Below are 53,055 nucleotides of genomic sequence, written 5' to 3' on the forward strand. Positions count from 1 at the left end.
TCGCCAGAACTCGTTGGTAGCGGAACAGCGACAGCTCCCGAGGGATATAATTATATATTTTTCCACAAAAGAATCCAGAAACGCGATTATGCAAAAGTTTCATAATAATAGTCTGCGAGTTGATGACCAGGACTTGATTGTCTTCAAAGAAATACCTTTCCAGATGTTGAGAGCAAGAAGAGACTATGCTTTTTTAACTAAAGAGCTTAGAAATCAACAGATTCAATATAGATGGGAGGCCCCAGCCGGCATTACGGTCACATTTGAGAATCAAAGACTTCGTCTTAACTCTGTTTCGGAGGCTCGAGATTTCTATTACAAGACTTTGAAGGCGGGACTTCCTGATTCACTTGGAAAAGAGGAGAGACAAGCTGAAGGAGAAGGCAAGCAACAGACCACATGGCTGCAAGATGGAGGGGGTAGCCTTTCCTCCCTCGGAGAAGCAGAAAAGCGGAGATCGAGGATTTAGACATTTTAAAATATTTGCCAAAGTTGTGGACTGAATGGGGGTTTGCGACCTCTCTCCGGTAGAAAAAGCGGAACTTATTGGTGGGGTGATACTGATTGTATATATGTAAAATGAATGCGGAATGATTTATGTTGTTTAAATTCTGTTAGAAGGGATTACTTTAAAACAGAAGGTAAACTGATTCTTGTTGAAAGTATTATTTGAATATGTGGAATGATCCATGCTATTTAATTTTTATTAGAAGGGAAAGCTTGGTGAAATTATTTTGAGTTGGATTTTAAATTAATGTCTGCATAAATTTGATAGTGGTAAATATCAGAGAAGCAAGGGATGAGGGTAAAATGCATGCGGAATTATTTACGTATATTGGTGGGGTGATATTGAATGTATATATGTAAAAGGATGCAAAATGATTTATGTTGTTTAAATTCTGTTAGAAGGGAAAGCTGGACGAGATTATTTTTTAAAACAGAAGGTTAACTGATTCTTGTTGAAAGTATTATTTGAATATGTGGAATGATCCATGCTATTTAATTCTTATTAGAAGGGAAAGTTGAGCTAGATCTCAAACTAATGTCTGCATAAATTTGATAGTGGTAAATATCAGACAAGCAAGGGATGAGGGTAAAATGCATGCGGAATGATTTACGTTGTTTAAATCCTATTAGAAGGGAAAGCCGGTCGGGATCATCTTAAGATAGAATGTAAACTGATTTTTGTGTAAAGTAATACTTGATTCATGCTGCTTAAATTTTACTAAGAAGGGAAAGTTTGGTTAGATTATTTTGAATTACTGTTTGAAAATAAGGTTAAGAAAGATTATTTACGCTGTTTAAATCCTATTAGAAGGGAAAGTTTGATTATTTTTCTGTAAAGTAATATTTGAATATGTGGAATGATCCACGCTGCTTAAATTTTACTAGAAGGGATTATTTTTGAGCTAGATTGTATATTGATGTCTATACAAATTTGTACAAATGTTTATCTGAATACAAGGTTAAGGAAGAGGAACGGGAGAGTCTACAGGAGGTTGGGGTAAATAACAAAGAAGTAAGAGACGAGAATAAAATATAGATAGAATGACTTACACTATTTAAGCATAGATAAAGATGGGGGGCTGAGCTTAACACAAAGAGTTCTTTTTCTTTTTTTCCTTTTTCTTTTTTCTTTTTTCTTTTTTCTTTTCTTTCTTTTTTCTTGTTTTTCTTTCCTTTAATATATTACTTTTATTTTTAATCCATACGAACACAAGATACTTTAGATAGAAGGCAGTGCCAGGTGTGGGCCCCGGGAAGTCGGGAGGATTAGGGATGGGGATTTATGGGGGGTGGGTGGGTGGGTGTTAACATAGTCTCAATAAGAACAAGAATGCACTTATATACGGTAGTTTCCCCCCCCCCTTTTTTTTCTCTTTTCTTTCTTTATATTTTTTTTTCCTTGGTTTATTTTACTTTTTATCAGATTAAACAACACTTGAATAAAGGCATACACCAAGGAGGGAGGTAGAGGGAAAGAAGAGGGAGGAGTAAGGAAGGAGTAAGGGGAAAAGGAAGGTTTGAGGGGAAAGGGAAGTAGGAGGGGAGTGTTAGAGGGAGGAAAGGAAAGTTGGAGGGGGTAGATGGGGTGTATGGAGGATGGAAGTGTCAGGTGGGGTTGTGAATGATGAGTTGTGTTTTCTTTTTTATTTTGTTTTATTTATTTATTTTTATTTTTTTTTTCTTATAGCAAATACTCTGTATATAAGTGATTGTAAAATGGAATGTGAAAATGAATAAAATATATTTAAAAAAAAAGCCCTTGGATTAGAGATGAATTTGGGGGTCTCATGCACCTTAACATTCATAATCAACATCCAAATGCTAGTACATTGCTGTATTTCATCCTTTTCACAGTCATTAAGTAGTTTACAAATAAATGAATAAGAAGATGTTGTTTTTTGTATATTTTACAAGATTCCCACATGAGTCTAAAATGCATTCTAAATAACCCCAAATAAATTTGTTAACAGCTTTGCACTTGTATGTCTAGAAATTGTATGCTCTTTTTAGCATTCAGTATTATACTCTGTAGCTTTTTTCATCATATGAAATCAATTAAGAAGAATTTAACATGTTGCCAAACCAAAAAATTCTACAGAGCAAACTATAAACTTCTCCTGTGTATTTATATGATATGTTGAAAAATGAATAGGATGAGAATCTTGTAATATACTATGCTATAGCTACAGAATATTATAACTACCTATGTTATAATAGTCTACTATATCAACATACTATACTGGGTAATAAAAATAAACGTCATAGAATGCAATAAATAAATATTGTGAAAAACCTTTGGACATCTAGTGATGTCTATTGAAGACTGGATGAGAGAAGTGACAGACTCACTGAGGTAACCTTTAACAACTCTTTATTAGAACCAAACAGCAAGCAAAACAGTAAAACAACTTCAACACCATGCTCTGCTTGACACTATTTATACTTGAGCAGTCAAGCAGAGCAACCAATAAGGAAACAGTAAACGTCCCGCTTCAGCCAGGTGCATCTCAGCCAATGGGTGCCATCCTGTAGTTGCCAGGCTGACAGATCATAGATCGAGGACTATTGGCCGGTCGCAAGTTGAGGACTTTACATCCTTCCTTCTGCAGGCATTGCTGGAATGAATGGCATCTGGCAATGCGGGAAGGTATTAGGGAATAGTGGTTCCGTAGCTTTAAGAGCAGAATGTTCCAAGAGATAGAGTGCACTGGCAAGGCAGCGGCTAGAGTGGCAAACATCTCGGATCTGCAGGAACTGAGGAAAAAACGTCTCTTTCTGTCTGCAAGCAATTTGTGGAAGTTGTTAGCTAGTAAAAACATTCAATCCACTCTAGAAGCCTGTCCAATGATTCCATGGTAGAGAAAAAAGGAGCGAAGTGCGGGAACACCACCATCCTCAGAGCCAACGTGCTGAGTTGTGAGGAGGTTCGAGTGAGGTAAACACATTTTTTTCCTCTTGTTTGAAGTTGTCTAGGTTCCTCTGCATCCCACCTTTGTCGCCAGTATTGAAGACTGGATGACAGAAGTGACAGACTCACTGAGGTAACCTTTAACAACTATGTTAAAATGTCGGCTGGCGGGCCCCCGGAGGAGAGCCTTCTCTGTGGCTGCTCCGATCTTGGGGAATCAGCTACCCTCAGAGGTCCGGACCTTACCCACTCTCATGAGCTTCAGGAAAGCTATTAAAACCTGGCTGTTCCGGCAGACCTGGGGCTGTTGACCTTATTGTCAAGGTCCAGCCCCGATTAGAACGTATGCGTGTTGGGAATTTTAAACTATTCTTTTATTTTCCTTTTCTTTTTTTCTCTCTTTGTAAGCCTCCCGGAGTCCTCAGGGATTGTGTGGCCTATAAATTTAATAAATAAATAAATAAATAAATAAATAAATAAATAAATAAATAAATAAATAAATAAATGTATTAGAACTAAACAGCAAGCAAAATAGTAGAACAACAACTTCAGCACCACACTCTCCTTGACAGCTATTTATACTTGAGCTGTCAAGCAGGACTACCAATAAGAAAACAGTAAACATCCTGCTTCAGCCAGGCGCGTCTCAGCCAATAGGCATCATCCTGTAGTTCCCGGGCTGACAGGTCATAGGTCGAGGACTTTTAGCTGGTCGCAAGTGGAGGACTTTACAATGTCCCACTTGAAAACCATCATGGATCCGCTGTTAGATCCCCTGCAGTTTGCATACTGAGCAAATAGATTGACAGATGATGCTGTTTATATGGATGGCTCTGCACTACATCCTACAACATCTTGAATCTCCAAAGACCTATGCAAGGGTCCTCTTTGTAGACTTTAATTCAGCATTCAATACCATCATACCAGACATTCTTCTAACTAAACTAAATCAGCTAGTGGTACCTGATCACATTTGTAAGTGGATCACAAACTTCCTAACAGACCAGAAGCAAAAGGTGAAGCTAGGCAAAATCAAATCAGATACCTATACAATTAGCACAGGAACCCCCCAGGGTTGTGTGCTCTCTCCACTTCTCTTCTCTCTCTATACCAATGACTGGATCTCAAACGATCCATCTGTTAAAATATTGAAGTTTGCAGATGATACAACAGTGATTTGTCTCATTCAACACAACAATGAAACCACATACACATAGACAGGATGTTGAACAACTAGCTTCGTGGTGTAACCGGAACAAACTGGAACTGAACACATTCAAAACTGTAGAAATGGTGGTAGACTTTAGGAGAAACCCTCCCATACTGCCACCTCTTACAATATTAGACAATACAGTATCAACAGTAGAGACCTTCAAATTTCTACATTCTATATCATCTCTCAAGACCTAAAATGGACACCTAACATCAAAAACTTCATCAAAAAAGCACAACAAAGTATGTTCTTCCTGTGCCAACTCAGGAAGCTCAAACTGTCCAGGGAGCTGCTGATACAGATCTACAGAGGAATTATTGAGTCTGTCATCTGCCCCTTCTTTAACTGTTTGATTTGGTTCTGCAACCCAACAAGACAGATACAGACTTCAGAGAATAATCAGAACTGCAGAAAAAACAATTACTGCCAGCCTGCCTTACATTGAGGACCTGTACATTGCATGAGTCAAAAAGAGGCCCATGAAAATATTTACAGAGGCCTCACATCCTTTTCATAAATTGTTTCATCTCCTACACTCAAAACGAAGCTATAGAGCACTATACACCTAAACAACTAGACACAAGAAGTTTTTTTCCTGAATGCCATCACTCTGCTAAACAAATAATTCCCTTCCCACTGTCAAACTATTCACTAAGGCTGCATTACTATTACTATTAGTTTTCTCATTGTTCCCATCACCCATCTCTTCCCACTTATGACTGTTTGACTGTAACTTTGTTGCTTGTATTCTTACGATTTATATTGATGTTGATTGTTTCCTGACTGCTTATTTGTACCCTATGATTATTATTAGTGTTGTACCTTATGATTAGTACACAAGATTACCTGCCATAACTTCCTACCTGTTAGCAACTGCTTTAACTTCAACCGCAATAACACAAGGGCTATCAATAGATACAAACTAAATGTAATCTGTCCTAATCTTGATTGCAGAAAATACAATTTCAGCAATAGAGTAGTAAACGTCTGGAACATCTACCTGATCCTGTTGTCAGTTCCTCTAACCCCCATGCCTTTTATCTTAAACTGTCACCGTGGACCTTACATGTTTCTTACATGTCTCCATGTCCATGTCTATATTGATACTTGTTTCCTTGTACCTGTTGACAAATAAATAAAAAAATAAAAAAATAATGATTTTATTTATTTATACAAGCTCCCCAGCAGGTCGGAAGCAATGCTCTCCAAAGATCGGCAGTGGAATGGCAGCCATCTTCATCTTCTTTTACCTTAAACTATCTACCGTGGACCTTACATGTTTCTTAAGAGGTCCCTAAAGGAACATGCATAAGCGCACCAGCATGTCTACCATCCCTGTCCTACTGTCCCCATATATATGTACTCATTTTATGTGTTTATGCCTATGAGGTATTGAAGCTTGTTCTCAATCCGGATAAGACCGAGTGGCTGGTGTGTTTCCCTCCTACTAATTGGCCAAGTTTTCCATCTCTCAGGCTGGGGGGTCAAACAGTATGCCCCTCAGACAGGGTTCGCAATTTGGGAGTCCTCCTGGACCCACAGCTGACTTTTGAACACCACTTGTCGGCTGTGACCAGGGGGGCATTTGCCCAGGTTCGCCTGGTGCACCAGTTGCGCCCCTACCTGAACCGGGAGGCCCTCACAACAGTCACTCGCGCCCTTGTGACCTCTAGACTGGACTACTGCAACGTGCTCTACATGGGGCAGCCCTTGAAGAGCATTCGGAGACTTCAGCTTGTCCAGAATGCAGCCGCGCGAGCGATCGTGGGTGTACCTCGGTTCACCCACGTAACACCTATCCTCCGTGAGCTGCACTGGCTGCCTATTGGTCTCCGGATACGCTTCAAGGCGCTAGTCGTCACTTATAAAGCCCTTCATGGTATTGGACCTGGGTACTTGAGAGACCGCCTGCTGCCAATCACCTCCGCTAGACCGATTAGATCCCACAGATTGGGCCTCCTCCGAATTCCATCCACTGGCCAGTGTCGACTGGCGACTACCCGGAGGAGAGCCTTCTCTGTGGCTGCTCCGACCCTTTGGAACGAACTCCCCATGGTGATTCGTACCCTCACCACCCTCCAGGCCTTCCGCAAAGCCGTTAAAACCTGGCTGTTCCGACAGGCCTGGGGCTAAAGAGCTGTTGCCCCCATCTTGAATGGTATGACTGTTGTGTGTTTTTAAATTATGTATTGTTATGTATCGTTTATTTTTTATTTTTTGTCTGTACCCCCCCCTTCCATGATTTGATTTGTTAGCCGCCTTGAGTCCCCTTCGGGGGAAAAGGGCAGCATATAAATATAATAAATGAAATGAATGAATGAAATGTTTTGCTTAGTTATATTCAATTATTTGTGCCATTTTTTCATGTGTCCATGTCCATGCCTATACTGATACTAGTTTCTTTGTACTTGTTGACAAATAAATAAATAAATAAATAATAAATAAATAAATAAATAAATAAATAAATAAATACTTTATTTATTTATACAAGCTCCCCAGCGGGTCAGAAACAATGCTCTCCAAAGATCGGTGGGGGGGGGTGGCAGCCATCTTCAAATGACCGCTCTGGAGCCGGGCCATCCGGAATAAGACTGGTGCAAGAGCAGAGTAATTGATGGAGTGTTGGGACTGGAGAAAGATTGACTGATGTAACAACAAAATAATTTAATTTTGGTGCTTAAATTCTTTTCCCAAAGCTAAACTAGCAGCTAAATGTCACTTGGAATATGGAGGGGGGGAAGAAAAAGGAAAAAAAAAACTAAATACCAAGCCCAAGGAGAAATTGATTAATAAAATTGGAACTGGAGAAATTTCAAACAATAAAAGGAATAATTTGGATAATTAGCATTTGAATTCTGAACTTTTGGTTCAATCTTTGGTACTTTTTGACAAACTATAGACCCGCTTGCAGAGAGGAACAGTAAAAGCCACCTACGGAGAGAAGAAGCATAATAACAATTTGAAGCAAAGCTATTGAAGGAGGGTGTGGTCCTTTTCTACGATTTGACCCCATTTTGTCTAGAGCTGAGGAAGAAAATAAGGGATTTTCGAAGTGACCTGGACTATTTTGGGACCTGATATCAAAGAGTGGAATAAGAAGAGGGATTGAATTCATTGTGGTAAAATATAAAGACATTAAAAGTTTGTTAAATCTGAATATGGAGGGTGGGATGTTTGAGGAATTGTTGGAAATGTTAAAAAAATGTTAATTTCATCCTCAAAGGCTCTCCTGAGAGAAGAAGAAAATCCTTTCGAAAGTACCCTTGGGGAGCCACGTCCCAGGTTTGCCCAATTTAAAATAATCTGTTGTATTGTGGAGCCCAACAGATGATGAATACAGAGAAAATTGAGTTTCTTTGGTGCTACCTTAGCTAAAACAAAAAGTGGAAGTGTACTGATTGCATTTGATAAATGATCTAGTTAATCTTGATTATCAAAGGAAATGTATCTTTCTATATTTTGGGACTATTTCACTCCGTTTTATCATCAGTCTACAGACAATCCACCTGAGCACACCCCATTTATTTTATTTTCTATTTGAAAACCATCTCATTTCATATGAGGAGTCACAGAGGAACCAAATAAGTTTGTTAATTTTCCTTTGAAAAACAAAACAAAACAACAGCTCTTTCTTTGAAATTCATGTTCCAATGATATTTTATTTTTGAACTCTATTCAAACTCCAATACATACTGGGGTTTTGTTTTTGTTTACGGCTGTGTTGGGTCGCTTATCTTGGCCACAAATAATGTAGTGTTGAGCGTTCTTTCAGAAATGATAAATAGAAAAGGTCGATTAAATCTAAAGGTTGGGGGCAATGACATAGGAATGGCTTCTCCAGCAGTAGCTCCTGCTGCCTCAGTTCCAGTTTCATCAACAGTCAACACAGCCTTGTGGGTAATCTGAGGAGAAAGGAAGAAAACGTTTGGCATAGAGAAATATATTTCCGAAATGATGACAACTTGTTACACTGATCTGTGAGTTTGCACTACTAGGGCAGAGGTGGTATTCAGCAAGTTCTGATCAGTTCTGGAGAACTGGAAGCAAAAATTTTGAGTAGTTTGGAAAACCGGTAAATACCATCTCTGACTGGCCCCACCCCCATCTATTCTCTGCCTCCCGAGTCCCAGCTGGTCAGGAGGAAATGAGAATTTTGCAGTATTCCTCCCCGGTTGTGGGGAGGGAATTGAGATTTTACAATAACCTTCTCCTGCCATGCCCACCAAGCCAGTCTACCAAGCCATGACATGCCACACCCACCAAGTCACACCCACAGAACCGGTAGTAAATTTTTTTGAATCCCATCACTGGACTAGGCCTATGTTAATTTGATATTGTTCCAATTTTAGCCCATTCACTGCTGAAGTGAGTGCTCACTGGATTCTTCTTAGGAAAGATTTTAAACCAGTGTTCTTCAAAGGTAACAACTTCTGAAAGTTGAAGTCCAGACATCTTAAAGTTGCCAACTTTAAAAAATGCTGAATTGAACCGTTGTGAAAAGAAAGAGGTAAAATATAGTCATTCAAGGCAGAAAGGAGGGAAAGGAACCAAAGAAACCCCATTTGTTACTGGAACCAAACATTATTGAAGAATAGTTTTTAAAGTTCCAATAGAAAATATTGTTGGTCAATATTTTGGTTTAAACAAAGTAGGGTTTATAACTAACGCATGTTTTAATCAAATCACTTTCAACACCATCTTCAAAATAGAGAACAATTTGACATGGCCATCTTTGAAGCTTAGCATCTTCATGTACATGTCAGGATTCTTGGGTCCAATGTTGTCCAGGGCTACTATTAGGCCTCTTCTAATTCAGCTACTGACAAACTGAAGAAGATTAAAATAACCATTCTGGACACCATTTCCAACTTTCAAAATCATATTGCCCAGAGCCGTTCCAGACCCACAACTGATTTTCTTGCATTGTTAAATTGGATCTCCAGAGTTCTGTGTTCTGTCTTTTCAAACAAAAGTTTTAGATGTATTTTGTGCTGTGCAAAACTATGTATTTCATCAACTGGAGCTGTGTAGCAACCTGTACAATTTAGTTCTCTGCAAATATGGATAGGTCAGGCAAGTTTGCTGTTTATATATATTGTGATTCAGGTTTGGTTTTTTTTTGCAAGGGTGAGACTATTCATTTGGCCCCATCATTAACATTGCTACTGTGAAATATGCATTCATTTTGCTGAAACCCTGGATGAAATGATGCAAACAATATAAAAGTTTTACTTACTTTAGACAGTTTCAAAGGCTCCCCTGTGACTCCAGTGAGATCAGCATGATCAGTAAAGATTTCAGTAATGCCAAGCTGGGAGAGGGGTTCCTTTAAGCTGTACGTGGCTGAAATGCTAAACTTGGGAATGTAGACCCTTGCTGTACCCCTTCAGAAAGACAGAAAGACTTTTTCAATCTAGACATCACGAAGTTAAGAAGTACACCCAGTAATTTATATATACGTACATTTGTCTATCTGTCTGTCTGTCTGTCTGTCTGTCTCTCTCTCTCTCTCTCTCTCGGTGTGTCTGTTTATATGCCAGCATAATTCTGAAACGCCTCGAGCAATTTCAACCAAACTTGGTACACAGATGACTTACTCTCTGGGAAAAAAATATTGTGGGGGATAAGAAACCCCTAAGACCCCTCGGGATATGTATTCTGTTAAGATACAGCCTGTTGTGCCTTAAAATGGCTTCTATTGTACTGCTGTAAAATGGCTTATAATGTGCAGTGCACTGGAGTTGTCATGGTAACAGCTTCACAGTACTCCACAAGGGGGCTCCCTCTGGTAAGGGGGAAAATCCAACATTAGAAATTACATTTGGTCTGGACATTTTCCCCTTATAAATAACTACCCAGCAATGCCAGGTTATCGGCTAGTACTTACTAAAATCAGTAAAACAAACACAAACAGAACACACATTACAAAGCCACCATTGCCATATGGATGCCGGAGTTTTTAACAGAGAAATCCTTGGTATTAGTTGCTATAATAACAACCATTGTGAATCTGTTTAGAATATTTGACTGGAGCTAACAGGAGTTGTTGACAAAATGATTATCACATTTGATTGACTGATTGAATGAATGAATTTATAGGCTGCCCAATTTTACATGATTCTAGGTGGCTTAAAACTAAGCTAAAACATCAACCTATAAGAAGGTCAAGCAAACAAAATACTAAAAGTAAATAAATAAATTTAAATAAATATTTATCAGACCAAAATAAAACACAAGTTTCATTTTCATTACATCCGTTACTTCCCACTTGCTTGAAGAACTTTCATCCAATAGTTAATACAAAGTCCTTGTAACAATTGTTTAGTGACCATTCAAAATTACAATGGCACAGAAAAAAGTGACCTATGATTGTTTTCCATACTTATGACCATGATAGCATCCCCATAGTAACGTGATCAAAATTCAATTTGGCTACTGTCTCAGATTTATGACAGTTATCCTGTCCTAGAGTCATGTGATCACCTTTTGTGAACTTCTGACTAACAAATTTTATGGGGAAGCCAGATCCACCGAACAACCATGTTACTAACCCAATAACTGCTGTGATTTGCTTAACAACTGTGGCAAAAAAATGTCATAAAATGTGGCAAAACATAGCAGTTCGCTTAGGAGCACAAATTTTGAGCCCAATTGCAGTTGTAACTTGAGGACTACCTGTATGCTTTTTCATCTGGATAATACTGAAATACATTACAGGTAGGTATTGATTTTTGCTCTCACAATGTTACTCTTGTTCTGGTGTGCATTTTGGTCAGGCACAGAAATTTGGGTACATGTGCATTGGTCCGAAACTATTTTTTTTACCACTGTTTTTTACTGTTTTATTTCCACTATCACTGTCCAAGGTAGTTAGTATATGGGGCTGTCTGTATTAGGACATATCTGCTGATTGCCCAACCCCTGGGCTGCAACACAGGACCAGATTGCAGTCGATTTGGAACCAAGCCGTGGAAGTGGCGAGCCAGTGTACATATATGCATAGCTCCACTTGCATGAGTGGTTGGAGAACATGTGCACAAAACTCCATTTGTATGAGCAGCAGGCATACATGCCACTACTTCTGCAAATGGGGCTGCATGCGCTTGCCCACCATTCATGCGGAAGCATCCCTCCCCCCCTCATGCTGGTCCGCAAAGCTTTTAGAAAGCTAGCCTAAAGCGATTTCTTGTGTGATCCCTCTCTCTCCATCACAGTATAGAAAGATTGTTTAAACAAGCAAAGAGGGGGAGGTGATTTAGAGTGATTGTCCTGTGGTAGTGTGATTGTCATTTGCAACCTTCACAGCCAGCTTCTAAAAAATAAAGTCAATGGGGAAGCTGGCAGGAAGTCAAAAGTCATAGTCATAAACTAATTAGATTAAGAGCTGTCGTTGGAATTGATGAACTGATGTTATGAGCTATTTTGCAAAGGGATGAAGTAACATGAAACAAACAGGAAGGAAGAATAATTAGTAATGTTGTTAAGAATGAGCAAATTAGTGAGCAAATCTTCCACTCCCATGCAGGGGAGACAATATCAAGGGATGAACCTTTTGGAAGAGCATAGCACAGAATGCAAGGACACTAAATTGTTTTTTAGTTACCCTTTAAGAATATACTAACTACGGAGAAATATAGAAGCAGTAAAAAGAAGTGTTACCTGTGTACATTTTTTGCCCATCTGTTCACAGTTTCTATTGACAGACTCACATCCAATGCCTTCTCTTTATTAGCATCAGGCAAAACAAAAAATGTGGTGGCTGTACCATTGTAGTCTATCTGCAGTACTGTGCAAGACAGCTGACTATCAAAATAGGAGTAAAACCAACCGGTCCTATACATCATTTGGACTTTGACAGTTGTGTTGTGATCCACAAAGAAGTCCTCTTCCCTTGTGAGCTCTGGATTAAAAGGATTCTTCCAGTGTCCTAAAGAGAACAAAAAAGACCCACAGTAATATTTGGATAAGAGTATCAAACGTGCATGAGGTGAATTAGGTTTGCCCTCAGAAAGATGCTGTGATCTTCTTTACTAAGGCAAAGAGGTGGTAAAATTGAACTAGTAAGATGCTCTGGATTCATTTTCTCATGCTGACCAACCCGTGCAAAGCTGGGATCTATTTCTGCACATCCACAGCAAATGCTGCTTAGTCAGTGAAGCAATGCAGCTTCTGTATTGCTGTCAGAAGAAAATGGCCATGTACCTTCTTTCATGACACATTTTATTTCAATCTTGGTTGAAGAGAAAACACCCATTCTAAATTCTGCACAGCCTTATGGACTTATACTCTGTTCAGATAGAGAGATGTTCAGCCTGTGATCTTATATGAATCAGAATTATTTAGAACAGTCAGACCATTTCTCTTTTTCTTGTTTTTAAACTCTACAAGGATGCATTTTAGTTTCATTTGTAATCCAATTATATGAAGAACAGGATTAATGTCCACTAGTCTGAGATATCAGTTATGCCATTTTGGGTAAGAGGGCTTTCTCTTAGGTGCTTTTAAAAACTGGAACTACCATTCCTAAAATAGTTCTGCAAAAGTGAAAAACCATGTAATTTGGTTATAAAAAATACAGTTTCTATTTCGTACAATCCCCAGTAGTGAAATAGTTATACCAGGTGTAAAGAATATATTTAAATTTCTATCCTGGACTAGTTTTTCAGTGCATGTACTTTGTATTGATAAGAAATAACGGGATTTTTTCCCCTGAATTTGAGCAATTGCACCCCTCTTTCACCAAACTCAAAAAGCTTTACTCTGTCTCAAAGAGCATCTTTGGATATTTCCTTTAGTGGGGGAATCATTCCTTTTCTCTGTGATGGTTACCTCGAAAGAATATGTAGTTTGTGAGAACAAAGACCGTTTCTGGGTTAAGATCCTTGACTAGTTCTGCAATTTTCCCATGTGTTTTTTCCTTTATATAATCATTGATCTGTTTTTCAGCTTCTTTTGGATCCTGAAACTTTGTGGCTTGGATTTCTGCTTCATAGAATTCCTTAATCTTATCTAAAAATGTCTGCAATGGTTGTATGCCTTCCTTTAAAAACAGGCCCTGTCCGATATCCACTTTGTAATCCTCCTCTGAATGTGTGATCAGATGGAGAAGTTCATGAAACCCCTGGTGGATCTCATCTTCCTGAATTTTTGTCATGTTAAAATCAAGGCCCTTTAAAATCTCTGCATGCGTGTTTGAATTTGTCCCTAATAACAGGACTGAAAGCACTATAGAAATGCTGCAGGGTGAGAAAACAACATTCTCTCCATCTGATCTTGCAGCCAGTATTTTGTAGAGTTCAATTGCAAAATGTTCAATATTGTGTTGGATCTTGATAGCAGCTTTGGGGTCATGATGATCGTGGTGATGATCGACATCATGGTGGCCATGGCTGACAAGGGAAAACACCAACAAGGCCAAGCTCAGATGAATGATTCTGTTCATCTTGCCAGTAATTTATTCTGCAAAGGAAAATAGGGATAAAGAAGAGGGATTTTATTTTATTATAAACTGTGTTTGTAAAATTCATTTTCTGTACAGTCTTGCATTATTTTGGTTTCTAGCTGAAGGTCACATTAAAGGATGTTTCTCAAAGAGAAACCAAAAAAATATACAATAATATAAAAAAACCATAAGGGTAAAAATCTTTGGTCTCTTGTGTCCTTATCCAATTGGTTCCAATTAAAAATAGGAAAAAAGAAAAAGTAAGAAAATAAAAAAGTTGAACTAGAATCAAAAAATTAGAATAAGGGAACAATTCCCAAATAAAAATATAGAAATATGAAAATATGAAAATGCAAAAGTTGTTGATAGAAAGAGGGGGGGGGAATTAAGTGTTCCTTGGTCCAATCCACTTAAATCAAATTTGCAAAATGCTTCAAAAAGAAAAAATGCAAAAATTCAAAAAGGAAAAGGAAGACAGAAAGGAGTGACAGCTTCCAAAGCAGAATAAGGTAAATACTGCCACCAAAAAAAAAAAGAAAAAAAAGAAAAAAGAAAAGAAAAGGAGTTCGAAGCTTTTGTAGTGTGAAAGCCTTTCCAAGGTCACTGTGGACTGTCCCTTAAAATTTTTATTTATTCTTTCAAGGTAGGTTTCCAGACATTGAAAGTTTCACAAGGGACACCTATATAAACAACTGTGTTCCTCTCACTACCAAGTCTTAACTAGATAGACTTGAACAAGGAAACAGCTTCTCTTCAAACATTCATACAAAAATAAAAACATTGTTTCAAATTCACTAGGTGGCAGTAATACTTGTTACCCATTCGCTGTCTTTCTCTTACACTCCGCCTTTAAAAAAAAACCCTAAAAAAAGGAAAGCCGAGAAAAGAAAAATACAATAATTCATTAAGCAAAGGTAAAAAGAGGGCAATTTTTAAACAGTTCAAACTTAATTATATCAATGTTTCCAAAGAGTCCAATAGAGAAAAAATGAAAACGTAAAGTATCAGTCGATTTTAAAAAGTAAGTTGCAATGAAAGTCCAATCTGGCTTCCGGCAGTAAAAAGGGAAAAAAAGGAAACCTTCAATTGATTATGCATTAAGCCCACCGCTTGTTCTCTCATCAGTCTTTATTTTTAAATAAAATCTCCAATTTTAGGGTGTTCTATCTCCAATAGAAAAAGAAAATTAAAACTCTCCCCCAAATTACATTCTTCTCTCCTGCCCTTATGTTACAGAGCTGTTTGCCGTTTCAGCAGCCTAATGGCTGACTCAAAGTTGCCGGCAAGAGGGCTTTTTCCTGGATCACCAGAGACTTTGCGGGTGTCTCTGGGATCAGCAGGATATACCACTACCTATCACTGTCTCTACGGGACGGTTTAGGTCCGATTGGACCATCCAGGTGACTTGAGCCCTGGAAAAGTCTGTCGTTTCACAGCAACATTATCCTGATAATAAAATATAAACCTTATATTTTATTGTTGTAAGATTTGTTGCCAATATAGAATGCTCAGTACCGCAGGACCACATGTATTCACATTGCTGCAGATTGGGCAACAAATTGTTTTTTAACAATATGCTATCATATCTATGTTTGGGTTTTTTTAAAAAGGAAATACTCCCTTTTTATTTTAATGGGCTTCTTTAAAAGTGCACGATTATTCAAGGATTTTTTAATTTTATTTTAATCATAAGCAGAATAATTACAGTTAGAGGAAAAGCGCCTTTTAGATCAATGAGAGTAAATTTCAGGCACCACTTAGTTAGTCGTGATGAGAACACATATTCAATTGAAGAGAAATGGCAGTTGGCCACCTGGACAAAGCTCTGACCTTTTCTGATGAATGCTGCATATGGGCCCCCAGGTTTTGTGAGTGCATCTCACAATTTATCAGCTGCTGAATCCATACCTATATTTGGTTCCCTTATGTACCTTACAGATGGGTGATGAGAGAGAAAGCCTGAGCTTTAACTCCGAATGAAAGAGCCGTGATGGCGAACCTATGACACATGTGCCATAGGTGGCACGTGGAACCACTTGTTAGGGCACGCAAGGCATTGCCCAGTCAGCTCCAGTGCACATGCGCATGCTGGACAGCTGACTTTGGCCTTCTTTTAAGGCTGTTTTTCACCCTCCGGAGGCTGAAAAACAACCCAATGCGCAAATCAGAAGTTTGGGAATGGACTTCCGGGTTGCCCATAGGGTGCTTTTTGCCCTCTGAAACCTTCAGGAGGCTTCGCTGAAGCCTCCAGCGGGTGAAAAACAGCCCTATGGGCAAACTGTAAGTCACTTCTTGGTTGCCCATAGGGCCATTGTTCACACTCTGGAGGCTTCAAGGAAGCCTCCTGAAGCCTCGGGAGGGCCTCCTCCGGAGGGGGAGGATTTTTTGACCTCCCCAAGTTCCTAGAAAGCCTCTGGAGCCTGCGGAGGGCAAAAAATGGCTCCATCGTGTGCCAAAAGCAGGGGGGAGGAGGGGGTGTGTCTTGTGTATGCATAGCGCACGATTCCTCCTATACTCCCTCCACTTTTGGCAGGGGGGAGGAGGGTGTGTGTCTTTTGTGTGCATAGCATTATGGGTGTGGTTACCCCTGCGCACGATCCCTCCCATATTCCTCCCACTTTTGGCACGTGATGGGAAAAAGGCTAACCATCACTGGCCTATACAATTGCCATTCTCTATGCAAAACTGTTCCCCCTATTACCTTTCTGTATTTCACCTTTATTATCTTGCCTTGTCCTGCTACCCTAGGCTGAGAAAGTCTGTTTCACCCCTGAGCTGCTTCTCTTTTATTTTGTAGCCCTTGAGGATTTCTCCAAAATTTAGCATGTGACCCAAACCCCAAAACTGTCTACTTAGACTGTCTACTGTCGACCCCACCCCATTCCTACGAGGTCTTTTTTTTTTAATTGAAAATTTTAGGAAAAAAAAACTTTTACAAATGTTTACCTCCCCCCCTACCCTCCCCCCCAACACCCCCCCAACCTCCCCCCCCCCGACTTCCCAGAACCAATACAGGGTATAAATCTTTAACAAAGATATTCTAAAATAAACTTTAAAAAAAGTTGGTATCATCTTTCATTTGAGCTTTAACTCCTCTTAGCTAGGCTAAGTCTAAACAGATTATAACATTCCTTGTTTCTTCAGTCATAAACTATCTGGAATTTCTTAGTCCCATATTTATTTTGAATACAGTCAATCCATTTTCTCCACTCCAGTTTATATCTCTCATTTGAGTGAGAGGTCTTTAAGGGGGTGCATAAACACACCAGCGTGCCTACCGTCCCTATCCTAATATTCCCCTGTATTTGTATTCATTTCATGTATTCATAATCATGTGTAGACTTATGTCTGTTATCTAATTCATGCTTGATGAAATAAATAAACAAGCAAATAAACAAAAAAATGATTGCTGAAAATCAAGAGTCATTTTCTACAGTTTTGAGGTAGGTAATGCAAAAACCAAGAAGGGGAAAAACCTGACTGGGAAAGAACATCTTATACTGTACTTAAAGTAAAACTTCCTGTCTTGCAAAAAAAAAAAAGAAAAAAAGCTGCCTTGCTTTCTACGAATTGCCAAGACTACAAGTTTCTCTCAGCTCATGCAAAGGTTTAATGACAGGCTGGAGTAGGAATGGGGATCATTCTTAGCACTGGTTCTCTCTGAGGAGACCCACACAAACCTGCCATGGGTTGTGTGACCCTTACTTCAACTTTACATGTTGCAGACAGAGGTCGCAGCAGAAATTTTGAGTAGTTCAGAAAACCAGTAAATGCCACCTGTGACTGGGCCCGCCCCATCTATTCTCTGCCTCCGGAGTCCCAGCTGATCGGGAGGGAATGGGCATTTTGCAGTATGCTCCTCCTGCAATAGGGTGGGAATGGAGTTTTTACAGTATTCTTCCCCTACCACGCCCACCAAGCCACTCCCACCAAGCTACTCCCACCAAGCCACTCCCACCAAGCCATACCCGCAGAACCGGTAGTAAAAATTTTTGAATCCCACCACTGGCTGCAGAGTACTTTACACCAGAGGTGGGCAACTATGGCAACATTATGAACGGTGAACTTCCACTCCCCTAATTCCTGAGCCAGCATAGGTATGATGGCTCGGGATTTATGGGAGTTGAAGTCCACAGCTCACAAAGTTGCTGTTAGATCAGGTAACGGAAAGAAACACTCAGACTAAAGGCTAAAACAGCTCTTTATTATAACAGAACAACTATGTACAATCCAGCGAAGGTTCAGTCTGACAGCAGCCCTTTAATAGGGAGCTGTCAGACCCTTCGACCAATGAGATTAAACCTCTGTTCCCGCTGGAACAGAGGACCTTGGTGGAAACCATTATAACAGTTGCTAGTATCTAACAGTTGCCATAGTTGTCTACCCCTGTTTTAGATTCTGTATGTATATTTTGTCAAATAAAAATAGTTTTCCTCTCCTGCCTATAATTTTAAGTTTTATATAAAACCTTTTACTATGTAAATACTCTTTATTAACGATTAATATCTAAAAGTTCTACACTTCTTTGTTTTTAATGTAGACTTATGATGTAAAATGTACTAAATAAAGACTAATTTTCTCTGCCACTTTCCTTTGTAAATAATCAGGTAATCTGAATTCCTATTACATACACCAGTTCAGAGCTTCAATTTGCATTACAATGAAAATTGCATTTTTTTTGTATCCTAAGAGAGACCAGTGGGGAGATCTCTCTCTGTGTGTGTCTCTCTCCCCTCCCTCCGTCCCTCCCTCTCTCTCACACACACACTCCACATATACCCCATGTAATAGTTTATGCAAATTTGAAATCTATTCACTCTTTTTGTTGCTTCTTTTTAAATAATATTTTATTTTCAGTTAATGCACAAGTATTTATTGTAGTGAAATGGTATAAGCAATTAAAATGCTATTTTATAGAATTCTAAATATAGGACTACAAATTATAAACATTATTTCTACAAATAACATTAGAAGTCTCTTCCACTTTATAAACTTTGTAAACTACATGAAAAGACAAACAAGCTTAATGCAGTAACTTTAAACTCGCACCTCCACCCCATGAGATTACTTACTGTATATATGGAGAACTTTGATTCATTCAAAGAGGTCTCTTGTCCTTTTTCTTCTGCTATTTATACACATCGGATTGCAGAATGGTGTGGAAATACTTAAGCATTAACCAAAGGTATAAAGCAATATTTATTTTAAACATTGCCTAAAGATTGGCAAACAAAAAAAGGCTTTTTCAGCAATCAAAATAAGTGAAAAGTTCAGGAACCCATTTACTGTTGATAGGTTATAGGTATGGCTTTCAAAAATTAGATCCATATGCTTTTTTCTAATAGCTAGTTAAACAGTTAGGACCAGGGACCATCCTGTCCTGTTAGCTGTTTGTAAGTCCTTGAAGATCTGGCTTTGTTCCCCATCCTGCGACCCTGAGGATCTGAAGGGTCCTTTTTCCTGGCTACAATTAATATCTGAGGTGGCTTTTTCTCAGCAGCCATATATGTTTCATTTTTATTATACTGTAATTGTTTTTAACGGTTTTATGTTTGTTTGTGACCCAGGATTACTTGCTTGAGATGGGCAGGCATAGCAATTAGACAGAAATTAGATGATAGATAGATAGATAGATAGATAGATAGATAGATAGATAGATAGATAGATAGATAGATAGATAGATAGATAGAAGGTAGGCAGGCAGGAGGCAGGCAGGCAGGCAGGCAGACAGACAGACAGACAGATAGATAGGCAAGCAGGCAGGCAGGCAGGCAGGCATAACTTGCTTAGGTATAAAGGATGAACCACATACCCAATAAATGGTAAAAATGGTGTTTGTGGAATGTGTGTGTGATACAGACATGACACACGATGATGATGATGATGATGATGATGATGATGATGATGATGATGATGATAACAATGATGGTATGGAAATTCATTAGGTTTACTATGTTTAGTAAAACAGTATGCATTTGATCTACCCATCTGACCATTATTCTGTTCTTTTGACAGGGAAGAAAACATTTCCTGTTCTCCCTTTTTAATATTTTTCTATTTGTCTTGGACTTGATAGTTTTTAAATGGAAGAGGAAACTTTCTATTGTTCTCCTAACTTCCTGCCCAGGACTGGACATAATCTGCAGCCCATGTTCATACAAACTGAACTCCCACATAGTTGGGTGTTCAGAAATGAATTATTCACGCATGTTGCATGTGCTGCTACGTACTACAATGCATGTGTAATAATTGCTTGTTTAATAGATGTAAACAAACTCAATCCCTACAAATGAAGAGGAATCCTGAGTCCTCATAAACACATTTTGCATGTACTTTCTCGTCACAGAAATATTATCTGTATGGTTGCCAGATTGCTTGGCAAGTGAACACAGATCCAATTTTTTTAAAGCTTAGTTCACATCAAATATTTGGCAGGATGGAAAAGAAAGAAATAATTCAATACATTCCATGCTCCATTATAATTTTCCCATAGTTAGAATGCTTCAACTAGATCACAATTAGAACAGAGAATAGAAATCATTGTACAGTATTTCTTTTAGATTTATCACCCCCAACACGAAACCCAAAGATTTAAAATGGAATATTTAGAATCCTACTAAAGTATTAGGCTCCTATTAAATAATTAAAAAAAAGCTGTAGTTGAAGAAAATCCTGCACTTATGAATTAATTTCTATATATTTTTAAAAAAAGCAAATTTATGTCTCTCCGTGTGTTGCAATTATATATTAACATTCAAAATCTCACACCATCAAAAACTATAATAACAATAATATTGAAAATATAAAAACCCTATCATCAAAAATGGGAAGACATGCATTTTCAGAATGCATTTGGAATCAGCCCACAACTGATCACCCTATCAAAATAAAATCATTTTAAGAGTCTTCTGGAAGGTGACTATAGTTAGGCTCAAACACATTTTTCATAGGAGGCCATTCCACAACACTGGGAAAATGTCATAAAAATAGCCTCCAATCTTCTGCTCCTCTGACATCCCAAAAACATGGAACAATAGCTTCTCCTCTGAAAATGGAAGAGAGTCAGTTCCTGTCTAAATGATGTTATAATATTCAATTCAGTGGTGAGATTCATTTTTTTTTTACTACCGGTTCTGTGGGTGTTGCTTGGTGGGTGTGGCATGGTTTGGTGGGTGTGGCTTGGTGGGCATGGCAGGGCAAGGATACTGTAAAATCTCCATTCCTTCCCGATCAGCTAGGACTCAGGAGGCAGAGAATAGATGGGGGCGGGGCCAGTCAGAGGTGGTATTTACCAGTTGTCCGAACTGCTCAAAATTTCCGTTACTGGTTCTCCAGAACTGGTCAGGATCAGCTGACTACCACCTCTGATTCAATCATAAGAATGTTCCTGCTGGATGAAACCAAGGCCTTTTAAGAATAGTAGCCTTTTTTTGTTTTTCAGTAGCAATACCAGTAATGTATTGGAAGTACAGAAGATGCTCCTTAGTGCAGCATGAGTATTTTGTGCCTGTTTCTTAATCAGATTAGGATGACTCTGAACATACAAACATTATTTAGCATCATGATTAATAGTTATGGTTATGTTGTTGATGAATTTGCTACGACTTAGTTTAACTGACTTGGGGCCACGATCATTCTACATTCTACAATTGGGAAATTAAATCAATTAGAATCTTATAAATATTGGAAAAGTTTATATAATACAGACTGGAGAAGCTAAATGATCGAAACGTTTGAGGCACTTTCGTATATGTTATGAAGAAACTGTATTTAAAAATATTATTTGGTAAGGCATATGACCGCAGGAACTTAAACCAGCTGGATTATTTATTGAAAGCAGAACAAATAACTGTGAACAAATACCAGTTCAACCAGCCATAGATATTTGTTTAGTTGAATAATAATTAGCAACTGAGTTACAGAATTCCAAGTAAGATAGAGAACATTGAAAGATCTACAAATGGCAGGGCTTAACCCTAAATAATTTTGTTATATCATCAGAAATTCTATTAGTGATAGTCCAAAGGAATCTCAAAGGGAGCAGGATAGGAAAGACTTTGAAGTAAAAGACACTTCAAGAAATCATCTAATCCAATCTCTTGCCCAGTACTAGAATTCACAATTACAGTACTGAGCACTGACTGATATCCATCTAGGCTCTGTTGAAATAGATCCAGTGAAGGAGAGTCCATCATCTCCCAGGGAAAGCTTTTCCATTATTGAATAATTATTACCTTTAAAAAATATTTGTTATGCCCAACAATAATCTATTTCTTATAGCTTAAAGTTATTATTTCCTTTTATGTCTTATGATGCAACTTTGAACAATTCTGCCTTGCTTCTACATTACAACTAGTCACATAAACGCAGACATACTTTTTGACTTCCAACATCTTCCCTATAATAATTATACACAGTGTTTTCAACCATCCTTGTTTTTCATTCTAGACTTCTTATCAATAGAAGATAATATTTATAGCTTAGGGTTGAACTGTAGGGTCCAAGAGCTTGGTTGTTTGCCTAAGATGTTTCATTACCCGATTAGGTAACGTCTTCAGTGCTAGTGAAGGCAGAGTTTGCCCCTTGTTTATAAACTTGTCCTGGCAATGTTGATGGGGATGTGATTTTCTTTCTGGTAGTGCCTTGATTAAAATATTGTTTCCTTCTTGATTGTTTGTCTGGTATTAATCCCTGCTTATCTGGGTTTTTGTTGCTGGAGAGGGTGTATTCTTGTCTTTTTGTTTTCTTTTAAAAAACTTTTTAATAGTCTTTTTTTGAATGATCTGGTTTGGAAATTTGGTTTATTTCATTAAGCAAATAACATGGTCATTAAGTGACTCCAGCTTTCTTCATTGAAGTTGCTTGCTGGAAAAGTCACAAATTGCAAATGTGAGACCAAGGGATGCTGCAATCAGTGGTAAATGCGATCTGGTTCTCAAGCCGCTGAATGGTATTCACATGACTGTGACAGTGGCATGAGAGTTGTAAGTGTAAGGATAGGCCGTAAATCACCTTTTCTCAGACCATCACAAGTTTGAACTGTTGCTGAACAAATATTTCTAAGATGGGGACTACCTGTAATTTGCAACTTTGCAACTTTAATAAGATTTGTATGCCGCCAACTCCCTAGGGACTCTGGGCGGCTCACAACAAAAGCAAAAACATAAAATATTAAAAGTACAATTATTTAAAATAAAATCATCCATTCAATCACTTGGGGCTGGATTTTAATCAGCAGCCCCAGGCCTGCTGGAACAGCCAGGTCTTGGTCACTTTACGGAAGGCTGGGAGAGTGGTAAGGGTCTGGATCTCTGTGGGTAGCTCGTTCCATAAGTAATCTCTATGATAAGGTATCATTTGCAAAGTGTCAGCTTATGTTGGTCTAAAGATACTTTCTTCTGTTGTTCCACCTCTCTTTCCACCCTTCTATCTTTTCTACTCCCCTACACCTTAGTATGGCATTCTTTCAAAAGTTTTCCTTCTTGTTTTAATGTAAAATGTTGATCATATTTGTTATGCATTTTATCTTTTATTAATACATTCTGTATTTTATTTTGATATTATCTGGCCTGAACAGAAAGTAAAACAATTTACAGGCAGAGTAATAATATCTGCTAATTGATTAGGCTAGTTATCAATTGCAGAGGTAGGTTGCTCCTGATTCGCCCTGGTTCAGCTGTACTGGTAGTGGAATTAAGGCGCAGGTCGCAGAACCAGCAGCGACCCAGGCCTGCCACACCACTTAACTGGTTCCATCCAACAAAATCTCAGAGAGGAGGCAAAGTAATTGAAAGGAATGTTTAAGTTTGTGTTACTGTCTTTGGCCTGTGATCAGCTGGTTCAGCAATCTATAGGATTTATTTAAGAAAGTGACAAGGATTCTAATTCTGTTGAGGAGTGTGACTGTTAATTTAAAGAAATCTTTCAGTTAATTAAAGTGAAACTCTGTTCTCATTGCATATTGGATTGTCAGCAGCATTTAGTGGGGATTATCCACCTTTCCACTCTTGCAACTCTGCGGTGAAAAACAGTGGTGCAAGAATACAAAGTACAAAGATCATTCAAATTATTTCGAGTTTTGTTCCAAAGGAACAGTTACCTCAAAAACTTTTCTGTGAGACTGTTTCATGCTGGTTTGAAAACATATTTTATGAAGATCCCTACCTACCGTAATTCCTGATAGCATCATATTTAGAACAGGAATCTGCTGTTATTTATTTCTGAATATAAAAGAGTCATCATGCTTAAGCCAAAAATGTTATTTATTTCCATATTATGTACAATGTATACACTTCTGTCATCCTCCATATACCTGTATGTGCTTAAAGGCTCATTATTGTCCAGACATTTTCTAACTCAAAAATATTGTACTGAGATGTGGCAATTAGAATTGTCCTTTCCCAACAGTAGAAATTAGCTTCAGATTTTCAAATGGTAGTACAAAAGGTTAACCTACAAGATAACTCAGCTTAACAACCATTTTATTGTAAAACATTTTGAAGATGTTTTCTTACTTTTCTCACAAAAAAATTGGCTTCGATCAATTATAAAGAAATTGCAGGTTCTCTTCTATTAGTCCGGATTACCCATTGCTTTTAAGGAGGTATTTTTATCATTACCTGAACAGAATGGCATATTCTAATCTTTATCCTTCAGCCGGATTCATAATTCTCCCTATAAAAATGATGCTGTCCATTGGCTTAGCCACACCTATCATCAGGAAAGGTTTGTCAAATGTGATAAAAAATGAAGGTTTGATTTTAGCAGAACATAGCATAAATTGTATAACAGTGATGGCTGCTGCCTCTGTACCACTCTCATGAATGTTCAGTATATTTTTATGAATGGCCTGTAGAGAGAAAACAGTTTTAACCAATAAAAGTTTATCCTTACATTAGTCACAGACGAATATAGTAATAATGTTTGTCTGAGGATTTTTTTTCACCGAAGATCCTTGAAGTAACTCTTCTGTTTGACACAATCATTTTCTATATTCCGGCATCTCACCTTGTCCAGTGCTCAACAAAACAAGTCTGGGAAGATCCTTTGCGGGTGGCCAGTTATAGTCGCCTGCAAAGGACTTTCCCATGCTTGCTTTGCTGAAAACGGGGTGACTGATGGTAATGAGCAGCGCAGCCGTGCACCTTAGAGGGAACATTGCCGGCGTTCCTGGAAGTTAAGTACTTCCGGGTTCACTGACCAACCGGTCCGCAAGGACCCGAAAGGACTGGTAGGAACCCATCTCTGCTACTCTTTCCATGTCAATTTGAGCATTTTAAAAAATATGTTAGCCATAAAATTTATATTGTTTTCATATTACTCCACCCTTTTGGTTTGAAGCTTTGTCTAAATTGTTCATTTTCAACTTAAAAATATATTTCTGTATTCTATGCATTTTATGCATATTGGTATCAAATGTATTTTTTTTAAAAAATAGCTGTATTGCTATCAGAGAAATGACTTGATTTCAGCTCATGGAATGATTTAAAATTGTAAAATTGGAGAAGCTATGATTAAAATGTGAACTAATTTTATTTCCTGAGCAGGGGGTTGGATTAGAAGACCTCCGAGGTCCCTTCCAACTCTCTTATTGTATTCCATTCCTTATTACTCACAAAAAGGCTAAAAGCTGAGCTTCCTGAAAGAAGAACTTTTTAAAAAATAAAATAAAAGCAAATTTGGTATAGTGATTAAGGCATCAGAGTAGAAACCAGAAGACCGTGAATTCTAGTTCTGCTTTGGATTTCAACTGTGTGACTTTTTACTAGTGGTGGGTTACGACCAGTACACCCCGGTACAGGTGTACCGGTGTCTTCCGAGAGCACCGGGTACTGTTCTGGTGAGGTGCTCCGGAGGGCCCACCCGCCCGCCCATGCTCTTTACCGGTATTTGAGCTCTTCGAGGCTCTGTGCACATGCATGGAGAGTATAGCGCTTGCGTGACACTCCGCTGAGAAACTGGAGCATTGCGGAGGCGTCATGGAGCGTCACAGGAGGTATGTACGTGTGCATACGTGCTATGTGCATTCGTGTCATGGACACCCAGCCCTATTGCACCGTACTGGTTGCAACAGGATCCGGAACCCACCACTGCCTTGGACCAGCCACTTTCTCTCAGCCCTAGGAAGGAGGCAATGGCAAACCCCTTCTAAAAAACTTTTCTAAAACTGCAGTGACTTGTACAGACAGTCTCCAAGAATTAGATAGAATTGAGCAGAAAAAGAAGAAAGAAAGAAGCAATAAAAGAAGCCGTTCTCATGAGTTCTTCACATTTTCTTAGATGGAGACTAGGACTAACTTTTTTTCAGATTCCTTGGCATAAAGCCTTATGAATAAAGATTTTTTTTGAAAATATTTGATTCAAGGAAAAGGGCAAAACGCCAGCCACCAACCTCTTTCCCATACATACTTTTGAAACCTTCAGATTGCATTCTCCAGTGATTCCAGATAAGTCACTACTGTCGTTAAAGACAGCCATCACTCCCATTCTTTGTAACAAGTCTTTGACGTCGTAAGATGCCGAAATGTTAAATTTAGGAAAGTGCAGATTTATATTTCTGGTTAACCAAAACAGATAAAACAATCCAAATATTATATTTTCAGTTTTGTGACCGTAGTTCCTTTACACCGTATTATATTCAAAGTTTAAAAGCAGTAGAGATGGAATGTATGTATGTATGTATGTATGCATACATCAATATATTTATTTATTATTTTCTTATTTTATTTAAGAAGAAAAAAAGAGGAGAAAAATGAAGTGAGAAAAATAGATAACAAAATGAACTAACAATGCCTCTTTTCCAAGGTGCTTCACATATAATATGTTGGGGAAAGTTCTACAGGAAAGAGATCACTCTTTCTGTATAAATTAAAAACTAATTAAGTAAGAACATTCCGCTACAGGAATCATGTGGATACACTGAACCAGTTTCAGCTCCTTTATTTAGACAGGGCTGCAGGCAGAAAAGAGAGAGAGAGAGAAAGAGAGAGAGAGAGAGGGGGGGGGAGGAGAGAGAGAGTTGGTATGTCCTTATTCATTCTCTCTCTTCTTCCTCCCCTCCCCCCTTCTCTCTCCCTCCCTCTCTCTCTCCCTCCCTCCCCACACAAATACTGTCATCAAAATTGTTGGTCAACCATCTAGAATACCATCTTTACAGATTCCATAGTTATATCTCATTTAGGTCTAAATAAATGTTTAAAATTAAAATTATTTGGTGCTTACTCATACAGGTAGTCCTTGACTTACAATCACAACTTTCTGTTGCTAAGTGAGACATTTGTGAAGTGAATTTTTCCCCAATTTACAATCTTTCTTGTCACAATTGTTAAGTGAATCACTGCAGTTGATAAGTTAGCAAGATAAGTTGTTAAGTGAATCTGGCTTCCCCAGATTCCCCAGACTTTTTTCAGTGCCATGGTAACTTTGAATGGTCACTAAATGAACCATGGTAAGTTGAGGACTATCTGCATTTAGTGTCGTATTTAGATTGGTCCTTTCAGGTAACTAGAAGGAATCGAAGAAATATTTTTCTGCTTAATATAGACCTGATAATTTGTTAGAAATAACTCTTGAAGGATTTGTGGCCAATCTCGCATATAATGTTTGTACGACATAAAAGTGTTTGATTTTATAAAAAATCAATTCAAGAAATAAAAATTGAGAAGAAAGGGGATTATAACAATGTTGAGCAAAGACTTACTTATACGCAGGGGTGGGTTTCAAAAATTGTTCGAACCTACTCTGTGGGCGTGGCCTCCTTTGTGGGAGTGGCTTGCTGCCCATGTGACCAGATGGGAGTGGCTTGCCACCCATATGACCGGATGGGAGTGGCCTGCCACCCATGTGACCTGTTGGGAGTGGCCAAGATGATGTTAGTACTAGATATTACTAATTACTAGATATTATTAATATTACTAGATCATTATTAATGCATAGATAACTGTGGGACATTACACACCCACCCACACCCACAAACTATGACAGTGCTAGGAAAACACCCAAAAAATAAAAAACCCCCCCCCCCCCCAAAAAAAAAGACTGCCAATGAAACCAGTTTTTTTTTCCTAAGCCTAAGAACAGGAAAGACAAAGTCACTGGAATAAAAACCATCAAGGCAATGTGGAAAATTATAAAGGACAGGCACTCACAGAACCATCAACCACCTCAGAATTACCTAAACGAGGGTGAAACACACTGCCTTGCAACAAACCTGGCCTGCCCATAGAAAAGCAGCCACTTTGAGACACATAAACCTGGTCTAAACACTTAAAAGCAACATATTGCATCACAAATAAAACATTTGCAAAAAGGAATAACATTTCTTGTAATAAACATTCTATAAACAATAAATAAATAAAAATTCCCTAAACTAATTAAAAACCACCACGTTCAGAGAACACCAAACGACCCCACAGTCCTCTCCCTCCTTATCTTTTTCTTTTTTGTCCTAACTTTCTCCTCCTCCCCCGCCAACCCCACTTCCTTCTAGCACTGATGATGTTACCAAAGAGGAGCTCTCACAGGGCGAAGAGCTTCCCGCTACAGGCACAATCTATCTGCAGCAGTAAATGACTGCAAGCAGCAGCTTCAGTCACCTGCTCTCAGCTGACAGTTGCGTTTGGGAGCGGAGGTGGTGGCAGCAGAAGTGGGCACAGACGGGATGTCCCCGCTTGCTGAGTAGAACGAGGCGGCGGGGATGCGTTGTTTCAGGGTGCCCCAGGCGCTGGCTCCTCTGAGTGTAGCCCATTCCCCCTCCCAGGAAGACCATTTTCTTTTTAAAAACTCCTCTGCAGATGATCTTGAAAACCTGCGAGGGATTCCCCCACCCCATTCCTGATTGCCTGTAGCCTTGGAAGCTTCCGAAACTTAACAGTGAAAGCAATTAAGAACTTCTCTCGCTCGTGAGATTTTCTTTATTATGCAAACGCTTGCTTTAAGGCTGCAGGCACCCAGGGAGGGGGGCAGGGGGAATCTGCCTATCTGTCCCCTTCCAAAGCAACCTTGCAGGATTTCAAGATCATCCGGAGAGGCGTTTTTTAAAAAGAAAAACCCCGCAGGCACCCAGCGACAGGGGCTAGGAGCTAGGAACCCGGAAGTTAATTACTTCCGGGTTCACTGACGAACAGGTTCGCAAGAACCGGTGCGAACCGGGAGGAACCCACCCCTGCTTATACGTCAAAGAGGTTGTCTATTTAGACAGGGTTTCTGTCACCAAAGCTGCCTCCACATGTTCTAGCTTCCCTTCATCTGGTAGAATAAATAATGCCGTAACATCTCCTTTATAAGGAATTTCTACCTCACGGAAAATGTTATAGTAGTCCATGTGTCTCATCAAATCAATCTGCACTGTTGTGTTTGCATCTATAAAGAAGTCTTTTTTTCTGGTCAAACGAATGTCAAAAGGTTTCTTCTAGGAAGTTCGAAAAAAGAAAAGAAAATCAAGGTAGCGATTGTGGGGTGGAGGGAAACATAGATTAGACAGGGGGTAATCTGAGTAATTAATTCTCCCCAAAGTAGGAATTAATTACTCACCATTTCATCTTTTTCACCTAACCTCTTGACTTCTAGGTGCTCACTAAGAAAGGATTTTTCGAAATGACCATCACATCATTAGTATTTCTTATATTATTATTAACACGCTCTGTTGCTAAGGAGGTAGATGTTCTACTCCCACTCCCCACCTGAAAAGAACTCTGTTCCAACTGCCACTTAGGCATGGGCATGGCCAGTGCATGACTCATCTGGCCTGCAGGCTGGCAATTTAGACATTCTACTCCCCCTCCCCACCTGAAAAATGTTCTGATGCTAAGGCGTTTGACTCAGGGAGAGAATGGGATAAGATAGGAGAGGCCTCTGTGAGGCAAGCCTGAGGGAGAGAAGGGGATAGGAGAGGAGAAGAGCCCAATCACATAGTTTCATAGTGGAGCAACCACACATAACAAACACTTAGTGTCAAAGAAATCGCTCACTTTAACACAATTGTTAAAAAATATTTTGACCATTCCCTTCCTAATTTCTCAAACTTGACATTTTTCAGCTGCTAGCACTGCAGGAATTCCTCATTTAATAAGTGCAATTGGGACTTGAAACTGCATTGTTAAGTGCTGTGGTTGCTATGTGAATTGTCATATGTCCATGACAGATTTACAGCTACACTTCTGCTTTGGTTCTTAAGTGAATCACCACACCTATTAGGTGAGATATCATGTGATTGCTACTTGCAATTTCATTCCTAGATCTCCATTAACTCTGTTTGTCGGAAGCTGGTTATGTAGCATGCAAATGGCAATCGTGATCATAGAATCACAGTTCTAAATTTGAGGATTGATTGCTAAGCTTTCCCCTGCAACTGTTGTAATTTTGAATGGTCTCTAAATGAGGGAGTGGGAGTAGATTAGCAAGGGGAATTTAAGTGCAAAATGTGATGGAATCTATTTACAGCTTAGCTGACCTTTGCAAAATATTATCACCAACCAATAAGGGGCTAGGAATTAAGTAAATGGATGGGAAGAGTTCCCAGTCTCGGTAATCTCAAACTATTCATTCAATGTTGTTTAGTTTTATTCTTTCTAAACCAATGAAATATTGGAAAATAATTTTCTAAAGGCGCCCAGGACTCTGTCCATCTGTCTATCAGCAAGAAAGCTCTCCAAAACTAGACTTGTTCACTTCTGAAAGGCTCTACACTTCAAATTCTGTTTATAAAGACCGATTCTGCTGTTTGAAATTTGTGACATGTATGTTAGGAATATAATCTAACGATTGGGTTGGCAATATATAAATCATTTCACAATGTTGTACCTGTTTCTTTAAATCATACTGTAAAATGTGATTGGTTGCTGTTTCCCTCAATCGGGCCATAAGAGAGAGCCAGAATGCATGTTAGCTCTCTGTTTGTTAGATGCTGGGCTGATCTGATCTGAGTGTTTTGGAAGCTGGCTGTTATTCCTTAATATTATCAATGTTATTTCTTTTATCTTGTGAATTCTTTGTTCCATAATATGCAGTGATTATATCTAGTCATAATACTACTGAAATGAGCTGATAAGATGCTGCTTTAATTCACTTCACTAATCCTAACAATCAAAATATATTTACTTGCTTTATCAAAGTCAAAGAGCAAAAAAATAAATAAATCTATTTTTGTTGCTTCCTTCTGTTACATCCACATCTACATCACAGAGTTTGAAACATGCTCTTTCTAATGAGAATGATTTAACAGAATTTCCAGATCTTTAAAAAAAAATAGAAAATGAGTTGAAAATACTCTATTTTTGGCGCTTTTACAAAAACCGTCAACTTTGCACTCGATTTGTGAATTATTGGAAATCAGTAGGAGAATGAAATTTTATATTTAAAAACCTTGTGTTTCTAAGTTATTATGCACAAAGTTTCATGCTTCTCATACCTTTCCTAAGTGAAGCCTGGTATTAGCTCATTGTTTCCCCTTCCTTCTGCAGGCATTGCTGGAATGAATGGCGTCTGGCAGTGCAGGAAGGTATTAGGGAACAGTGGTTCCATTGCTTTAAGAGCAGAATGTTCCAAGAGATAGAGTGCAATGGCAAGGGAGCAGCTAGAGCTTGCATGGTGGCAAACATCTCGGATTTGCAGGAACTGAGGAAAAAATGTCTCTTTCTGTCTGCAAGCAATTTGTGGAAGTTGCTAGCTAGCAAAAAACATTCGATCCACTCTAGGAGCCTGTCCAATGATTCCGTGGTAGAGAAAAAAGGAGCAAGCGTGCTGAGTTGTGAGGAGGTTCGAGTGAGGTAAATGCATTTTTTCCTCTTGTTTGAAGTTGTCTAGGTTCCTCTGCATCCCACCTTTGTCGCCAGTATTGAAGACTGAATGACAGAAGTGACAGACTCACTGAGGAAACCTTTAACAACTATGTATTAGAACTAAACAGCAAGTAAAATAGTAGAACAACAACTTCAGCATCACACTCTCCTTGACAACTATTTATACTTGAGCTCTCAACAACCAATAGGGAAACAGTAAACGTCCCGCTTCAGCCAGGTGCGTCTCAGCCAATAGGCGTCATCCTGTAGTTGCCGGGCTGACAGGTTGTAGGTCGAGGACTTTCGGCTGGTCACAAGTGGAGGACTTTACAATGTCCCAATGGAATATGGAGGGGGAAAAGAAAAAGGAAAAAAACACTAGCGGTAACTAAATACCAAGCTCAAGGAGAAATTGATTAATAAAATTGGAACTGGAGAAATTTAAAACAACAAAAGGAATAATTTGGATAATTTGCATTTGGATTCTGAACTTTTGGTTTGATCTTTGGTACTTTTTGACAAACTATAGACCGGATTGCAGAGAGGAACAGTAAAAGCCACCTACTGGAGAGAAGAAGCATAATAACAATTTGAAGCAAAGCTTTGAAGGTGGGTGTGGTCCTGTTCTACTATTTGATTTCGTTTTGTCTAGGGCTGAGGAAGGAAATAAGGGATTTTCAAAGTGACCTGGACTGTTTTGGGACCTGATATCAAAGAGTGGAATAAGAAGAGGGATTGAATTCATTGTGGTAAAATATAAATATATTAAAAGTTTGTTAAATCTGAATATGGAGGGTGGGATGTTTGAGGAATTGTTGGAAATGTTAAAAAATGCACGAGCAACATTAAAAGGTAATAAAGAGCCAGAAAAGGAGCCAAAAAAGAAATGTTGAAACAAAAAGAACAGGAGCTAGAGGAGAGGAACAGACAAGGAACACAAATGATCAAGAAGCTAACAAGGTAGAAATGAAAAACAAAACTCAGTGGGACAATGCTATTGAGATTTATAGAGGCACAGAAAGAGTAGAGAGGAAAAAAGGAAAATGGTATCCAAAAAAGAAACCAGCCAAAAATAAAAAGAGAAACAATAGGAAGTGGGAAAACAAAACTTTGGGGAGAGTCATTCAAACAATCAATCGAAAAGTGATAGAAAAGATTCAGAAGAAAATATATAAGACATATCAAAAGAAGAAAAAGAGAAAAGAAAATTTAGGAATAGGGGATTAATAAAATGAAATGAAGTATCTTAAACATGGCAATAGTATGTATCTAATTAAGATGTGTGTGAACTATATTAATACTCTTAAGTGTGCAAATTAATTATGTCAAATGCTTACTATATAAAGAACCGAATTTGAAGATACATGTTATTTATAGAAATAGATGGAAAGGAAATGATAATATAATAGTTGGAAGGGATCTTGGAGGTCTTCTAGTCCAAACCTAAGCAGGAAACCTTATACCGTTTCAGACAAATGGCTATCCAACATCTTCTTAAAGACTTCCAGTCTTTATCCAGAGATAAATTTGGTTTATCTCTAAAGGGAAGGGAAGGGAAAAATGACATTGTTTATGCATATAATAGAAAATTAAAAGTTGGAAAATATGAGAAGAAAAAAAGTACAGCTAAAAGTGAAATGGAAATGGAAATATAATGTAAAATGAATTACGTATATGTGAAAATGCTAAAGGGGAAAACCGGACAACACTCTGTTCGCAAGAGAATTTTAATTATTTAACACACACACACAAAAAAAACCTTTGCATTAAAAAAATTGCCTATTGAAGATTGCCCATCCATGTTCTACACAGCCTCTTTAGGACTGTATGTTACTCTATCTTATGGAAATTCTGCATTCCCAGTTTCATCCTCAAAGGCTCTCCTGAGAAAAGAAGAAAATCCTTTCGAAAGTACCCTTGGGGAGCCACGACCCAGGTTTGTCCAATTTAAAATAATTTGTTTTATTGTGGTGCCCAACAGATGATGAATACAGAGAAAATTGAGTTTCTTTGGTGCTACCTTAGCTAAAACAAAAAGTGGAAGTGTACTGATTGCATTTGATAAATGATCTAGTTAATCTTGATTATCAAAGAAAATTTATCTTTTTATATTTTGGGACTATTTCACTCCGTTTTATCATCAGTCTACAGGCAATCCACCTGAGCACACCCCATTTATTTTATTTTCTATTTGAAAACCATCTCATTTCATATGAGGAGTCACAGAGGAACCAAATAAGTTTGTTAATTTTCCTTTGAAAAACAAAACAACACCTCTTTCTTTGAAATTCATGTTCCAATGATATTTTATTTTTGAACTGTATTCAAACTCCAATACATACTGGAGTTTTGTTTTTGTTTACGGCTGTGTTGGGTCGCTTATCTTGGCCACAAATAATATAGTATTGAGCGTTCTTTCAGAAACGATACATAGAAAAGGTTGATTTAATCTAATGGTTGGGGGCAATGACAGAGGAACTCCTTCTGCAGCAGTAGCTCCTGCTGCCTCAGCTCCAGCTTCATCAACAGTCAACACAGCCTTGTGGGTAATCTGAGGAGAAAGGAAAAAAATGTTTGGCGTAGAGAAAAATATTTCAGAAATTATGACAACTTGTTACACTGATCTGTGAGTTTGCACTACTAGGGCAGAGGTGGTATTCAGCAAGTTCTGATCAGTTCTGAAGAACTGGAAGCAAAAATTTTGGAATGGAGATTTTACAGTATCCTTCTCCTGCCACGCCTACCAAGCCACGTCTACCAAGCCATGACATGCCACAGCCAACAAGTCACACCCACAGAACCAGTAGTAAATTTTTTTGAATCCCATCACTGGACTAGGCCTATGTTAATTTTATATTGTTCCAGTTTTAGCCCATTCACTGCTGAAGTGAGTGCTCACTGGATTCTCCTTAGGAAAGATTTTAAACCAGTGTTCTTCAAAGGTAACAACTTCTGAAAGTTGAAGTCCAGACATCTTAAAGTTGCCAACTTTAAAAAATGCTGAATTGAACCATTGTGAAAAGAAAGAGGTAAAATATAGTCATTCAAGGCAGAAAGGAGGGAAAGGAATCAAAGAAACCCCATTTATTATTGGAACCAAACAATATTGAAGAATAGTTTTGAAAGTTCCAAAAGAAAATATTGTTGGTCAATATTTTGGCTTAAACAAAGTAGGGTTTATAACTAACACATGTTTTAATCAAATCACTTTCAACACCATCTTCGAAGTAGAGAACAATTTGACATAGCCATCTTTGAAGCTTAGCATCTTCATGTACAGGTCAGGATTCTTGGGTCCAATGTTGTCCAGGGCTACTATTAGGCCTCTTCTAATTCAGCTACTGACAAACTGAACAAGATTAAAATAGCCATTCTGGACACCATTTTCAATTTTCAAAATCATATTGCCTGGAGCCTTTTCAGACCCAGAACTGAGTTTCTTGCATTGTTAAATTGGATCTCCACAGTTCTGTGTTCTGTCTTTTCAAACAAAAGCCTTAGATGTATTTTGGGCTGTGCAAAACTATGTATTTCATCAACTGGAGCTGTGTAGCAACCTGAACAACTTAGTTCTCTGCAAATATGGATAGGTCAGGCAAGTTTGCTGTTTATGTATATTGTAATTCATTTTCCCCTTCAGTTTCTTAATCTAGCAAATCCTTCTGATAACTACAAGAGAAATAGATGGAATGCATCCAAACACACTGGATTTCTTCCTTTAGATATGTTGCAGTTGCTGCAATTCCTGTTTTATACACTTTGTTGTGCCTTTTTTTCCTCTATATCTTTTAAAAACTCAATTTCACTTTTCCTGTCATATTCCTGTGACTTTCTGAGTAAAGACATCTGCATCTTTCTAAGTTGCTTTTCTTGATGAGTTAGTTTGAGGAAAACTGTGCATGGGTAAGCTGCCATCTCAATCTTTATCCTTTTTGTAACAATGAACAATTGGAAAGATAATCTGATGCACACATGTTGTTTACAAAACAGCAATTGGAAGGAAAAGTTCTTGTTTTTCCTTTTTTTTTTTGCAAGGGTGAGAGGGTCCCCATCATTATCATTGCTGCTGTGAAATATGCATTCATTTTGCTGAAACCCTGGATGAAATGATGCAAACAATATAAAAGTTTTACTTACTTTAGACAGTTTTAAAGGCTCCCCTGTGACTCCAGTGAGATCGGCACGATCAGTAAAGATTTCAGTAATGCCAAGCTGGGAGAGGGGTTCCTTTAAGCTGTACGTGGCTGAAATGCTAAACTTGGGAATGTAGACCTCTGCTATACCCCTTCAGAAAGACAGAAAGACTTTTTTTCAATCTAGACATCATGAAATTAAGAAGTACACCCAGTAATTTATACATACATACATACATACATACATACATACATACATACATACATACGTCTCTCTCTCTCTCTCTCTCTCTCTCTCTCTCTCTCTCTCTGTGTGTGTGTGTGTGTGTTTGTATATATGTGCCAGCATAACTCTGAAACACCTCGAGCAATTTCAACCAAACTTGGTACACAGATGACTTACTCTCTGGCAAAAAATATTGTGGGGGAAAAGACACCCCTAAAACCCCTCAGGATATGTATTCTGTTAAGATACAGCCTGTTGTGCCTTAAAATGGCTTCTATTGTACTGCCGTAAAATGGCTTATACTGTTCAGTGCAGTGAACTTGTCATGGTAACAGCTTCACAGTACTCCACAAGGGGGCTCCCTCTAGTAAGGGAGAAAATCCAACATTAGAAATTACTTTTGGTCTGGACATTTTCCCCTTATAAATAATTACCCAGCAATGCCAGGTTATTGGCTAGTACTTACTAAAATCAGTAAAACAAACACAAACAGAACACACATAACAAAACCATCATTGCCATATGGAAGCCAGATTTTTTAACAGAGAAATCCTTGGTATTAGTTGCTATCATAACAACCATTGTGAATCTGTTTAAAATATTTGACTGGAGCCAACAGGAATTGTTGACAAAATGAATATCATACTTGATTGACTGGTTGAATGAATGAATTTATAGGCTGCCCAACTTTACATGATTCTAGGTGGCTTAAAACTAAGCTAAAACATCAACCTATAAGCAGCAGGCATACATGCCACTACTTCTGCAAATGGAGCTGTATGCGCTTGCCCACCAGTCATGCGGAACCATCCCTCATGCTGGTACGCAAAGCTTTTAGAAAGCTGGCTTAAATAGATTTCTTGTGTGATCTGTCTCTCCGTCACAGTATAGAAAGATTGTTTAAACAAGCAAAGAGGGGGAGGTGATTTAGAGTGATTGTCCTGTGGTAGCGTGATTGTCATTTGCAACCTTCACAGCCAGCTTCTAAAAAATAAAGTCAATGGGAAAGCTGGCAGGAAGTCACAAGTCATAGTCATAAATTGATTAGATTAAGAGCTGTAGTTGGATTTGGTGAATTGATGTTATAAACCTGATGATTCGCTTTACAATAGAATTGCTGGTCCAAATTATGATCAGTAAGTGCGTATTACCTCTAATTTGAAGTATTGATTTGATTCATATTGTTGTTTAATCCAGTTTCCGGAGATCAATTTGATCTGCGAAAGGGAATTAATTTGCAGTGTCTGCATGGATCATGAAAATCTACAAGATGGTAACCACATCAAGGGTCAAAGCCCCACCATTTTTCTATCATGATGCCACACTCACCATCTTGTAGAATTTTACCACTATGATAGACCCAGATGCTGACCTACCCGAGATTAAGTAAGATACAGGAATAAAACTGAAGAGATTGCAAGAAACAAGCAGAGTGTCAGAGTATTATGAAGGGGTCAAATACAACATTGTAAGGCCAAATGGGACTTGAGCAAATATATGTTTATATTTTTTACTTAGAGGAGCTAGGGAGCCATTGCCCTCTGCTTTGTTCATGGTGGTGTGAGGCTTCTGAGGTGGGTTTGGCATCTCCTCACCAACGCCCCCCACCCCTTCTACCATCATTCAGTTCTCTAGGATACTCTTTCACTACTTAGAACAATGGTGCAGAATTTTCCACAGGGACATATCAGTCTCTGAATGGCATGTCTTGAACTATTTTGCAAAGGGATGAAGTAACATGAAACAAACAGGAAGGAAGAATAATTAGTAATGTTGTTAAGAATTAATGAGCAAATCTTCCACTCTCATACAGGGGGGGACGACAATATCAAGGGAGGAACCTTTTGGAAGAGCATAGCACCGAATGCAAGGACACTAAATTGTTTTTTAGTTTAAGAATATACTAACTATGGAGAAACATAGAAGCATCAAAAAGGAGTGTTACCTGTGTACATTTTCTGCCCATCTGTTCACAGTTTCTACTGACAGACTCGCATCCAATGCCTTCTCATTATTAGCTTCAGGCAAAACAAAAAATGTGGTGGCTGTACCATTGTAGTCTATCTGCAGTACTGTGCAAGACAGCTGACTATCAAAATAGTAGTAAAACCAATCGGTCCTATGCATCATTTGGACTTTGACAGTTGTGTTGTGATCCACAAAGAAGTCCTCTTCCCTTGTGAACTCTGGATTAAAAGGATTCTCCCAGTGTCCTAAAGAGAACAAAAAGACCCACAGTAATATTTGGATAAGAGTTTTAAACCTGCATGAGGTGAATTAGGTTTGCCCTCAGGAAGATGCTGTGATCTTCTTTACTAAGGCAAAGAGGTGGTAAAATTGAACTAGTAAGATGCTCTGGATTCATTTTCTCATGCTGACCACCCCTTGCAAAGCTGAGACCTATTTCTGCACATCTGCACCAAATGCTTCTTAGTCAGTGAAGCAATGCAGCTGCTGTATTGCTGTCAGAAGAAAATGGCCATTTACCTTCTTTTCAAGACAGATTTTATTTCAATCTTGGTTGAAGAGAAAACACCCATTCTAAATTCTGCACAGCCTTATGGACTTATATTCTGTACAGATAGAGAAATGTTCAGCCAGTGATCTTATATGAATCAGAATTATTTAGAACAGTCATTCCATTTCCCTTTTTCTTGTTTTTAAACTCTACAAGGATGCATTTTAGTTGCATTTGTAATCCAATTCTATGAAGAACAGGTGTAATGTCCACTAGTCTGAAAAGTGAAAAACCATGTAATTTGGTTATAAAAAATACACAGTTTCTCTTTCGTAAAACCCCCAGTAGTGAAGTGATTATACCAGAGGTAAAGAATATACTTAAATTTCTATCCTGGACTAGTTTTTCAGTGCATGCACTTTGTATTGATAAAAAATAATGTGTTTTTCCCCCTGAATTTGAGCAATTCCACCCCTCTTTCACCAAATTCAGAAAGCTTAACTCTGTCTCAAAGAGCATCTTTGGATATTTCCTTTAGTGGGGGAATCATTCCTTTTCTCTGTGATGGTTACCTCGAAAGAATATGTAGTTTGTGAGAATAAACACTGTTTCTGGGTTAAGATCCTTGACTAGTTCTGCAATTTTCCCATGTGTTCTTTCCTTTATATAATCATTGATCTGTTTTTCAGCTTCTTTTGGATCCTGAAACTTTGTGGCTTGGATTTCTGCTTCATAGAATTCCTTAATCTTATCTAAAAATGTCTGCAATGGTTGTATGCCTTCCTTTAAAAACAGGGCCTGTCCGATATCCAGCTTGTAATCCTCCTCTGAATGTGTGAGCAGATGGAGAAGTTCATGAAACCCCTGGTGGATCTCATCTTCCTGAATCTTTGTCATGTTAAAATCAAGGCCCTTTAAAATCTCTGCATGCGTGTTTGAATTTGTCCCTAATAGCAGGACTGAAAGCACTATAGAAATGCTGCAGGGTGAGAAAACAACGTTCTTTCCATCTGATCTTGCAGCCAGTATTTTGTAGAGTTCAATTGCAAAATGATCAATATTGTGTTGGATCTTGATAGCAGCTTTGGGGTCATGATGATTGTGGTGATGATCGACATCATGGTGGCCGTGGCTGACCAGGGAAAACACTATCAAGGCCAAGCTCAGATGAATGATTCTGTTCATCTTGCCAGTAATTTATTCTGCAAAGGAAAATAGGGATAAAGAAGAGGGATTTCATTTTATTATAAACTGTGTTTGTAATATTCATTTTCTGTACAGTCTTGCAGTATTTTGGTTTCTAGCTGAAGGTCAGCATTAAAGGATGTTGATGATAAATTGTTTTTCTTTTCAAGTCAAGAATGTAGTAATAAAAATTTATGCCCTACTTATTTCAAACCCACGTCATGTTGTAGTCGTGAACATTTTTGGTATGTTTGGTACATATAGGTCTGTGTGTGTGTGTTTGTTTGTGTGTGTGTTGTGTTTTGTCAAAGTACCTGGTATGCCCAAATATGAGAGGGAGCATATTGCTTCCCTTATGCCCTTCAGCGCCACTCCAGGAGCCTTCCCGACAGAAAAAAGTGGAACTGAAAGGCAAAAGGGTAGCAGCATGTTCCCTTCCATATTTGTTTTTCCGGAGGCTGAAAAACAACACAATGCGCAAATTGGAAGTTGGGAATGGACTTCCAGGTTGCCCGTAGGGTGCTTTTTTCCCTCTGGAACCTTCAGGAGGCTTCGCTGAAGCCTCCAGAGGGTGAAAAACAGTCCTATGGGCAAACTGTAAGTCACTTCTGGGTTGCCCATAGGGCCATTTTTAACACTCTGGAGGCTTCAAGAAAGCCTCCTGAAGCCTCGGGCGGGCCCCCAGGGGGAGGCTTTTTTGCTCTCCTAGAAGCCTCCTAGAGGCTCCTAGAAAACCTCTGGTTCCATCGTGTGCCAAAAGCAGGGGGAGTCGGTGTTTGTGTGTCTTGCGTGTGCATAGCATTATGGGTGTGGGCACACCTGCTCACGATCCCTCCTGTACTCCCCCCACTTTTGGCACGTGATGGGAAAAAGGTTAACCATCACTGGCCTATACAATTGGCATTGTCTATGCAAAACTGTTCCCCCTATTACCTTTCTGTATTTTACCTTTATTATCTTGCCTTGTCCTGCTACCCTAGGCTGAGAAAGTCTGTTTCACCCCTGAGCTGCTTCTCTTTCATTTTGTAGCCCTTGAGGATTTCTCCAAAATTTAGCATGTGACCCAAACCCCTAAAACTGTCTACTCTACTGTCACTGTTGACCTCACCCCATTCCTACGAGGTCTTTAAGGGGGTGCATAAGCACACCAGTGCACCTACCGTCCACGTCCTAATATTCCCTTGTATTTGTATTCATTTCATGTATTCATAATCATGTGTAGACTTATGTCTGTTATCTAATTCATGCTTGATGAAATAAATAAATAAATAAACAAGCAAATAAACAAATAAATGATTGCTGAAGAGTCATTTTCCATAGTTTTGAGGTAGGTAATGCAAAAACCAAGAAGGGGTAAAACCTGACTGGGAAAGAACATCTTATACTGTACTTAAAGTAAAACTTCCTGTCTTGCAAAAAAAAAAAAAAAAAAAGCTGCCTTGCTTTCTACGAATTGCCAAGACTACAAGTTTCTCTCAGCTCATGCAAAGGTTTAATGACAGGCTGGAGTAGGAATGGGGATCATTCTTAGCACTGGTTCTCTCTGAGGAGACCCACAACAAACCTGTCATTGGTTGTGTGACCCTTACTTCAACTTTACATGTTGCAGACAGAGGTCGCAGCAGAAATTTTGAGTAGTTCAGAAAACCAGTAAATGCCACTTGTGACTGGGCCCACCCCATCTATTCTCTGCCTCCGGAGTCCCCGCTGATTGGGAGGGAATGGGCAGTTTGCAGTATGCTTCCCCTGGAGTAGGGTGGGAATGGAGTTTTTACAGTATCCTTCCTCTACCACGCCCACCAAGCCACTCCCACCAAGCCACTGCCACCAAGCCACTCCCACCAAGCCATACCCGCAGAACCGGTAGTAAAATTATTTGAATCCCACCACTGGCTGCAGGTACTTTACACCAGAGGTGGACAACTATGGCAACTTTATGAGCAGTGGACTTCCACTCCCCTAATTCCTGAGCCAGCATAGGTATGATGGCTCGGGAATTATGGGAGTTGAAGTCCACAGCTCACAAAGTTGCTGTTAGATCGGGTAATGGAAAGGCCATAGTTGTCTACCCCTGTTTTAGATTCTGTATGTATATTTTGTCAAATGAAAATAGTTTTCCTCTCCTGCCTATAATTTTAAGTTTAATATAAAACCTTTTAATATGTAAATGCATCTGCTCTACTCTTTATTAACGATTAATATATAAAGTTCTACAATTCTATGTTTTTAATGTAGACTTATGATGTAAATATTCTAAATAAAGACTAATTTTCTCTGCCACTTTCCTTTGTAAATAATCAGGTAATCTGAATTCCTTTTACATAGACCAGTTCAGAGCTTCAATTTGCATTACAATGAAAATTGCATTTTTTTTGTATCCTAAGAGAGACCAGTGGAGAGATCTCTCTCTCTGTATCTCTCTCCCCTCCCTCCGTCCCTCCCTCTCTCTCACACACACACTCCACATATACCCCATATAATGATTTATGCAAATTTGAAATCTATTCACTCTTTTTGTTGCTTCTTTTTAAATAATATTTTCTTTTCAGTTAATGCACAAGTATTTATTCTAGTGTAATGGTATAAGCAATTAAAATGCTATTTTATAGAATTCTAAATATAGGACTACAAATTATAAACATGATTACTACAAATAACATTAGAAGTCTCTTCCACTTTATAAACTTTGAAAATACAAACAAGCGTAATGCAGTGACTTTAAACCTGCACCTCCACCCCATGAGATTACTTACTGTATATATGGAGAACTTTCATTCATTGAAAGAGGTATCTTGTCCTTTTTCTTCTGCTATTTATGCACATCAGATTGCAAAATATTGTGGAAATACTCACTTAAGCATTAACCAAAGATATAAATCAATATTTATTTTAAACATTGCCTAAAATTGGCAAACAAAAAAAGTCTTTTTCAGCACTCAAAATATTCTACATTCTACAACTGGGAAATTAAATCAATTAGAATCTTATTAATATTGGAAAAGTTTATATAATACAGACTGGAGCAGATAAATGATCGAAACGTTTGAGGTACTTTCCTATATGTTATAAAGAAACTGCATTTAAAAATATTATTTGGTAAAACATATGACCGCAAGAATTTAAACCAGCTGGATTATTTACTGAAAGCAGAACAAATAACTGAACAAATACCAGTTCAACCAGCCATAAATATTTGTTTAGTTGAATAATAATTAGCAACTGAGTTACAGAATTCCAACTAAGATAGAGAACATTGAAAGATCTACAAATGGCAGGGCTTAACTCTAAATAATGTTGTTATATCATCAGAAATGGTATTAGTGATAGTCCAAAGGCATCTCAAAGGGAGCAGGATAGGAAAGATTTTGAAGGAAAACACACTTCAAGAAATCATCTAATCCAATCTCTTACCCAGTACGAGAATTCACAATTACAGTACTGAGCACTGACTGATATCCATCTAGGCTCTGTTGAAATAGATCCAGTGAATAGATCCATCATCTCCCAGGGCAAGCTTTTCCATTATTGAATAATTATTACCTTTAGGAATTATTTGTTATGCCCAATAGAAATCTATTTCTTATAGCTTAAAGTTATTATTTCCTTTTATGTCTTATGATGCAACTTTGAACAATTATGCCTTGCTTCTACATACATTTTGACTCCCAACATCTTCTCTATAATAATTATATGCAGTGTTTTCAACCATCCTTGTTTTTCATTCTAGATTTCTTATCAATACAAGATAATATTTATAGCTTAGGGTTGAACCGTTGGGTCCAAGAGCTTGGTTGTTTGCCTAAGATGTTTCATTACCCGATTAGGTAACGTCTTCAGTGCTAGTGAGGGCAGAGTTTGCCCCTTGTTTATAAACATGGCCTGGCAATGTTGATGGGGATGTGATTTTCTTTCTGGTAGTGCCTTGATTAAAATATTGTTTTCTTCTTGATTGTTTTTCTGGTGTTAATCCCTGCTTATCTGGGTTTTTGTTGCTGGAGAGGATGTATTCTTTTCTTTTTGTTTCCTATTTAAAAAACTTTTTAAATAGTCTTTTTTGAATGATCTGTAAATTTGGTTTATTTCTATGTGTTTGTTGATGGCTGATTTGTCTGAGTGCCAAGCTTGCAGGAATTCCCTAGAATTTTTGGATTTAGCTTGTTCTAGGATGTTCACAGTTTCCCACTGAAACTATGGTTGTTTGTGTTTTCATGCATTTTGGAATTAGAAGAATGCTTCTATTTCTGCTTCAGGTTTAGTCCTTGATTTTTTGTTTGTTTAAAAACTCCTTGGGCAAACTCAAAGTAAAGGCTGAGCAGTAATAAAAGAGTCGTTTTTGAGGGGATACCTTGGATAATGAATTTGTGTACACCAGACTACCCGTATATACTCGAGTATAAGCCGAGTTTTTCAGCCCACTTTTTGGGCTGAAAAAAAGCCGCCTCGGCTTATACTCGAGTCTACAACTGGATCCGGCAGTGCTGTTGCCTGTTGGAGGAGGAGGAGGCGAACCAGCCTGCCACCGCCGGCCACCGCCACCCCGCCACTCTTCCCGCCCCCTTCCAAGCCCCACAGTCCAGCGGACGCAGCAGAAGCAGCCCCGGGGCTCCGCTGCCGCTCCCTGCATTTTGTGGACGGGGTCTCGCAGGAAGGAATCCCCTCTCCAAGGGATCCCTGTCCAGAAAATGCGGGGAGCGGCAGCGGAGCCCTGGGGCTGCTTCTGCTCCGTCCGCTCCTCTCTGCTCTCCTGTCGCCAGCTGGTGGGGCTGACCCTGATCCATAAACACTGCCGAATTCAGCCTTGGAGCGAGCGAGCGAGCGAAGCAGTGGGAGGGGGAAAGGATCCCTGTGAAGCCCTGCGGCCAAGGAGCGCTGCCTGCTTTTAAAGAAAACCTGGAAGGGGAAGAGGGCGGGTTTTTTCCCCCCTCCCTTTTTCTTTTCGTTCCCGTGGCTCAGCCTCTCCTTTCCTTGGGGCCGCTGACCTAGGAACCACATACCAGCAGTTTTTTCAGGCTGCTCCCAGATGGGAAGGGAGGGGGATTGTAAACCCCTTCCACACTCTGGCTCCTTTTCTTTCCTCCAGAGTTCGGGCTCTCTTTCTTTCTTTCTTTGAAAGAGAAGCCCAAATTAGCCAAAGGGGGGAAAGCGAGCGAGCGAAGCAGTGGGAGGGGGAAAGGATCCCTGTGAAGCCCTGCGGCCAAGGAGCGCTGCCTGCTTTTAAAGAAAACCTGGAAGGGGAAGAGGGCGGGTTTTTTCCCCCCTCCCTTTTTCTTTTCGTTCCCGTGGCTCAGCCTCTCCTTTCCTTGGGGCCGCTGACCTAGGAACCGCATACCAGCAGTTTTTTCAGGCTGCTCCCAGATGGGAAGGGAGGGGGATTGTAAACCCCTTCCACACTCTGGCTCCTTTTCTTTCCTCCAGAGTTCGGGCTCTCTTTCTTTCTTTCTTTGAAAGAGAAGCCCAAATTAGCCAAAGGGGGGAAAGCGAGCGAGCGAGCGAAGCAGTGGGAGGGGGAAAGGTCCCTGTGAAGCCCTGCGGCCAAGGAGCGCTGCCTGCTTTTAAAGAAAACCTGGAAGGGGAAGAGGGCGGGTTTTTTCCCCTCAGTTGTGAGGGCAATGCTGCTCGCGACTTTCCCCTAAATGTTGGAGAAAACTTTTCACCGCTGTCCTCCTCAGCTCATTTGGGAAGGACGATTGTAACAGGTTGAGATTTCCTTTCAAAACAAAACAAAACCAACCCCTCCCCCGGTCCCAATGTTTCAAACAACCCCCTTTCCTGCTGGGAAGAGCCCAGCCAACCCCCCGTCCCTTCCCATTCGAAAGGGAAGCTCGTATCACCTTCTAGAGAAAGTGGCAAATGCCCTCCGTGACTTCCTTGGTTTTTCTCCGGGCTCTGCTCTTCGGCATTGCCCTTGGGGAAAACTGCCGCGGTTTGTTTCCTTGAATATATTAACAGGCGCGTGGAAAGCAACTAAGCCAAGGAGCGTACGTAGTCCAGCCAAGTGAGTCTAGTTTCCTGGGGTCCCTTGCTCGCTCGCTTTCCCCCCTTTGGCTAATTTGGGCTTCTCTTTCAAAGAAAGAAAAAAAGAAAGAAAGAAAGAGAGCCTGAACTCTGGAAGAGGAGGAGCCAGGGTGTAGAAGGGGTTTACAATCCCCCTCCCTTCCCATCTGGGAGCAGCCTGAAAAACTGCTGCCGCGCCACGCCTGCGCCCCAAACAGAGCTGGGTCCAATCAGCCTTTTCCCCCCTTTTTATGCCCTGTCTCAGTGCTGCTTGCACTCTTGTATTTTCCCCTTCCTCTTACGTGCCCTCCTTGGTGCAGCGGGCTAACGCTGGTGAAAGGAGTGGGGTGGACACAACTGGTAAATTATAAACCACAGATTTTAATCCTATTTAATTTTTAATGGTATCAAATTTAGCTATAAAGAAGAGAGAAAGAAAGAGGGAGTGTGTGCACAGGAGTGTGGATTTTCTAAAAACCCCATTGAATCCAGAGGAGGGAAGAAAGAAAGAAAGAAGAAGTGTGTGCACAGGAGTGTGGATTTTCTAAAAATCCCATTGAATCCAGAGGAGGGAAGAGAGAAACGACAGCTCTGATGGTGATGACTGTGAACTCAGTGATGATGACAATGTCTATGCTGATAACCTCACACTAGCTAATGCTGAAGCTCTGTTTGGACATACAGATGATGGGGAGGAATCCAGTTTTGAAGGATTTTAACTCTTATGTTTTAGCTTGGTTGCTGAATGAGCTAAGGTTTTTGTACATTTAAAGTTATTGTTGATACCATATTGTTTTTATTGACCCTCTTTTCCACTTACAGAGCTAGTTATTTATTTATAAATAAATAATATTTATTTATTTATTCAAAAACATTATTGGTATCTATTTTTATTTTTGAAATTTACCGGTAGCTGCTGCATTTCCCACCCTAGGCTTATACTCGAGTCAATAACTTTTCCAGCTTTTTGGGGTAAAATTAGGTGCCTCGGCTTATATTCGGGTCGGCTTATACTCGAGTATATACGGTATATAAATTTAGGATGAAGGAGAGTATCAACAGCAGTGGGATCTTCTAGCTGGGGAAAGTCCCCAACCGGAAGAGAAACTGCAGCCAGGAAAAAGAACTGGGATTATTCACTGAATGCAATGTTCCTCAGAAACAAATGCCAGAAATCCAATTCTAATATGAAATTCCTCTTGGGAAGCCTCAGCTTGCCAGCCTCTTCTTGAAATAGTGTACTTGGCATCAATCCAAGAAGAGAGGCTGAAATGGAGGACCTTCCTTATCTTATTCTTCTGAGTCACTTCTGAATATTATCATGTTTCCCAGAGTTTGAACAATGTTTTAACTCCTTTTACACCGTTTTCAATTCCTTTTACCTAGGTAACAGACCCGGCATATTTCCATCAAGATCATCTTCCTTACAGGTAATTCTCATTTTACAACTACAATTGGGATCAGAATTTCCATGGTAAGTCAGTGAGTCCATAAAACAAATCATCATGTGACAAGGCCTGATTTTACAGCCATTTTTTTACTGCCGCCATTAAGTGAATCACCACATTCATTAAGCAAATAATATGGTCATTAAGTGACTCCAGCTTTCTTCATTGAAGTTGCTTGCAGGAAAAGTCACAAATTGCAAATGTGAGACCAAGGGATGCTGCAATCAATGGTAAATGCGATCTGGTTCCTAAGCCACTGAATGGTATTCACATGACTGTGGCAGTGGCATGAGGGTTGTAAGTGTAAGGATAGGCCGTAAATCACCTTTTCCCAGACCATCACAAGTTTGAACTGTTCCTGAACAAATATTTCTAAGCCGGGGACTACCTGTAATCTCTATGATAAGGCATCACTTGCAAAGAGTCAGCTTATGTTGGTCTGAAGATACTTTCTTCTGTTGTTCCACCTCTTTTTCCACCCTTGGATCTTTTCTGCTCCCCTACACCTTAGTATGGCATTCTTTCAAAAGTTTTCCTCATTGTTTTAATGTAAAATGTTGATCATATTTGTTATGCATTTTATCTTTTATTAATACATTCTGTATTTTATTTTGATATTATCTGGCCTGAAGAGAAAGTAAAACAATTTACAGGCAGAGCAATAATTTCTGCTAATTGATTAGGCTAGTTATCAATTTCCAAGCAGAGGTGGGTTGCTCCTGATTCGGCCTGGTTCAGCCAAACTGGTAGTGGAATTAAGGCCCAGGTCGCAGAACTAGCAGCGACCCAGGCCTGTCACACCCCTTAACCGGTTCCATCGCTGTCACTGGGCCGCCACCATTTTGTTTTTTATTGACTGCATGTGCGCAATTCGCTGTAAATTGTTCTGTGTATGCGTGAAGAACATTTTACATTGAACAGTGTGCACACAGGTTGCACACAGGTTCCAAACCAGTAGTAAAACCGGCAGCAACCCACCCCTGTTTCCAAATATGTGTCATTGGATATGAATCCAATAACACAGGATCTTCAGCACCTCATAATCTATTGTCCACAAGGAGCCAATCAAGATAACATATAGAGTTAAGGATTTCTTTATCTACCCTCTTAATCTATACTGTAATGATTGCTGTGTAGGAGCAGAGCAGGCAGAGCTGGAGGGTGGAGTTACATGTGTCATTAGTTTAGAGTCCTTATGTTGCCATAAGAGATCCAAGTTAGTTCTGACAGTTGACTACATTCTTGTGTATAGACTTGAATAAATCATTTATACTGCAACCTTTATGAATAGTCCTGTTTATTTGCACCTGACAGCCTGCACTTTGTCCATTGGGTTATTAATGTATTTTCTATAAATAAACCTCATTTTTCTAATAATTATAAAAACTGTTTCCCTAATCATTGCTCACATCAGATTCCCAATTTCAGAACTGTTATTTCTCTCTTTAAAATACAGACAGAATTTCATCGAATACATATAAAATTTAGCCATCACAAAGGACAAGGATATGCTGCCAATGGGCAGCCCAGTCACCTGATATTTGGTTAGGTTAGGTTAGATTTATTAGATTTATATGCCGCCCTTCTCCCAAGGACTCAGGGCAGCATACAACATTAAAAGAAACACATAATACAAAAGTTAAAAATAAATAAATAGAATAACCCAAACAAACCCAATAAGAATTGACAATAACATTTTTTTAAAAAAAAATTCGAATTAAAATTAACAATGACCAATAATTTATTTTGTTTTGTTCAGGCCAGGCTGGCTTGCTGGAAAAGCCAACTTTTTAGGGCGCGTCGGAAGGATCGGAGGCCGGGGATTATACGAAGCTCCAGGGGCAGCTCATTCCAGAGGGAAGGCGCTCCCACAGAGAAGGCTCTCCCCCTGGGGGTCGCTAGCCGACACTGTCTGGCCGACAGCACCCTGAAAAGGCCAACTCTATGGGATAGCACCGAACAATGCGAGGCCACTGGTGGCAGTAGGTGGTCTCTCAGGTATCCTGGGCCTAAGCCATGGAGTGCTTTAAAGATCATAATTAGTACCTTGAATCTCACCCGGAAGGCAACCGGCAACCAGTGCAGGCCGCCTAAAAGGGGTGTAACATGGGAGCACCTAGGTTCCCCCATGATAACCCGCGCAGCCGCATTCTGGACCAGTTGAAGCCTCCGTGTGCTCTTCAAGGGCAGCCCCATGTAGAGAGCGTTACAGTAGTCCAGGTGAGAAAGGAAGAGGGCATGAGTGACTGTGCACATAGCATCCCGATCCAGGAAGGGGCGCAACTGATGTACCAGGCGAACCTGGTGAAAGCCCCCCCTGGTCATGGCCGTCAGGTGTTCTTCTAAACTAAGCCACATATCCAGGTTGCGGGCCCTCTCTGAGAGGGCTAAAATTTCTCCCCCTATCATCAAAGATGGAAGAAGATACACAAATTGGGATGACGGAAACTACAGCCACTCTGTCTTGGAGGGATTGAGCTTGAGCCTGTTCCTCCCCATCCAGATCTGCACAGCCTCCAGGCATCGGGACATCACATCGAGGGCATTGTTTGGGTGGTTTGGGGTAGAGATGAAAAGTTGGGTATCATCAGCATATTGATGATACCGTACCCCAAAACCACGGATGATCTCACCCAGTGGTTTCATATATATGTTGAACAGGAGGGGTGAGAGAACTGACCCCTGGGGCACCCCACAGGAGATGCGCCTCGGGGTCGATCTCTGCCCTCCAGTCAACACAAACTGCAACCGATCTGACAGGTAGGAGGAGAACCACCGTAAAACAGTGCCCCCCACTCCCAACCCCCCAAGTTGTTGCAGTAGGACACCATAGTCGATGGTATCGAAAGCCGCTGAGAGGTCTAATAGGACTAGGACAGAGGAGCAGCCTCTGAGATCATTGACCTATGCGACCAATGCCATCTCCGTGCTGTATCCGGGCCTGAAACCCAACTGAAATGGATCCAGGTAGACAGCTTCATCCAGGGACTGGGGAAGCTGACGTGCTACCGCATTCTCAACAACCTTCACTACAAAGCGAAGGTTGTAGACCGGATGATAGTTGGCTAAAGAAGCTGGGTCCAGGAAAGGCTTCTTAAGAAGGGGCCTCACCAACGCCTCCTTCAAGGCAGTGGGAAAGAACCCCTCTCTCAATGAAGCGTTGGTAATCACTTGGAGCCAGCCTTGTGTCACCTCCCGGGAAGCCGAGACTAACCAAGAGGGACACGGGTCCAGCATAAAAGTGGCAGCACTGAGTCTCCCCATAATCCTGTCCATGCCCTCGGGGGTCACAGGGGAAATAGTGTAGGAAAAGGCTTTAATTTAGTGATCTGAGAAGACCAAGTCATAAGTTGCATTTTCCTCCAGCAGATATCCATTCATGAAAAATGGGCTGTTCAGTCACAGATGTTGGGGAAATTGGTGTAAGAAAAGTCTTAGTGGTGGATAGGTGGATTTATAGATGGCTGGCTGGCTGGAGGAGGGAGGGAGAGAGGAAAGAAGGAAGGGATGTTAATATGATTTCATTAACAAAATCTCATAGAGGAGGCAAAGTAATTGAAAGGAATGTTTAAATTTGTGTTGCTGTCTTTGGCCTGTGATCAGTTGGTTCAGCAATCTATAGCATTTATTTAAGAAAGTGACAAGGATTCTAATTCTGTTGAGGAGTGTAACTGTTAATTTAAAGAAATCTTTCAGTTAATTAGAGTGAAACTGTGTTCTGATTGTTTTATATGGGATTTATTTTATTTTTATTTAAATTCTTTTTTAAAAAAAATCATGCCTCTGGCCAAATTATCTGCATATTGGATTGTCAGCAGCATTTAGTGGGGGTTATCCACCTTTCCACTCTTGCAATCCTGCGGTGAAAAACAGTGGTGCAAGAATACAAAGTACAAAGATCATTCAAATTATTTCGAGTTTTGTTCCAAAGGAACAGTTACCTCAAAAACCTTTCTGTGAGACTGTTTCATGCTGGTTTGAAAACATATTTTATGAAGATCCGTACCTACCGTAATCCCTGATAGCATCATATTTAGAACAGGAATCTGTGTAGTTAGAGATCAGTTGTGACACAGAAATATTTATAGTTGCCCTTTCTGCTGTTATTTATTTCTGAATATAAAAGAGTCATCATGCTTAAGCCAAAAATGTATTTATTTCCATATTATGTACAATGTATACACTTCTGTCATACTCCATATACCTGTATGTGCTTAAAGGCTCGACCAGACATTTCCTAACTCAAAAATATTGTACTGAGATGTGGCAATTAGAATTGTCCTTTCCCAACAGTAGAAATTAGCTTCAGATTTTCAAATGGTAGTACAAAAGGTTAACCTACAAGATAACTCAGCTTAACAACCATTTTATTGTAAAACATTTTGAAGCTGTTTTCTTACTTTTCTCACAAAAAAATTGGCTTCGATCAATTACAATGAAATTGCAGGTTCTCTTCTATTAGTCCGGACTAGCCATTGCTTTTAGGGAGGTATTTTTATCATTACCTGAACAGAATGGCATATTCTAATCTTTATCCTTCAGCCGGATTCATAATTCTCCCTATAAAAATGATGCTGTCCGTTGTCTTAGCCACACCTATCATCAGGAAAGGTCTGTTAAATGTGATAAAAAGTGAAGGTTTGATTCTAGCAGAACGTAGCATAAATTGTATAACAGTGATGGCTGCTGCCTCTGTACCACTCTCATGAATGTTCAACATAGTTTTATGAATGACCTGTAGGGAGAAAACAGTTTTAAACAATAAAAGTTTTTCCTTACATTAGTCACAGATGAATATTGTAATAATCTTTGTCTGAGGATTTTTTTTCACCAAAGATCCTTGAAGTAACTCTTCTGTTTGACACAATCATTTTCTATATTAAGACATCTCACCTTGTATACCAGAACTAAAAAACAATATTGGGGGGAGGGGGAATGTATAGGTTAGAATATATATTGTGAAAGAAATTAGCAGGGTCAATGCTTTGGCATCTTGGAAGGTCACCACATCGAATTTATGAGGAGAGTTTGATGTGAATTTGTACATATGCGCATGACAAAAACATATGGGCCTATATTTATTTTGATGATTTTTTAATGTTGGAAGCTGTTAAATAAGGGTTTTGTGTTCATGAGTTCAAGAGGATCTGTGTCAATTAGGGAAAAGACTTTGAATTTTCTTTTAAATTTGTGCATCTTTTAATTCATAGAAAAGTGGAATGGAAGCAGTCCCATAAATAACCTGAACCAGTGGTGGGTTCCTAACCAGTTTACTACCATTTCTCTGATAGGGCATTTTGCGTGCACGGTGCTCACTTTGCTTACTTGCACACTCGCTATACCTTACTGTGCATTGTTGTGCATGCACAGTTGACTGAAAACTGTGCTACACATGCGCTGAAACATGTCGGAGATGGGAGAAGAGACTGGGGAAACAATTTGGGGGTGTGGCAGGCCTGGGTCTCTGCCGGTTTCAGCAACCCAGGCCACCATACCACTACAAGTTTGGCTGAACTGGCTGAACCAATAGGAACCCACCACTGACCTGAATCCATGAAACCATGGGCTTAACAAGTGACAACCATTCAAAGTCTGGGAGTCAGTGCAGCTTGTGGAATAGAAGTGTAACATGGGTGTATCAAGACACACCCATAACTGCCCATGCCACTGCATTCTGGATGAGTTATAGTTTTCACATAATCTTCAACTGGTGTGCCCAAAAAGTTGTGGACAACACTCCCCACTACCTTCATCCAGTTATGGC

General features: G+C 39.4%; 3 protein-coding genes across 4 annotated transcripts in view; all 3 read right to left on the reverse strand.

The window, feature by feature from the left end:
* Positions 1-8,256: 8,256 nt before the first annotated feature.
* On the reverse strand, positions 8,257-19,249 carry LOC116519623 (alpha-1-antitrypsin-like). The gene is made up of 5 exons (XM_032233594.1): positions 19,143-19,249; positions 13,458-14,087; positions 12,288-12,555; positions 9,865-10,012; positions 8,257-8,530 (listed from the first exon to the last, which is right to left on the reverse strand). The coding sequence occupies exons 2-5, from the start codon at positions 14,068-14,070 to the stop codon at positions 8,339-8,341; spliced, it is 1,221 nt and encodes a 406-aa protein (XP_032089485.1). The 5' UTR covers positions 14,071-14,087; positions 19,143-19,249; the 3' UTR covers positions 8,257-8,338.
* Positions 19,250-34,135: 14,886 nt separating this feature from the next.
* On the reverse strand, positions 34,136-42,709 carry LOC116519630 (alpha-1-antitrypsin-like). The gene is made up of 5 exons (XM_032233607.1): positions 42,603-42,709; positions 39,237-39,866; positions 38,152-38,419; positions 35,985-36,132; positions 34,136-34,398 (listed from the first exon to the last, which is right to left on the reverse strand). Exons 2-5 carry the CDS (start codon positions 39,847-39,849, stop codon positions 34,207-34,209), a joined length of 1,221 nt encoding a protein of 406 aa, XP_032089498.1. The 5' UTR covers positions 39,850-39,866; positions 42,603-42,709; the 3' UTR covers positions 34,136-34,206.
* Positions 42,710-51,641: 8,932 nt separating this feature from the next.
* Positions 51,642-53,055, reverse strand: part of LOC116519640 (alpha-1-antitrypsin-like) — a 10,304-nt gene continuing 8,890 nt past the window's right edge. The window contains exon 5 of one of the 2 annotated variants that reach the window (XM_032233629.1): positions 51,642-52,026. In XM_032233629.1, the coding sequence (XP_032089520.1) occupies positions 51,823-52,026 (204 nt within the window). In that variant the 3' untranslated portion in view covers positions 51,642-51,822. The remainder of the gene's footprint in view (positions 52,027-53,055) is intronic. The other variant, XM_032233639.1, reaches the window with a different exon arrangement.

Source organism: Thamnophis elegans, chromosome 1 (assembly GCF_009769535.1).
Source record: "Thamnophis elegans isolate rThaEle1 chromosome 1, rThaEle1.pri, whole genome shotgun sequence".
Taxonomy (NCBI): domain Eukaryota; kingdom Metazoa; phylum Chordata; class Lepidosauria; order Squamata; family Colubridae; genus Thamnophis; species Thamnophis elegans.

Coding starts and splice junctions, on each gene's coding strand:
- LOC116519630 (XM_032233607.1), bottom strand. CDS start 39,849: ATGAACAGAATCATTCATCTGAGCTTGGCCTTGATAGTGTTTTCCCTG. Junction 38,420..39,236: donor AAACTACATATTCTTTCGAG/GTAACCATCACA, acceptor TGTTCTCTTTAG/GACACTGGGAGAATCCTTTT. Junction 36,133..38,151: donor TGGGCAGAAAATGTACACAG/GTAACACTCCTT, acceptor GTCTTTCTGAAG/GGGTATAGCAGAGGTCTACA.
- LOC116519623 (XM_032233594.1), bottom strand. CDS start 14,070: ATGAACAGAATCATTCATCTGAGCTTGGCCTTGTTGGTGTTTTCCCTT. Junction 12,556..13,457: donor AAACTACATATTCTTTCGAG/GTAACCATCACA, acceptor TGTTCTCTTTAG/GACACTGGAAGAATCCTTTT. Junction 10,013..12,287: donor TGGGCAAAAAATGTACACAG/GTAACACTTCTT, acceptor GTCTTTCTGAAG/GGGTACAGCAAGGGTCTACA.